Genomic DNA, 72,089 nt, shown 5'->3' with positions numbered 1-72,089 from the left:
TACATTGCAAGTTTGCTATGCCAATTAAATAAATTAATGTAAGCAGAATGCCTGGTACCCAATAGACTCAGTGGCAAGAGATATTATTAGTGGAATAGTGGACATGTAGCTGTTAGCCATTGTTCTATATCTTAGCTAGTTGCATGACCTCACATATGTCACTGAATCTCCTTGGACTTCAGTTTCATTTGTAAAATGAATGGCTGGGATAAAAACCTAAAGATATTTCCATTCTATGTTTTTAAAGCAACCTAGCTTTTTGGGAGGTTGCGTAGAGAAGGTTAGATTTTCTATTTTTACTAATGTCTTACGAAAGCACCTCCGGGACTCAACAAGAGAATCAAACCCAAGACCAGGGCTATTAGTATACTTCTCAGTTTACCTTAGTTTGTTGTTCCTATTGGAATTTTGACTTATCAGTTAATGGCTAAGGGCATCCTACATATTATATTTATTACTGGCATCTCCATCATGTCCTAGAGAAGAGAACAAACCTCTACATTGACTAAAAATATTCCATCTTCATTTTGTGTCTTCTTTTTTTTGTGGTGAGGAAGATTCTCCCTGAGCTAACACCTGTTGCAAATCTTCCTCCTTTTTTTTTTTTTTTGCTTGAGGAAGATTAGCCCTGAGCTAACATTTGTGCCAATCTTCCTCTATTTTATATGTAGGTCACCACCTCAGCACAGCTGATGAATGGTGTAGGTCCACGCCCAGGATCAGAACCCGCGAACCTGGACTGCCAGAGAGGAGCGCACCGAAATTAACCACTAAGCCACGGGGCTGGCCCCTCATTTTGTGTCTTCTTTACAGTCGTGACACTAACATTTTTTTTTTGTAGTCAAGCAGATTTTTTTTAGACAAGCTAATTCTATCCTAAATTTTTTTTTATTTTCAATTCAGCAATGGAGTGGACCAATGGAAAAGAAAATACTTCCCTATGTGTATGTTTTGTTTCAAATAAAGCTCTTTAATCTATTCCATTTGTTTTAATAATTATTAAAAACCAAATAGAATTATAGCTGATCTAAAAACAAATCAAACACAATCTCAATAGAATAAGAAACTTGTCTATGCAATTTTCTCATATTTGGACTAATTATGTATAATATGTAGGAAAATGCAACAAAATGATGAAAAATAAACTCTGGGATTAAAATTAAGCCTGGTTTGTTATTAAATATTCATTGACTTTTATGCTCTAGAGCTTAAGAAAATTCCTTTTCTTGTCATATTATTTTGCTGTTTAATTTTCACAGAATTGATTACCTCCTCTTGAGTCTCTCAGGTTTTCTTTGTATGACATTGCAAAAATCAAAAGGAGGGAGGGAGAAAGAGATACTCAAATGGACACAGGTGGAAATTCTAAGTCACATTAACATTCTATTGCCATCAAGTAGAATCTCCCAAGGAGAGTAAACTAATCCAAAGTCTAAGCATACCTGAATTAAAACATAATACAGGGATGTGTGTGCATGCACACACACACACCTCACAAACACAGAGCTCCCATTCTAAGGAGCTTAACAAATGAGAGCATATGTTAAGACATGTCAGGTGAGCTCCCTCCAACACTTTTGGTGCTTGACTTTCTCTTAGGACAAGAGTTTTGGGTCTAATCTCTCTAAATCTAAATATATGGCTGCTACAGAACAGAACCTTGACACACAGTGTCCAGCTGTGACTTTTGCCTTGTGATAATTTGAATTTTAATTCATATCAGAATAATCATAGTTAACATTTCATCAGTTCAAGGTTCCAGAGACTCTTCTAAATGCTTCAAATATATTGTTTCATTTAATCCATTCAGCAACTTCATGGTTAGGAATCTCAATCTTACAGTTTTAGAAAGTATCTAATCATGGGCAATTTCTGATGGCTTACCTAAACAATAAGTAAAACACACACACACACACGCAAACTAAAAAGTAGAAAAACTCACCTCAACCTCTAACCCAAATCTCCAAGAACAAAGATAGTATAATATTGACAGATCTCATAAACTCTGATTCAAGGACAGCCAAGGTAAATTGGAAAGCATTTATGGAACAGCTCTTTTATGGAAGCCTAGCATTCTTCGAAGGGAACAAAAGAATTAAAGGGGGTGGTGAAATGGTGTGTAACCCTAAAACAACAAGGAAATAGTATAAGAAAGTACTTTAAAATGGCGTATTAAAATTATAATCCACAGTCCAATAGTCCCTGATGATTTCGTATTTGATATTCCACTAACCCAACATATCAAAGAACTTGGTTCCCCTTATAATTAAAATAGAAGACTGAATATTTGTGGGGGAGAAATGTCGTGTCCATCTTTATTCCATTATTAGAATTCTAGTTCATACAAAGTTAAGCTGTAAACAACCTCAGTAGTATTTGGGGAAGTACATTTTATTCCTATGGATTTAAAACAAACTAAGATAATTCTATGAGTAGTTCAAAACTGTAACAACACTTTTGGTACAATAGATGTACTATAACACTATAAAACACAAAGACTTGAGTTACTAATTTTAGGAATATTATGGGCAAGCAGGTTTTGCAAAAGCTTGCAGATTTCGTCTTTCAAATAAACAAAATAGTTTCTGGAAACCCTGTTTTTTCTTAGACTTCTTTTTTATTTATTGCCGCGGCACTTCTCCCCCACTATTCAAGAGCAAACTGATCTTTCTCCAGGGTATCGCAGAAGAGAGAGAGAGAAGAGACTAAAATCTGAATTCAATCTGATCTCCAATTGAAAGTGACCTTGCTGTAATCGGACATCACGTTTTTGGTGTTTACAAAGCTTTCTCTTCTCCTCAGATATTTACCACCAGCACTCTCCACCTCCACAACACAGACACTGGAAGACCTTCCCCAGGGAATCTGCAATGTTTATGAGTGTATGTAGGAGAAATAATCATAAATTGTGCTTTGTGGATATTTTCAAACATCTCTAATGGGAGTCAAGCTTTCTGAAAGTAATTTTCAGATTGCTTTAAAATTTTACATAACCTTTGATTCAGCAATTTCACTACTAGGAATTTATTCTAAGGAATTAATCATGAATGTCCATAAAAATTTATCTTTGCAGCGTTATTTAAAGGCAAATTATTGATGACAACTTAAATGTCCAGCATTAGTGGTTTGGTCAATAAAAGCCACATGGTATATATCAATACGACAGAATTTCTATTCACCCTCAAATTGATACTATATGAAAATATTTAATGAATTAGAAAGCTGTTCATTATAAACTGTTAGGAGAAAAAAATTAGGTCCCAAAACACCACATTCAAACAATTTTATTTAGGCCGAGGAAAAGGTTGATTACTTTGGATAATGGAATCATGCATGACCTTTATATTAGTTTTATTTATTTTCTAGAATATACATTTTTAATATTTATTATAAAAGGAAATATGTTATAAAGACATCGCTGCTCTTTCATAGCACAAAAAATATTTTGACTCCCATAGACAAAAGATTGCTAATAATATTTTCAACAGTTGGTTATCAGATAACCAACAAAGAAATTTAATAATGTACATAATTATATTATTTAAATTATATGATGTATAGTCATAATTATATTATTTGTATATTTATATTGCTGCCTAGATAGAGAAGATTGGGCACTCCGAATATTAATCATAATTCCCATGATATTCAGAGAAGATAGAATGAAATATGAATTGGAATGCTGATCCTGGGGATCACGAAGATAGAAAAATAAAATAGCAAACATCTGTGCTTACTATGTGCCAGACATGTTTTTCTACCAATAGAGTACTCGGAACCATGCTTGGGAGCACACAGTTAATGCTATATAAACATCTGATATTGCTGTTATTACCTTTGCTATTGTCATTGTTGAATTTTCACAAGAAAGAACAGTGAAGTACGATGCTATTATCGTCATCTGAGTTCTACGGTTTAAAAAAAGCAGAGGATTAGAGTGCTTAATCAAGGATACATGTTAGGCTGTATTAGACACCTCAAATACCTTAGCTTCAACAAGATAGATTTTTTTCTCCTCTATCCTAAAAAATATTCAGGTGGCCCATAGTTGGTAGGGCAACTCCACATTATCTGGGATCCAGAATCCTTCTATCTTTTTGCTTTTTCATTCTTAATATGAGGTTTCCATTTTGTAGTTCACAATGACTGCTCCAGCTCCCCACTTTGTGTCACATTCCAGAGGGGAAAGGGAGAATACATTCTTTTCTTCCAAGGACAAAACTCAGAAGTTGCATACATAATTTCTGTTGATTTCATATTGGTCAAATTTTTAATCACATGGCCATACCCACCTGCAAAAGAGGCTGGGAAACATAGTATTTATCTGAGTATCCAAATGCCCAGCTAAAAATTATATTCTCATGTAAAAAGGAGAGAAAGTTATTAGGTGGTGTCTTAGTCCATTTGGGCTGCTGTAACAAAAATGCTATAAGCTGGTGGCTTATAAATAACAAACATCTATTTCTCACACTTCTGGAGGTTGGGAAGTCCAAGATCATGGTACTGTCAGATTTGACGTCTGGTGAGAGCCCATTTCTTCATTGATGGCTATCTTCTCACTGTAACCTCACATTGCAGAAGGGGCAAGGGAGTTCTCTCTGGCCTCTAACATAAGGGCACTAATCCCATTCAGAGAACTAATAACTTCCCAAAGGCCTCACCTCCTAATACCATCACCCTGGAGCTTAGGATTTCAACATATGAATTTTGGAGGGACACAAACATTAAGACCATAGCAGGTGGCAACCAGCAGTCACTGACACAGAGATGTTAAGTAGATTGCTCAATGACACATAAATATTAAGTAATAAAGCTGGAATTTGAATGTAGGCAGTGTCATTTCAGAACCAAAACTCCATGCTCTCAAGCGTATCAGTTAAGTCAAATGGGCGCGATGATACAGGCAGGCACACACCTCAGGTACCTACCTAATAACCATTTGCAGCAATATTCCTCAACCTTCCTTAACCCATGCGCCTTTTAATAAATATTAAATTATCACTCTCTTCTTTTTCCATCCCTCCTTTACTCTCACAAACACACACCAGATTCTGATATGTCATTCCACCTGGCACCCTTTCTACCTTCTACGTATGACTCCCATCTGCCATGCCCTTCCCACTGCAAATCCATTCTGTGAATTTAACTTCGAAATATCTCATCCACAGAGGAGCTTTAAATCTTCTGAGATTACTATTACAAAAATATTAGATATTTTAGTTTTCTAAACATTACACTATAAGATTGAATATTTTCCCTATTATCATCACCTCTTTGAGATTTGAATACACATCCCATTTTCTCTTCTACCCTTAATAATTACTCACTTAGAGAATCTAATATTTACTGAATGTCTAAGTATGTATTGATCCTGTTGTTTAGTGCTTTATATTTCTTTAAATCCCATAGCATTATTTTGAGGTAAATATCATTATTTTTATGTTATAGATGAGTTAATTAAGACTCTGAGAGGTACAACTTGCTTAAACTTACCATTAATAACAGACAGAGCAAGCGTTTGAAATCTAGTGTGGCAGAGACAAGGCCACACATTTACTGTCTGTTTGATTTTCCCAGCCTCTCCTACAACTAGATGGAGTGTTCTAAGTTCTGATCAGTCCTCTGTGGGCCAATGTTATGTACCCCGTGTACAGGACTGGTTTTAAAGTATGCCCTCAATCTTTTATGTTCTCTTGCTGCCATTCACACATCCAGAAGCAAAGGACTCCAAAGTAGCGGAGCCACACAGGGAAGAAGTCAAAAATAGTTGAATTTCTGCTTGTAGAAGGGTAGCTTTGTAGAGTCACCTGATTAGCACCAGATCATGATTTAAATGAGAAGCTAACCTTTATTATGTTGTCATTGGCACTTTGTAGTTCCTTGTTTCCACAGTTATCACCACATCCTAATTAATACACTGTGCCAGTTATCAGTTTATTGCCTCTGTGCTCCAAATCTACCCTCTTTTCCTTGCTTTTTGATTCTAGAGCTGGACGCTGTAAACATTTCTTCTTTGTCAGCCGGCACAATGTAAGGCTGTGTCAGTGAAGGGTGCTAGAGAAATACTGTAGGAGGAAGGGGATTCTCTTCCTGGAATCAGTGCTGCCAGAGGTCACCTTCCTTACTAGCAGACAAGTTTCTTGCCAGAGGCGTGGGCAGTGATGGAGACCTAGTGGCGCACATCCTCCAGTGAGTTTCATGGCACTCCAGTGAGCAACTTCCCAGCGAGTGGGTTCCTGTCCATCAGCAGAGGCCTGAGGCACTTAAGTGAACTTCTCCACCTTCCAATGGGCCTCAGTAATGCCTTCTTTGACAAGGTCTGAATTTCAGCCTCAGGCAAGAGGTGGGAAGTGGTGAGGCTCTGCCAAGTGCTTCACTTCTCTGGATGATCTCCCTCAGCCACAGACATGGTGGCTTTTCCCTACACCTGCTCTTCCTGTAGTCTTTAGAGTTCTTTTTAACTCTCTTTGTAATTAATCTCTAATTTTTACTAGTTAAGAATTCCTTCTACTAAGCGTTCCCTGTTCAGTTTACTGTATAATCTCTGTCTCTTTACTGAATCTTAACTGATACATACACAAAATAAATATATCATCTTAAAAATTGGTGCCATCTAAACTTATGGTCATATGAAAATAGGGTCATATGGAGGCATATTGAAAACAAGGTCTTTTGAGTCAGCCAGTCTTGAGTTGAGTACTGGCTCTGTCACTTGCTAGCTGTGTGACCTGGGAGAGTCTCTAAATATATCTGATCTCTAAAACTGGGTTAATTCCTCATCTATAAAGTTGGGTTAACAATGATTATCTTGGGCGTTGCCATGCATTAAGTTGCCTATTTACATAGTTGGCACAAAGTAGATACTAAATAAATAGCATTTTACATAATAGTTCAGTGTGACAATTTTTCAGTACCTGTGATTGAGCACTATTCCATTTACTTGTCATATTCAAGTGATTGTGTTCCCCTCATACACTCACTGTAGTTCTTTGTGTACTTACATCTAAATAGAGTATTTCTGAATGTATCTTAACCTTCGCCCTCTCAGTTTGTTTCCTTTTGTCAGCAAGAATAGTTGAATATCGCATTCCTTAAAATTAACCATTCTTTAAGACATTTATCAAATTCCTTCTTGTGCTTCTTTTGGGAGACGCTATAACATCACATAATTTTGCACTTTCACAAAATTTTTATTTTCCATCCTTCTCTGATCCCTCTCAATATTCTCTCTCTCTCTCTCTCAAGTAGAGATTCCCAGACTTCACTTTATGGACTTTTAAGAATAACTACCTCCTGATTCTTGTATGCAAACACCATCTGGTTAAAGCATTCTTTATATTTAATTATTAAATATTGATTTAAATACAACATGTGGGGGCCCGGCCCGGTGGCGCAAGCGGTTAAGTGCGCGCGCTCCACTGCGGCGGCCCCGGGTTTGCCAGTTCGGATCCTGGGCGCACACCAACGCACTGCTTGTCAAGCCATGCTGTGGTGGCGTCCCATATAAAGTGGGGGAAGACGGGCATGGATGTTAGCCCAGGGCTGGTCTTCCTCAGCAAAAAGAGGAGGATTGGCAGATGTTAGCTCAGGGCTGATCTTCCTCACACACGCACACAAAAAATACAACATGTGTATAATCTGTCTATTAGAATTTCCTCAATAGTAATTTCACAATGTCATCTATTCCCCAAAAGCATTTGTGTGCTTTGTTTTTATTCTATAGGCCACTTGTCACTGTTTATTTTTGGGATACTGACTGTTTAGTTATAATTTTGCACAAAGCACCCATTCTTCCATCAACCATGTCTTTACATATTTCCCTACTAGAAGAATATTTGAAGTAAAGCCTCTAATGTCTATAAAAATCTTCCATTCAAGTGGGAGCTGTTATTGTAAATACATATTATGGTCGATGGACCTTGAGGACCATGTACACAGATACACCAGGTACAAGTTTAACTCTACTTTTAGTGGCTGTGTGGCCATATTAGTCAGAAGTGTTTGAATTACAAGTGGCAGAAAATCAACTCAATCTGCACTGAACAGATGAACGAAGAAACCAAGAGGAATTTATTGTCTCATATAAGAAGTTAAAGGTTAAATCAAAATTCATACACTGCTGGACCAGGGGACTCAGATGGGGTTTTCATTACTCCCTGCCCTCCTTTCTGGCACTGCTTGACTCTTCTTTCTTTCTATGTATTGGTATTTGCTCACCTAACTGGCACATATCACATGGGGTGAGAAAATGCTGGCCATTTCCCATGGCCCCCTTTCTGAAAGCTTTGGCAGGGCATTGGGGGAAGGCAGAGGAGAGGACTCTGAATGGTTCAGCCGGATCACAAACACACCCCTACATCTGTCAGTTTAGCCAGGAAGAATGAGGTACTCTGATTAGTCAACTGTGGCCAAAAGGGCAGATACACTGATTGTAAATCCTGCCAGAATCACATGATACTGTGGGCATTGTTTTCTATCATCCTGTTTTCTTATCCATAAAATGTGAAATCACCCCTCCAATAGGGTGGTTGTGATAATGAAATGACATTATGTCTGGAAAAGATATGACATAGGACCTGAGCAATAAATGATAACTACTAAAATTTATTATAATAATAAAATAAAAATGAAGAATGTGATATAGTAGAAACAGAAACAACCTTCTTTTCTTGATCCGTAACTGTATCTTTTGCCTGTCTTGTTAACACACCCCCTCTCCCCAAGGACGTACCAAACTTAAAGAGCAGGGACCCATGACTTTTATTTCTTGTGTTTCCATGACAACAACAATCACAGAGAAAGGAAAGAAACTAAAATATATTAAGCAGTATGCATGTTAGTAGAGACCTTGACATGTGATCTACTTAAAAGCACCAAACACAGCAACTTGCTCAGGCCAGCCACTTGATAGCTGTTCAGTTAAGGCGTTCAATGAATACAAATTGATATTACACATCTGGAATAAGGTAACTTCTTAAAAGTTCAGTTCAAGACAAAACATAAAACATTGTATTGTTTTACAAGTAATAGCAGCTCTGATATTTCACATTTTAAAAAAAGCAGTTTAATAAGTTTTCTTTAAGCTCTTTTGAAACAAAATTTTGTTCTAATGAAAGCATAATCTGAGCCAGCTGGAATTTTGAATTCCAGAGTCTTATGTTTCCCATTACCGTTTCAGTGAGTACACTGCACTTAGGAATATACTAAGGCCTGTGCCTGGGGATTAGTATTCTGAAAATCAATCCAACTGAACAAAATAAGTTGGTTTGTTGAAATGGAAAATTTCAGACTCGTCAATGCAATGAGATAACGTCCACACTTTCAAAGGCATTTTGCCCTCATCTTTGAGAGTTTCTTTCGCTTAGTCCATCAGTACTTCTGATCTTTTTATTGGGATTTCTCACACTCTTTCCCAATATTGGGGAGTTTTCTGGTGCTTGGGGAGTCCAGAAAGCCAAGGATATTTTCAGACTGAAACAGCTCAGATGCAGTTGAATTTAAGCCCATGTATAATGCTAGTTCCAACATCTGAGAGCAAGTCATGAATTCAGAAGTGATAATGAACTAAGGACATGACAGTAGAAGTAAAAAGGCACCTCCTAAGATTCGTTCCTGTGGAATAACAGTAGGATAGTACTCTACAGTGGGGCTAAATAATGCACTGAGGGAAACAATAACCTCATACTGCTTTCTCCTATGGCCTCACTTTTTTCTTGTCACAGCTTTATTATTATTTATTTGCATACTGTATGTTTCATCCATTTAAAGTATACCACTCAATTGATTTTTGTATATTCACAGTGCTGTGCAAGCATCACCACAATCAATTTTAGAACATTTCCATCATCCCCAAAAGAAAGCCCATACACTTTAGCAGTCACTCCCAATCCCGCAAGCCTAGGCCACCACTAATCTACTTTCTGTCTCCGTAGATTTGCTGCAGTCACATTTTTGACACCTCCAAACATATTTGCCATTTTTATTGGATAGCTTTGTTTGCACTACTGTAATTTAACAAACAACTAAGCAGACAGAATAGTATCATAATAAGCACATTTATCAATTATTTGCTATGTTTTAGGCAGTATGCTGAGTGTTTTACATGTATTATCTCATGACAACACCACCTCTTACAGTAGTTAAGAGAAGTGCTTAGCTGTGTATGGCACATGGTAAACGCTATTATCATCTCCTGAGCTAAGTATTGTGTTCTGCATTCAGAATATTGTCCCCTCCAGAAATCTAAGAAGAGATCGTTTAGCACAAGAACGTGGACATTATAATTAGACTGCCTGGGTTGGAATCCTTGCTTTGTCAGCTGGTGGCTGTGCGATCTTGGACAAGTTGCTCAATATCTCTATACTTCAATTTCTTCACATATAAAATGAGGAGATGAGTACTTTCATGTAGGGTTGTTGTGGGGATTAAATGACGTAATAAAGGTAAAGTTACATATCAGTGACTGTCCCACAGTATGTGTTCTATAAATAACAGTTGAAATATCGCTATAATGCAGCATGTGAGTGTTTGATGATAGAGTCAATCAAGAGCTGTGCAAGTGTACAAAGAGATTTGAATGACCTATATGCATCCACAAGGCTACACGGCTGTGCCATTGTGCTGATCCTTGAGGAATGAGTAGAATTTCTAGACAAAAAAAGGAAAATAGTATTGCAAACAGCAAGAAGAGCTAGTTGAACAAAATAGTCTAGTGTGGCTAGATCCTAGTGTTCTAGGAAGAGAATGGTAGGAATGTATATTCTTTTCCCTTAAAAGCAATTGGAGCTGAAGTCCCTGCATTTAGAAACAAATTCTGTTTTCAGAAGAGCTATCTTGGTTCGGACATTTGAATTCTCTCTTGATACCTGGTGATTTGTTTACATTTGACCATAAGATCTTAAGGTCTGAGACCATGACTTAGCCATTTGTGTCTCCACAACAGCACCCAGTCAAGTGCTGGGAATATAGTCATTGTTCAATAGACATTTGTTGAGGTAGTGAAGGGATCAATGAATGAAGGAATATTCATTTTGAAGACTGCAAAATAAGAATTTTCTGTGGTGGATGAGAATTAGAAGACACTTCTGATCTTACCATACATATCTTAGACACACGTTTCAGTTGATGTTTAGAAAGAAAAAGTGAATTAGAGATTCCACGGTGATGAAAGTTATTGTCTGGATGTTCTGATGTTTTAAGAGCTACTAGCAGTTGAAGCTCAATCAAAAATGAAAGTCTCTTGATTGGGAGGTGATCCTCAGAAGCACTGGTGGAGGAGTAGAGAAGTGAGACTGAGAAGGCAAGGAGACCAAAAGGGTTCTGATAATGAGCAGGTTACCACTGCGTGAAACTTTTGCCTCAGTCCCACTGGGAATCTCTGAGAGAGTACATAGAGGAAGCCTCAGATTTATCCCACCTGAGGGGTGAGGAAGCAACCAATTTATGTCAGTCTCAGATGAGGCTACTCCAGGAGGTGTTAACTCTGTGGCACTCTGGCCTGTTCTGCATGCAAGGCAAATATGCTCCATGCATCCAGAGAACACTTTTAGGCAGAGTTGCAGGGGATTGCAATCGGAGGCCATATGTTGATGAGATATGGACATTTCCTCTGCTATTGTCTACTATGGTCCACACCTCGCACTGCGCAAATTCATTCATGGCACATGTAAAGATCATTCTGTCCTTTCACTGATTTTTTTAAAGGAAGTCATTGGTCATAACTCCAAAAGTGAGAGAGAGAGAGAATTTACAGCAGGAGAGTTGGTGGGACCAGCTACAGTCTCTACTATTGTAGTTAGTCTTGAGACCATAATTGATATTCATCATTTCCCTCCTTTACCACTTCCATTCCCTTGACCAAGCTGCTTCTAGTCTAGGTTCATTGTGTGGTGCAATAACTCAGACTTTTTTCCCTGAGAGTATGTGTCCCTGGTTACTTGTCCTCATCAAGATGTTGTTGCTGCAATTGCTTGTTCGGTTCTCACCAGACATGGAAGCATCAAGAGGCACCCCAGTGAGTCTCACGATTTCCAGACGTACTCCTCCCTGCTCCATTATTTAGCAGCAATGCTATGTTCTCTTGATAATCAGGATGAATTTCTCCTGCCTGTATAGTAACTACCTTCTCTAACTGCTGGCCTGTGGGCATGAGGAACCAAAAATAATCAGGCAGCAGCTGAAGCTGTATATTTAGTGCAACCCTTACTGTGTCTCCTGGTAGAAGTATCAAGACCTTTCACTCTGCAGAACCTGAAGTTGTAAAAAGGGGAAGCTCGCTTTCTTAAGTGGATTACTTAAAGTGATAGTGGGGAGATTCACTCCCACTTCCACCTTTTGATGCTAACTCTTCAGGACACAGCACCAATATAGCAACATCATTTAACAGTAGTACCTAATCTTGAACTGTAACCACGTAGAGTGTCATTCCCAGGAAAACACAGCAACATGTTTACAATCTCAAACCTGGTTTACAGAGAACAGTCACCACTGAGCTTCTCATTGATGTTGGCATCCCTCTTTTTGGAACATTCCTTATTGCTTTAGTGAAAGGAATGTCTTCTGGGCTCTCTTAGGGAACATAATCAGCTGGTAGTTTCTCTGACATTACACAATAAATACATTATAACATGCCCGCCTCTCTGAGACCTTGGAGCTCTTTTCCAATACTTTGCCAAGGTAGTTCTGGCATCTTCACATCATTTATTTTAAGCCAACATTGTTTCCAAGCTTCAAAGAGCTATTCCAGTAGCACATTGGGATCGGCTCCAGGTGTACTTGCCAGAATGTTAAATAATTAACTCATAAAAGAGCCTTTGCATAGAAATAGATTATCTATTACCTGGTCTTACATTCTGTCCTCCCTGATCTAGCATCTCAAGACCAATTCCTCAAAATGTTCTTCAGATTCCTACTAGTACATATTAGCCTGGTTCTGTTCATTTCATTAATAATCCATTTCATCCTGCAATATAGATCATATTTTTCCACTCAGTTCTTACCGAGACTTGATTCTAGAGCATCTACCCAAATATCTCCCCTATATTTCAGTGTCTGACCCCTTCCCTATAAGGATCCTATTAGTAGAGGAGACTTGCTAGCTCTGTGAATTCAGCCTCCTTTAAAACTCTGCTTCTTCTAAAATCAAATCTTAGCCTGATTTTCAGCATGATCTATCCTGTAGCTGAAGGAAATGAAGGTCATTTTGGTTGTTGCTTGGAGGTCTGTAAGCTTTTACACCAAATCCTGAGTTGAGTGTTGGCTGACCCAAGTCTGTAATTTTTTTCCTACAGAGTTTCTATGGAAGTTAACCAACTCCATAATCTCATGTCTTGCAAACACAGGATCAATAGAATTTCCTTCCATCTAGATTCTATCCCAATCCACCTGATGAGAGTCTTAGTAATTAGGGTGCTACAGCTCACAAGGGATTAGCTCCACCACATTATTCACCAGCAAGGGGGGGGGGCTCCTTGTTACCACCTGGGTGGTGAATAATTCCATTCAAGAAGCTGGTATTGAGGACCTGCTTCCTATGCCTTCTCCACCACAACTAACTTAGGCTGGGTTTGGGTTCACCCATAAGACACTGAAACAAGGATTTGAGTGAAAGTAGTTTATTTGGGAAGTGAGCCCAGGAAGCACCAGTAAAGGAGTGGCAAGTGAGGAAAGAAGGAAAGGAAGCCAATAAAGAATGAGTCAGATGGGAAGGTTTTCCCTGTGGAATCCAGGGCTTAACCCCCCTGGGGACTTCTGAGAGATTGCATAGAGCATGCCTCAGAATTGTCTTTCCTGAGGGACGAAGAACCTAGGGAATTCTCCCCCAATTCCTCTACCCTTGGTTGAGGGCTGCTCCTGGAGATATTAACTCCCTGACACTTCTGGCCTGCCTGCCTCCTGAGTCAAGTACTCCAGAGGCCAGGGAACACTCTCAAGGAAAGGATTGCAAACACTTATAATAGGAAGCTGTGTGTTTGGTGCTTATGGAAACAGCAAATGCCAAGATAATATGGGTAGGACACCCAAAAACATAATCTGTTATAAAAGATAAAGCTCTTATGAGTGTATTATGAATATCAATGGAAAATAATGCCATTAAAAAGTAGTAGCTACCTGCAGCATATCAGCACCACAGCCGTTGTGTCAAGCAAGGTACCACCATGCATATTTTAGTTCTTTTTTTTTTTGTATGTTGATTGGTCTGGCACATATATTGATCAGAATATATGAGAATATATTCCTCTGCTTACCCCAGAAAATGTATATATACTGCTTACTTTCTTGGCTTAAATGCCAGTATGAACAGTAGATATAGATGGAATAGACTCATCTCAGTTTTAATAGCGCCCAGCAATTCTTTTAGGTGCACATTTCCCATCTCCTTTTTGAAATCAAATTTTAGAAATGAGTCTTGAGAACCATGGATACACAGTCAAGAAAAGAGTTCACAATGCTAAGAAATTTAAAGCACATTCAGAAATAGGGAAACAGCATCTTTTAATGTTTTATTTTTCACTCGTGAAAATATATATAACATATATTACATGTACAGAAGAGTCCACAGCTTGAGTCAGAGAAAGTGAACAGGCCACATACAGGGGGCGGGGCTTTTCATACAGTTTTCAGTTAAACCAACATTCAGGGCATGGCAAGTGACAATAAAAGTTACAAAAGCACAGGAAGCCTGTGTTCTTGACTCTGCAGAGCTAAATCAGCGACAACACTTTTAGGTCTGTTCAGAATGGAGGTCATCTCAGGAGACAACACTGTTTCTGCTTAATAGGTCTGTCAGACCGGCCGAGAATGTGTTGAAATCTGGAGAAAGACACCAGGGGCAGAGGGAAAGCCAATGCTTAACTTGACAGCTAGTCTGCTCTGTCTCCTTTCTCTTTAAGACTCGAGGCCTTGGCTGATTCAAAGAAGCAAATAACAGGGCCAACTCTGGCCCTGCAGAATTATGGTCAGCTACAATACAGAATTTTGTAACAGACTAAATATTAAAAAAGCTTGTAAACACCGTGCTGATTTTTGGGAAAACATAAAAAGAATATTTGCTATTTCTCTCTCTTATGGGAAAGACACAGGCATACATCTTTGGCTTGCCACAGGTGTATCCCTAACCTGACATTTACCCAAAATGCTAGGAATTGAGACACAATTCATGAGATGATGCAATTATTTCCATCATATGCTAGCAGAGGCACCTGCTAGGCTTTGGCACAACTGGAGCAGCTGACAACCTTGGGTGGTGGGAGATGGGGCTTCACGATGTCCGGCTCAATGGACTCCATTAGGTCACACTCATTTGCAAGTATGTGTTTTACCAGGCATCTGGAGGCTTCCTCAATGTTTATATTTTCCTAGGGGGAAAAAAAGAAAACAGCTTTTCTTATTCAATATTCTAAAATAATGCTGGAGCAGAGTCCTATGTGTGACAAAAGGGCAGTATTTTTGGCCATTCATTTACATAGCTCTTCCCATACCCTATCCGTGCATCCTCTTTCTATTCTCCTCACTCTCATTTATTTCTTCAAAGAACTTTACTTTTTAGCCCTTCACAAAAGTGAAAATATTTATTTGCTTTCGTCATTTAGGAGAAATAATGTTTGGTGTGCCTAGTAAGCAGGTTGACTTGAAGTTGGAGGACAATTATCTCCACATAGTCTTATAGCATAATATTGCAGAAGATACATAAGTCTTCACTCTAAGTTAGGTTCATAATTGTCCTCTGCCACATACTATTTTTGTGACCTTGATATAAAATAGGAATAATGACACCTTTTATAGTGGTCGTTAGTGGTTTCACAAGTGTTTCTGGCTCGGCCTTCCGGCCAAATGGTAGAAGAGCACTGCTCTGACCTCTTTGAAATCAGGCATAGACATCTGACTTTCACAGGACAATGAAATGTGAGGAGAAATGGTGTGTCTCACACTTTCATATAGAAGCAACAAGAGCCAGTGCTCAATTCACCATGCTCTTTTCTCCCTGCTTCTGCAATCATGGGAGCACAGAGATGGAAATTCTCTTGGCCTATGTCTATGAATGAGGATCAAGAGGCACCAAGTACCCCATGATGATGCATGTAGCAAGAGTGAGAATTATACCTCATTTTTTTAAGCCACTGAGATTGGGGTTGTTTATTACTGTGACATTACCTGGACGATCCAGATGGATATAACTCTTCAAAGGAAAATATGAAATCAGAAATATGAATCTAGTTTCAAGAAGGAAATAAGCTTCAATTTGGGAAAAATACAGAGCAAACATCTGAATCTAAAATATATTGTTTACTCGGTTACTATAGATTAAATTGCCTTCTCTCCGCTAGTCAGAAAACTAAGAAATACAGAATATTTGCTACCAGTGTACTAAACAAAAACCTTGATCTCCAGGAAAGTCAATTTTGACTGTTTTTATCGCAATTTGTAGAATTCTCTGACGTGTTTCCTCAAATTCAATATAAAGAGATAAGGACTTTTCTTGTCAAATTGTTTTACTATAAGACCTTGTTGTCCAATCTGAAGTGTAACTACTTAACCCTAATTTTTGTATGTATGTCAAAGTTGTTGATACATTTTGAGATCATTGCATGAAGTAATATTACATGGAAAATGTAAGAGGTAGTAATGGTTTCCAAATGGTATCTATAGCTAACGACATTAGATGTAGATATTCATTAGCATGGTCCCCATTCTTCAAGCCCAACCCTGAATCACCTGCTACAAAAGCTTACGATAACTTTTTGAGTTCCAGACAACAGCCTGATTATTTTCTGCCATTTATAGAGTCTTAATAGAAATGCTTCTGAGAGCTTCTAAATTTAAAACAAGGTGAAGTTCTGGTTGCTTTCGTGCTTGTTTGTGATGTTGTTGTTGTTATCGGTTTTTATCCCAGACCAGAATCATGTCTCTGAGCCTCCCTTTCCTCATCTATGCAATGGCTTGATGGTAATACTTATCCAATAAAAAATTGCTTCTCTTTACAGGTGTAGAGGTCACTGGTGCTTTCACAATGTGTACGTGCTGGGCACTTTATGTACACAATCTTATTTAATCTCATTTAAAGCCCTATAGGTAAGGATTAGTTTTTTGTTCTTAGTGATTTTGTTGTTATTCTTGGAGTGGGGGTGGGAGTGGCCTTTCCACCTTCAGCTCAAATACCTGCCTCATTCCATGGAATGCAGCCCATAGAGAACAGCTTACTTCCGCCCTCTTCCTTGCTGGGCCAGTTACTGTGCCTTCAAGTCATTGCCCGAGCTTTGTATGCCTTCTGCCACTCTTCCTCTTCCTTGTGTCATGCCAGGGGTCACACTTGAGCTACCTGCTCTCACACAGTAATCTGACCTAGGCAAGGTTTAGCTCTTTGGGACAGACCCAGCTTAACGTTCTGCTCGTGAGTCCTGCCACTTGTTTACGTGACTGATTAGAAGACTGGTCCAGGTCCTCTACTGCCTCCAATTCAAGGAAAATGGGGATGTGTAGCCTCACTTGCTCCTCCAGACCTTGGTTCCTCCAGCACATCTCATTAAAGAAGCCCTACATTTGGGTGATGTTAAGGTGCTTGCCCAGCCGTCAAGAAACCAATACTTTGGTTCCCGTTTGGCTATTGCTTATGTGTTAGGGAAGGAGGCAACAAAATCCCATCCCAAATACCAAACATGGGATATCATCACACCTGTTTACAGATAAGAAAACCTAAGTTTAGAGAAATTAAGAGACTTCCTCAAGATCACACAGTGGTAGGTAGGAGGGCCAGAACTCACACACAGCCAGGTCTTTCTGATATCAAAGCCTGGCTCTTACAGAGCCATATTCTTTTTTGAGATCAAGTAGATGCTAAATAAATCTCAGTTCTTTTCTCTTTCATACATTAGAAGAAAAACATATTTATATGACAGGAAAAATAAGTTTTAAGCATTAAAAAGGACCGTCCTTCACAAACAGTGTTAAGTGAGATTTGCCAGCAGTATTTTTCAAACCTCCACTCATATATTAACATGCCAATTAAATAAAGTTTTATTCCATTAATATGCAAATTGGGAAAATCTACTAATGAGGAGAGCAAAATGCTAGTATAGACAAATCAATGAAAATCCATCATCATTATGAGAAAAACAACTAAAACCTAAGCCCAATTAGTGACAGCCTTGCAGGATCATTTTAATGAAAGATCAGATGATGCTGGTGAAATCGTTTGTGAAGTTTAACACACTGAGTAAAGGCTAGTTGGTGTCGGGACTGGGATGTAAGACCATGGAGGATGGGGCTCTAGACAAAGGAGACCGTCAGGCCCAAGTGGCAGTGCCTGCTTTTAGATTACACATAGGAACAAACTAGCAGTTATGGGTGTCTGAGCCACATTCATTCATTCAATTAATACTATTTAGATTCCCACTAAGTACTAGGCATGCAATGATAAAGATGCTAAAATAAGTTCTGTCCTTGATTGAGTTTACATACTAGCAAGGTAAACAGCAAAGGCATAATAAGGTTGGAAAAGGTATCTGGGGCCAGATCACTGTAGACCCTTGAGTTGGCCAGGTAGGTCATTGAAGTTTTTTTGCAGATGAAGTGTCAATAAACACGATACAATACAAATCAATTACGAGGCATAACTATTCAGACACTTAGCACTCTGCTTTATCAATTAATCAATCAGTAAGTATTTAGCAAATACCTATCATGTGTACCACGGTGCTGGTTGCTGCAGTATACCCATTTCAAATTAGAAATTTTAAGAGGAACCCATAAAGAAGAGCAAATTATTATTTACCAGTATGTTTACCACATGCATGCTACAAAAAGGGAAAGTGTCTAGTAGTATTTAGAGCACAGGCTTGAAGCCAAACTCTTATCTCAGTTCCCCTACTTTCTGGCTTGTGACCTTGGAAAAATTACTTTAACCACTCTGTGCCTCAGTTTCTTCATCTGTAAAAAGAGAATTAAGAGATCTACTTTATGGGTGATTATAAGTTAATACATGTTAATACTTAGAACATCTGAAATACTTTGAACAGTGAAGGGCATAGAGCATGCATTCAATAAATGTTATCTATACCTGCTCTTCATTTAATCATCAGAAGAACATGATAATGTGTATATTCTATTCCTTTATTTTGTAGCTGAGGAAACTGAGATTGAGAAGGAGTAAGTGACTGGTCCCAAAACACACACTAGTGAGTGGTAGGGCTGGGTGTGAGTCCAGGGAGAGGAGTAAAAGTGAATATTTGCCACGATATTTACCATATGCTTACTACAAAAAGCTGAGTGTACAGGGTTTAGAGCACAGGCTTGGAGCTAGACCCTTATCTCAGCCCCCTCAAAATATTTCCCCAAATAAATAAAGGAATAGCATGAGCAGAGCACATGTTTTCAGCAGAGAAAAGGTAGGAGCATGCAGTCAGGGCCTCAGGCAAGGCTGGTTTGTATTGTTGGTCCTTCTGTCATTCTACACAACACTGAAGTCACAGCCAAGGGCCTGGACTAGGAGAAGGAATAGCAAGACAGAGCACACTTCCCTCTCCCCTTCTGTCCCAGGCCGGCATGGATAATCAAACCCTGCCTGACAGAACTACAAGTCAGACCCTTTGAGTAATTATATTGCAATATAATTAATTGAGCTTCTTGGCATCCAAGTAGACATAACCAAGCTCACATTTTCTAGATGATTGTGAAGAAACAGAGTTGCTGGCTTAAGTGCAAAATACTACCTGGGAATTTTTATTTGCATTTATTTTAGAGAGTTGTTACAACATCTCTAGAAGCATCTTTTGCCATAAGGGAAGTTTATATATTCTATGACTTCCAAGACATGTACACTCAGACTGAATCTGATTTGGTTAATTTACATATTTGCAATATGGGAAGATGGTCTATTGTGCTGACTGCTTTAGGTTGATGTGTGCTCATCTTTCTGCCTCTGCTCTCTCAGAATCTTTTCATTTATATCAATAAGCATGCCTGAGAAACAGGCTTCAAATTCCTAACAAAGCATTTTAGTAAAAACAAATGGTAGTAACTACCAGTTATTATTGAGTGTTTATTCCATGCTGGCCATATAGCAGGTGCTTTACTTATGAAATAATGTTCACATCCAGTCTTCACAAAAATCTATTATAGAGTTAATAGCCATCTGCGAAGGTACAGAAGCTGAGAGACAACAACGTTAGGTAACTAACCCAGAGCAGAATGAGATCTTGGTCAATCTCTCATTCCATCCAAGACTGGCCTAACTCCTGCTCCTATCCTGCTCCCATACACACATTACAGTGTCCCCTAGAATTAAAATAGATATTAAAATAGTTTTATTTCTAAATCAGTAATTTTCAATCCTGGCTGTCTGTTCAAATCACTTGGAGATTTAAAAAAAAAAAATTTGTTACCAGGGCCTTCCTCCCTGACATTGATATAATTGGTCTGGGGTGGGTACCATTCAAAATACCAGCATGGGTATTTTTTTAAAGATTCTCCACTTTAAAATTCATATCCACATTTGAGACACACTCGTATAATTAAGAATGTCTTTAAAGGCACTCCTTTTTACTTCAATAGTGAACTTTCTGGAACTATCATGTAATATAGTGATTTTAAGCTATAGTGATTCTGATCTTCCTGTAGAGGAAGTCATATAAATCTAACTATCTGAAGTCTTGGGTACTTGTCAGTTTTTTAATTAGCTCTTCAGAACATCTGTCTCGTGGCAAATTATTTAATCTCTGACCTCCAGTGCCAAAGAGCAAAAATATTCTAGCAGAAAACCTTCACACCTGCCTAGTTAGAAGCTGGCAAAGAATTCATCCTCCCTTAATCTTTCCAAATACATCAACCTCAAACAAAACACCCAGTGTACCAGAGGCTCTGAAGCTAGGGCACTAAATTCCTCAGCCCAGTGAAATTTTAATTAGAGCAGATGGCCCGCTGGAGAGTAACACCACTCTAAGAAGTCTTACATAGAGCAGGGGCTTTAAAATTCTTTCTCTAAGTTCAGCACTTGTTTATTGAACACATAAGTGCCAAACGTTGCTAGCTTTCACTTGCTGTAGTTCACATCTAATATGGGGCAAGCACAATGGACACCTGTAGTTTTGACTGCTTAGCACTTCTTTCGTCCTTCATCCCTAATGACACTCCCCCTGTCCTTTGGGTAACTGCTTCCTCCCACTGCAATCATGAGCTTCTATTGGGGCTCCTCCAAACTGAGCCCCACATCTCAGACCTTGTTCTCAGAAGTTGGCATTTCATTTAATCTTCACAATAAAGCTGAGATGGGAGGTATTACCCTTATGTTACAGATGAAGAGAGTGAGGTTCAGAGAGGCTAAATGACATACTCAAGTTCTCAGCAATAGCAAGGGGCAGATTCTGGCTTCCAACTCCAATCCTCAAAGCTTCTATATTTTCTCTTTTTCTTCTCCTTGTTGACTTCTTAGAGTCTGTGCTAACAGTTTGTTAGTGCCCAAGCGACGGTCTGCCTGAACCCAAAGCCCATGGTTTTGCACTTTGCCACACTTTCTCCATGAAAGGAAGGTGTAAATGGAGAGTGTGATTCAGACAAACCAGGTCCTAAGGATGCCCTATGGTCTGAAAGTCACCAGACTTTATCTAACAAGCACTGGGAAGGAAAGATAGAGCCATATTGTCACTGATTTCAACATAGGACAGAGTCACATTGTTAGCATGGAGATATGGGGTATAGGGAAGAAGAGGAAAGTTCACAAATAAAATCACCTCCAAAGATTGTGTCCCTCTGACAATATCTCCCCATCCCCACCATAGCCCCACCTCAGCCCCTGTCCTTTATGCACCAGATGTCAAAGTCCATTTCAAACCCCCTTTCTCCCCTTTTCTACAGCCACAGGGCCTCATACATTACAGGTCTCTTCCCTTATCTCCCTCCCATCACTCTAGCAGCCTCTGGAATCCCACTTCAGCCATGAAACGTCCCCAAGCTTACAGAGAACCACCCAACATTAAAGAGGGAGGGAAATTAGATATCACTAATTCAACCTGCTCTCTTTGACACAACAGAAAATTAAGACAAAGAGAAGGAAAGTGACTTGCCTGGCATCACACGGGCTACCTCTTAGCTCTTGTTGCTTGCAAACCTCTTTGCTTCTCGAAATATTATCTCTTCTGAGTAGGCTTCTCTCAGCACTACGAAATGTATCTTCAGTGCCCCCTGGCACTGTCTACCCACCTGGTACTTACCGCTGACTCATAACTGCCTCTTGTCTGTGTCCTTAAAGACAGGGATTCTATCTTCCTATATTTTTATTCCTGGCTCCCAGCACAGTGTCCAGTGCCTAAGAAATCTCTAAACAATATTACCAAAATTAGCTGATACCTGCTGATAACTTACTCTATGCCAGATACCATGTAACTACTTTACCTGTATTAACTAAATTAATCTTTATGAAAACCCAGGTGAGGAAACTGAGGTATAGATAGGTTAAAAAATTTTCCCAGGGTCACACAGCTAGCAAGTCAAACTTCTGGCACTCGGCTCTGCAGCCCACGCTCAGCCACAACCCCTACAACCCCTGAAAGTTCCAGTGTTGTTAAACGGCAAAGCCAGACACAAACCCAAGGTCCCTGCTCTTAACCTACTGTGCCATACTCCTCTCTATAAATGTTTGCTGAAGAAACAAAGAGTCAAGTCTCCCAACTTGATGGCCAGTGCTTTCTTTCTAAATCTCAAAAATCATGAACAAGTAGTCTATAATGTGTCATGTTTGACCAACAGTTATTTATTTTTAATGTTAAATGTCTTTAAATGACACATATGCACTCTCTATTTGCCACCTACCTTACTCAATTCTGTCAAATTCCTGGCCCCTGGAGGAATTTGAGTTCAGCATCTTTGCCTCTTTTGCTACACCATGCCTGACAGCACTAATACTAGGATGACACAGTTCCCAAGAACTTGTTTAGAGTTTACCATTCCTGCTATACATTTGCCAAATCCAATATGTAATGTATGACTTACCACTAATGACTATTAAGAATAGAACATTCATAGATTTTGCCTCTGTTAACATTTGCTTTTCAAGGTAGTGTCTTTTAATTTCCCTCACTGTGAATCTTGTACTGAAACAGTGCTGAAGCACCCAAAAGTCAGTCTTGAAAAGAGAAGAAAGAATAAACATAAGCATGAAAACTATCATTTAGCCAGGCTTAATAAACCCCATTAACAAAGGCATAGCAGCCTTCAGTTAAAATACATTCTCAGTCATCAGCTTGAGAAGATAAATGGCCCACCAGACACAAAATATTAACAATAATAATTGCTAACATTTATTGAACACTTACACAGGTACTATGCCAGGTACACTTCATATGTAATCTCATTTAACCCTCAGGACACTCTAGGAGGTAGATATACTATTAACCTATTATACAGATGAGGAGACTGAGACATATATAAGGTAAGCTATTAGCCACAGTATTTGCTTAACTTATTCAACTCAATTTAAAGTCATATTTATTGAGCGCTAACTATGAGAAGAAATTATCTGTTTTACAATTCATTGCTATCATGATTAAGTGTTTTCATTCTGACACCTCTATGTGCCAAGTCTGAGGACTGAGACTGGAACACTGTTGTCCCAGGAAGCAACAGGGTAAAATAGAAAACAATGAGCTTTGGAGGCAAGCTTTAAAACTTGGTTTCGCCACTTGCTGTGGGACCAAGGGCAAGTCCCAAGCCTGAGCCTTTGCTTAACCTGTAAAAAGAGACCAGTGATAATTACACTGCATAGTGTTCTTGTTGGAATTAAATGATGTAACAGATGAAGCACCTAGACATTACATATAGATGTATACGTCATCATACGTATTCAAACGTCAGATGAATACAAGCTCCCTTCCAGTGTCTCCTTCTCTTCACTTTCTCCCTTCAAGTGATTCTTCAGTGATCGCCTCTCAGAAGAAGTCACCTCTGACTCCCCAAGGCTGGGACAAGCATCCCTCTCTTCTGGCAACTATCACTAGTCACTATGTAATAGCTTGCTTGCCTGTATCCTCCACTGGACTGGGGAATCCTGGGGGCTCCATTGCTATATCCTAGTGCCTAGCACAGTGCCTGCTGACAGTAGGCACTTGGAAGATATTGAGTAAATGAATGAACAAACGAATGAATGAACAAATGAATGAATGAACGAATAAATGAATGAACGAATAAATGAATGAACAGCATCCTCAGAAAAATAACAAGTTCAAGTTTCAACCTGAAAATAATTTTAGCTATGGGTGATTTCTGCAGGGAGTGAAAAGCAAAGTATATTCACCACAGAATATACTTCACAAGTCAAACTGCCTGTTCTTGTTTTCCAGTTACAATTTGACATCATTGTTTTTAGGTGAAATGGAAGGAAGACTGACTGAACCAATTTATAAAAACCGAGCCAATCTACTAAAGGCTTTGCAGTCAGACACACCTATGTTAAAGTACTGATTTTGCTCTTTTAAAAATAATTCTCTATATCCTGTTGTCCCAAAAGCTATTTGAGGTGACTTTTGCTATTTAATAACTATATGAACTTAGGCAAAATTTTATTTTCCTGGGCCTCACCTATAATTTAGAGATAATAGCACCCACCTGACAGAATTATCAGACTTAGACATATCATAGTTGGGACAAAAGTAGAGGTTGGGCAATATTATATAATTTTTATGACTATATATATGTATGATTATTTTAATATTATCTTCTCTTAAGAGTTCTTATGAAACTAAATTAAAAGTCCATTCTATCTTAATAATTTCTTTTCAGGCCTCTAGTTTATCTTTACTTTATATATAACCCTTTTGTCCAGCCCTCAACTAATTCTTTAGTAGATAGTTTGAAACCATTGCTTTTCCAGATAGTGTAAGTGAAACTCTTTCTGTCACCATTGTTAGCATAATGTTAGCTTAAGTGAAAACTTATAGGAACAAGTACTATGTGTAAAAGTGGATATGTTGATAAAACTAAACAAATCCATCTTTTAATCACCTTTTTGTATTTGGAATGTCATGATACTAGCTATCAGAATTCTGACCTCAACCCTAGAACCAGGTTTGCTCCTCCCTAACAAATCCCTGATGTGTAACTCCTAAATTCCATAGTCAGATAACAAGCCAATCTTAGCCTGCGCAACCTCCCTGAAGCAGCACTTAGCACGTGCTATCTAATTTTCTTCTTTCTGATGTGGAATAACACTGTCTTTTTCTTCATTCTATAAACTTGTAATAGCAAAGAAAGAGGAGATACATGAATTTGAAGTTCCTATCATGTAATATTGAAATAACATGTAACTAAATGAAACAATTTGTTACTCAGCAAATAATCGTTGAGCACTTTCCATGGACCAGGCACTATTCATCAAAGTCTTTACACTCTGTGCAATATGCTATGCAGTGATTATCTACTAGTCTAGGACTCTTCCACCCCTGCTTAGAGATGATGATGGCGGTATGTTCCTTTCACACAATCACTGTGATGTTGCACCCTAGGTCAGGCCCTGTGCCGTTTCTTCTCTGGTCACATGCCTCCATTTTCTTCCCATGACAATCGTCCTCCATATTCCTTCTAGACTGTCTACTGACTACTGTAAAGTGTAGTGACAGTCATACCTCACCCCCAATTCCTAGCTCAAAAAAACTTTGTTGGCTCACATTGCCAACTCAGAATCCCTCCAGATCACTAAACTGAGGGCCAACCAATATGGCTACAACTTGACTCTCTTGTCTCATCTCCATTGGCTCTCCCTACTTAGCTAGGTTCCAACTGAACTAAGCCACAGGCCATTCCCTCAATATGCTCTGCTTGGGTGACTCTTACTCCATCTGTATCTGGAGATCCCCTGCCCATTCCATCTCATTTGGAAGTATTGAGCTGCTGACATCTAACTGATTCACTAGGATTTCATTTTATTCTGCTTTGAACTTTTGGATGAAATTTAGGTGCGTCCCCCAGTTTCAGAATCTTCTAGTCATTTTGAATTTTTAGTATTTGTGTGTTTGTTTATTTAAAGGAAAGATGCAGTAGAAGGACTCAGAACCATCCTTGCTCTGTCAATTCTAGCTGTGTAACCTCAGGGAAGTCAGCATAACCTCTCTCCGAGCCTCGGTTTCTTGACCTATAATCTGTGATAAAAATAACGCCAACTTCACAAGGTTGTGGAGGATGTGTATAAAGCAAAACGAGATATGTGAAAGAACTCAGCAATAGTGTTGGCGTACAATAGGTCCCGAAAAGAAAATAAAACACTTGGGAAACAATACAACATTGCATAAATATTATTATTATTAAGTTGTATATGAGAATGTTTGGAGGGACAAACATCCTTCTTATTTAGAGTAAGATATCTCAAATGGGATTCTGAAGTTTCATAAGATGGTGTGGGCAAAAAAGGCATCTTATGGTTAAATAATTTTAGGAAATTTAAGTTAAACATAATTCAAAAATATTTATCACAGGATTCCTCAGAGTGCTAGAAGCTCACAGAATGTTGCATGTGATTGAACTTCTTGCATTAAATGGAAAAGAGATTTGGCATCCTGGGTGAGGGGAACCAAAGCAACATGGCAGAACTGGGAGCAGTGGTAGAGATCCAGAATAGTAATGTGAATCGAGAAAAGGCAGATTTAGGTTGGGACAGGAGGGTTAAAGAGAAGCAGGCAGTTCCCTTTTCCCCCTTCCATCTCAAAGCAGAGAATGAGTTTTCAGTATTTCATCAACTTCTCTGATCACAGAAGTCTTATCTCATGCTCTATCTCACAAGGCTAATGTCGTCTTTGCACAATTTGGCAACCACTGAGCAGGAGTAGTGGTGGTGTATATGGGAGTGGTTGTGGATGGCAGGGGATGGAGGGGAATAGCGACATTTATTAACTGATTTTGTATTATTCTTGTGGTTTTTTATCCTTACCTAAGTAATGCTAGCCCCATTTTTACCTTTCTGCATTTTTCTGAGCCTAGCCCAAAATGAAGTACCTGTGTTTTTTCAATATGACTTTAACAGAGTAGAGTGAGATAAAGCTAATTACAAAGTTGGGAACAATGGACCTAATCAGTTATGACAAGGTCCTGACGTTATCCACTCCTGTGATAGGTTGTGTTGGGTGACTCTTAGGTGCCTCCATAGCAGTCCTCTATAATAGCCTTAATCATGCATGATTGCAATGACGTTTAGAAATATACCTTCTCACTAGATAGCAAACTTCTTGAGAGCAGAAGTGGCATTTTTTTTGCACTTGGAGTGTTACCAACAGTTCACCCAGGGCCTGTTGGCACGTTCGTGCTCAACAAGTAATTTATGAACGAACCGGCCTGTGAAAGGGAAAGAAAAATGGACTGATACCAAATAAAAATCACAAAAAAATAGGGTGAGCTGGTCTATGTTGCAATCTATTATACTGAATTTCTTTTCAACTCAGGACAGCTTTAGACAGAGAATTAAGAGACCCGAGTCCTAGCCCTGATGTTGCTACAAGCGAGCTTAGTCACTATGAACAGATCAAGTCTTCTTTCTGGCATCAGTTTCATCAACTGTGAAAGAAGAGAACTTATACTCTGCTTTTTTCCAAACAGGATTGAAGGTGACTCTTGAGACCATCTCCAGGCCTTGACTAATGTAGTTAAACTTGTGGGAGTCCTAAGAATAATGTTCCCTTAATGGGAGAGATTTCTCAAATTGAGAGTTTAAGAATGAGACACTTATTTAAACAATCATTTACTAGAGCAAGTGCACTCTATCAATCTATTAACCATCAGTTTTTGGTTGCAAAAGTCAGAAACCCATTGAAGTGCCTAGGTCATCTGGAGGGTGGCTCCCAGGAATGACAGAATGGCTGAAAGATTCAGGCCACTCAAAGAACCTTAGGCAATAAAATTAGGCTCTCAAATACCGTCAGGTCAGCTTCATTGTCTCTCTCTGTCTGGCAGCTTTTTGCATTTAATGAGGGAGGTAGCTGCCAGCAGCCTCTGGGCTTACATTCTCATAGCTTTGACACCAGGGAGAAAAGGCTTCCTACCCCCACACTCAGTTGGAGAAATCATGGGGAAGGACTCTGATGAGTTTGGCTTCAGTCACATCTTCACACTCAAGATTAAAGCAACTCTGAGTCCAGGAGAGAATGGTACCAAGAGGGACCTCACTTAGGTCATGGGGACACTACTGGCCAATTACTATGACTTGAGAGACAGAGTATATAGGAAATGGTAACTTCTATTTGGACAGCCTGTGGGGTGAGCTGAACGGGAATGGCTGGGAATAGAAGCACAAAACTGGCCATGGAGGAATCATTGCAAAATCAGGAAACCCTCGTTGTATTTACTATATCCCTTTATGGACATTTGCAATCACCCACACCAATAGGCGTGGTATTGTATAGATGTGGTAGATGTATGTATTTACATTTTGAATAGGCATAAGCAATGTATGATTTTAAAAAGAAATAGAAAATTATTTTTCCGTCAAGTTGCACATTGTCACACAGATACATATCTAGTGGTATCTGATAACTTTGACTTATGCAGAATAAGTGGACAATTGAGGCTCTTATATTGGACATGCAAAAAGAGGAAAGTAGAGTTGAAATGATCTGAAAAGAAGTACCTCTTCAGAAGGCACAAAGAAGTTGCTTGAAAATTTTTTTCTGGGGAAAAAAAAGGAATAAAAGAGGCTTCTTGGAACTTAAGACTTAACCTCAGTTCTGATTTGCTAGTTGCCTTTACAGAATTCCACCAAATTAAATAGATTCAAAAGGACAATGATTTCGCCAGATAAAGGATATTTCTGCTTCAAATGTAAACTTAAAAATGTTAACTTTGTTCCTGAGAACCACTTAACATGCGTTACATGCTGTCTTGCATTATAAAATATTATTCAGAAGACAATTTCTCTCTTCTTGCTGACCCTGGGTATCTTTTACTTTTTCTCTCTTCCTCCTTCTGCTGATATTGTGTATGTACCTATATGTCTATAGCTAATAAGCCAATTCTATGGGTTGATACCTAAGAATAAATATGACTTAAATGGGATAGGATGGAGTTCTTTTTAATAAACACATATTCCTGATTAGAAGGAAACAGACTAAATTGTTAACAGTGAAATCAATTGGTGGTTTGATTACAGGTAGTTTTAATCTTTTATTTTATAATTCTGTTTATTTTCTAAGTTATTCATGAGGCATATATACTGTTAATATTTACATTCAAAGGTGTGGAACAAAGAAAATAAGAGTGATTAATTTTGAACCATGAGTGGTATAGGTCCTAATATCTTTATTTTGCCCGTGAAGCCCAGACAACAGGAAGGAAACAGCACATCTATAAATATTTCTGGAACTGGAAAATAGAAATATACAAGAATGAATGAAAACCTATGTAGGTTTTTCTTACAGATGGAAAACAATCCATAAGATTGAGTCTGGAGAAAAATAAGCACAGTAAGCTCAGAAACAGAAATTCTAACTATTCAATCATGAGTAACCCAATGAAGAAAAAAGAGGAAAGAGATCTAAAAGAAACCGGTTTGACTACAGGAACGTCTCAGGTAAGGTCAGGCTTAAAAATAACATGTACAAAAGACAGAAGGAGAAGGGAAGTGAACTCAGAAAAGATTCAAGTGTGGTCTGACCTCATCCAAATAGGATCAGGAAGCTCAAACCAAGTCTGAGGACATGCCTGGGGAAAATGCTACAGAAGGAAAAAGACAGTGTTCGGGTTTATTCAGAGAAAAAGTATTACCAGGAAGGGACAGACTAATGCTTGAAGAATATGGTGCAAGGTCAACAGATGACACAGAGATGGCAGACCCAACACAACAACCTAACTTCATCTTCTTCTGTAGTAAAGAGTCAGACTGAGCAATCGGGAGACTGCCTTTCACACCTTATCTTCAGTATAATGCCCCTCATAACGTCCTGTGGACAAGGAGGCTGTGAGTTGGCTCCAAAATAAAGTGGGTAAATTTAATTGGCTCAAACGGTGACTGAGGACTACTAATTATTTAATTACATTAAATAAGAAGAGTAATTTCTAAGGCAGTGGCGCAGAGCTCACATCTCTGTTGGGAACTAACCTCATTTCTATTAGAAGTTGGATGAAATCATAAAAAGCATAATTAGTAAATTTTTGGTAGATACAAAGGTAAGAAGCAGAATTGACATGATGAAATTTGGAATTTAGAGTGTTCTCATAGATATATGGAGACTTCCGTTCATTGCTGGCAAGTATAAATTAGTTCATCATTTTTGAAAATTTATACAAAAATATATAATAAGAACAATAAAAATGTCTATTCCTTTTGATCCAGTAATTCTACTAAGAATAAAGCCTAATAAAATAATCTTAAATATATAAAATAATTTATGTTTAAAGGTACTCATGAGGACATTATTTATAATAGTGAAAACTGAAAACTAACTAAATGTACAATAAGAAAAGAAGGGTTAATTATAGGGGATATTATGGTGCATCCTCATGATGGCATATTATCCAGTTATTAAAAACTATATTTACAAAATAGTTCTTTATGGAAAATGCTCATGATAAATTTAAAAGTTGCATATAATATGATGAAACTAAGAAATATGAAATGTTAACAGTAATTAATCCTGGATGGGAGCTTAGGTGTGATTATTTTCATTATTAAATTCCATTTTTCCTGAACTAGACAAGATTTATTTTCTCTACTTTGGCATTTCCGTTCATGCCTTGGCTGTCTATGCAAGGTGCAATATCTCTTCCTCCTTTCTAATAGAATCCTGATTACGTATAGGTAGCAAAAACTTGATTTCCCTGGCTTCCTTGTGCTAAGCGTAGTTATAACTAATGAAACACAAGCAGAGGTCTACTGGGTGGGGCTTTCAGTAAAACTATTGTTTCCTGAAATTTAAAAGGGGGGCCAGACTCAGTTGTTACACGCCTTTTACCATTCACCTTTCCAGAATACTTGTTTCTGCCTAGAAACCAGCATGGTAGGCAGAAGTCTAAAATGTCCCCAAGATACCAACCTCCTGAGGTACGTGACCCATTGAATGTAGATGAGACCTGTGAATATGATAGGATAGTCACTCCCTTGATTAAATTACCTTACATAAGACTCCATTGTAGCAGACTGGAGAGAGATTCTCCTGACCTTGAAGAGGTAAACCACCATGTTGTGAAAAGGCCACGTGGCCAGGAACCGAGGTCAACCTCTAGGACCTGAGAGCAACCCCCACCCAACAGCCAGTTGTCACTGTTTTTCGGGTCTCTTTCAAATGTATATGAACATAACCCTAACTGAAATTGACATTTTACTTTTATAAGCAAAAATAATAGATAAAAAGTGAAACTAGAATCATAGATTGAAGGCTCAGAATAAAATTTAATAGACATTAATATAAAATCCTACACTCGGGTTCAATTATCAATAGTTTAAGTTCCTAAGACCTTATTTGACAGTGTATCATTTGCAAAAACAAGGAGGCTTTTCAATGGCCATCACTGCAGCATGTGTCAACAATTTGATCCAGCTGTTAAAAAAAAATTAACACAGTATAATGCTATATAAAATGGAAATGTGACCTAGGCAAGGTAAGTTAAAGCCTCATTACACCATGTTCTGTTCAGTCTATGTCTGGTATATTGTCAACAGATCTGGTCACTACACTAAAAAAATGGCATATGGATCTGGCCCCCTGGCTTAGCAGTTAAGTGTGCGTGCTCTGCTACTGGCGGCCCGGGTTCGGATCCCGGGCGCGTACTGACGCACCGCTTCTCTGGCCATGCTGAGGCCGTGTCCCACATACAGCAACTAGAAGGATGTGCAACAATGACATATAACTATTTACTGGGGCTTTGGGGAAAAAAAAGGGAGGAGAATTGGCAATAGATATTAGCTCAGAGCCGGTCTTCCTCAGCAAAAAGAGGAGGATTAGCATGGATGTTAGCTCAGGGCTGATCCTCCTCACACACACACAAAAAAAGGCATATGGACAGGTCACAGAGTATCCAGGTAGGCGAACCAGATGGTAAGGGTTCTTAAAGCCATTTCACATGAACAACAGGCCAGAGTTCTTAACAAAGAGAAGTCTTACAAAAGAGTGAAAAATCATTCTGTGCTGGGGATTTGTGATAGCCAAATAAGAAAGAAGATCATGGAAACTTTCTAAATTTGAAAGTAGTATACAAAAGTTAAATATTATCATTTTGAACATTCTTGGCAAATAACCAAAGCTAACTTTCAATCTACATGATGAATTTAATTTACAAAGTTTCTACGTATTTTGGCCCTTTCATAGACCTGAAACTTAGGTTTGCATAATTGCTCTCAGAGTTAGATTTAAATATCTCCAACCACTCTAAAACCTAGTGAGGGCCATGCTCCAATCATATCCTAAACACCTCTGACCTATGTTGAACTCCCAGTGACTTAAAAGAAATTGCACAGTTGATAGCATAGAGGGAGATAATCATTTCAACATCTTACCTGCCTACTTTGATTTTTAGACCCACTAACTGGCAGAAACGCAGTGAACAAATTCCAGTTCTGATGATCTAGAGAAAGAGAGCCAATGTTGTGTAATCTGGCTTCTTTCTTGTTCAACATCTTCCCACTTTACTACTGAAAAGAAGATGAAAACTCAGGCTAATTAAATGTAATTTTATTAAGGTAGTACACTGAGAAGAGTCCACTAAATTCCAGTTTTCACCATTTTGCAAAAAACCTATGCCCTGCACTACTTCTCCTCTCTGTGACCGCATTTTCTCATCTAAATATGGGACTGCCCAGGGATCACTCCTTGGCCCTCCTACCTGGAGCTTAGACTTTTCTCCTGAACTCCAGAATCACACACAACTCAACTACCTACTTGACATCTGCTCTTAGATGTCTTCTAGATTTTAACATGTACAAAACTGAGGCTTGATATGTCTCCCCACTGACCCCTCCACATCTCAGGACTCCTATCTCAGAAAATGACAACTCTAGTCTTCCAGTTGCTCAGGCTAAAAACTGTGGAGCCATCCTCAAATCTTCTCTTTCTCTCATTATCTTCACCCACATTGTCAGGAAATCCTATCTGCTGTATGTTCAAAAATACAATCGAGTTTGATTACTTCTCACAATTTCTCTTTCTTAGCTACTGCAATACAGTCCTAGCTGATCTCCTGCTTCTGATCTTTCCCACTACAATCCAGGCTCAACATAATCACCAGAATGATGGTTTAAATCAAACCATATCACATCTCTGATCAAACCCAAGGCCTCCCATCTAACTTAGAGCAAAACTCAAAGTTGTTGCAATGCAACGTGACCTCATCACCTCCCTTACCTCATCTCTATTGTTCCATTGAAGCACAGCTGTCAGCTCCTGCCACAGTGCCTCTGCACCTGCTATACCCTCTTCCTGGACCATTCCCCTTCCAGGAAACTATCATGGCTCAATATTATCCCTCTTTCAAATCGTTAATTTAAAAAACATCTTCTCAGTGAAACCTTTTCTGGTCACCTGTTTAAAACTGCTGTCCTTTCTTTAAACTCCTCCCTATATCTCATGCACAAACGCCACACAAGCTCTAGACTCCTTCTCTGCTTTAATTTTCTCTTTAGCACTTAGGTCCACAGACAAACTATATATTGAACTTATTTATCTTTTTATTACCTATCTCCACCTCTACAAGGCAAGCACCAAGAAGGCAGGGATTTTATCTGTCTTGTCCACCGATAAAGCCCTGGTACCTAAAACAGTGCTTGTCACCTGGAGGAGAGGCGCTCAATGATTATTTGAAGACTGAATAAATGAAACCATAAAATAAGTAGTTAGACCACAAGACGATTTTGAAGTATTCTTCAGATCTAATTTTCCTGTGTTTCCATGCAGTGGTAGAAGAAGACATAATGACATGATAATTTGGGGGAAGTATGGATTTCTATTACTATGGTGATACTAGACCTCTTTAGACTTTGATAATTTGACTTTTCTGCTCATGTCTGTCCTTCTTTACAAAAATCTGAAACACAAAAACTAAACTTATAACCAAATAAACCAGAAAGGTGATAATTACCTTTCCAAAAGAACTCTTCCTTTACAAAGGGACTCACCCAGGGAGAGCTGCCATAATGAGCCCCTTGAGGTAGCATTAAAAAATGAGATTTACATACAATCTTTCAGAAACATATTGTATGGGTAATGCCAGCTACCTCATTGCTGACACCCTCTCTTTCATTTTGGGAACCCTGGGGAACATGAAAACTAAATGACTTGCCTTATGGTTCACAAAGATTGTGCCTACACTCGAAAATTCAAAGTGACCAAGAATTATAAAAGTTCTCAACAGAGAACTTCCTTCCCCTGGAGCAAACTTTGACAGGCAAAACTATTCTCAAAAGACGACTCTTGATTTTTCTGTCATCGGCTTTTCTACATTATTGCTAGGACAACGTAATCACTTCAGAATATCCCTGGACACGTCAGGCTACTCTAGTCTTTGAACAGTGCCCCAGCATGTTAGGTCAGTGACCACGCTGCTGACGAGCTCCTGCTGCTGCTTCTATATGTCTAATGGGATATTGATTTTCCCCCCAATCCCAGCAGGCTCTCCCAAGAAGTCAATACCTCACTAGTCAGTGAAGCAGGCAGAGATGAAACAGAAGCCTTGGGAAAGCAGGGCTGTCGCCCACAAATCTAAGGGTGCTTCAAAGATGGCAAACAAGACACATCAAAGAAGGTAAAGAACCACAAAACAGGGGACAAACAAAATCAATACTGAAAAAAACGAAGTAACACAGAGAGGGAGAAGGCAAACAAGTCTTAGTAACGAAAACCCTCCTGAAACAAGGAGGCAACCCTTCCCAGAAGGTTCTGCCAACGATTCTGACAGGGGAGACAGAGCCTTTGCCTATTGTTTTTCTTTTAAAAGTAGAAAGCTGGGATAGCAAGCACCAGGCAGATCCAGAATCAATCAGACCCGAGTTTAAATCCTAGGTCTGATACTTACTAGTTGTGTGACTTTGGGTAAGTTAATTAAATCTTTAGTTTTTGTACTTTAGTTTCCACATTATAAAATGAGGATAAAATCACCCTAATTTTAAAAGAAACTGTAATGAGTTAAATTGTATAATGACTAAGATTGACCTAGAAATGAAGTAGACAAGCAACAAAAGGTCAAAGAGCATGGGGTCCATCCAGTTAAACATGGCAGACTGAAGGAATATGTTTATTTCCCTTCCTTACCGAAACTCTGAAAAAATGATTTCAAAGAAACAAAATATTTTAATAGAATCTCAAGAGTTAAACAAGTGAGAAAATGTGCATCAGCATTCAAGAGGTTTCAATATATTTTTAGAAATCTGAAAGTAATGGAAAGTAGTAGTGGATTCACTAGGGTGTACACAGCATGGTCTAAAGGGTGTGTAGAGGGAGATTATGGACAATAGAGAGCTCCATAATTCCCACAGAATCCAAAAGAGTCCCAAGACTCATATACTGAGAGTGGCTGAAATCAGGGGGACTGGATGAAGGTCAGAATGGGGCATGTCAACTGCAATCCTTCCCCATTCTTCCACACAGGATACCAGCATCTAGGCATCTATACCCCAAGTCAAATACTGATTTATCCTCTGAATAAACCAAAAAAAGGAGACTTAAAACTCAAAATATATCAATTGATTTTCCTGTGCAGGTGATGTGGGACTGAAGAAAGAGTCAACTAAATGTCTGCCAATATGGTAGGTGGACTATTCCTTCTCCCCTCACAGAACTGTGGCATCTTACACCTAGCAGGAGAGAAGAGTTCCGTAGAGAAAAGACCTCCAACAGCGACATTTGGGAGTTCTCAGTGACTACCAATCTAAAGTGAAACCCACTAACCAACAATCAACACAGCCACTAATCAACAAGCCTACTAAAACACACAGAGCCTAGTATCTGCTTTTGATGGTCTTGTTCCTAAATATGAATGTCCTGCCAAGGACATCAGATGTTTAAGGAGAATAACCAACATAAAAAAGAAGAACAAGATGGACTGAAAAGGAAATCTAATGAAATAAATAATGCAAGAAACAGAAAAAAAAACTTTAGAAAACTAATTACTATCTTCACAAATATAAGAAGCTATTATATTCTTAATTAAGAACAGGATGCTATGAAAAAGAACAATCAGAGAATAGGAAAGCTCTTCAAACTTAAAGCTATAATTGCTGAAATTAAAAATTATAATAAAAGAGTGGAAAATTAAGTCAAAGAAATATAGAGAATAAATAAAAAATTACAAAGTGCTGAAAATATGAGGGGAAAAAAAGCATAGTAGGTTCACAGACTTAATTCAGGAGGTTACACCAGGAGCTCCATAAAGAAAGAACAAAGAAAACAAAAGGGAGAAAACTAGCAAAGAAATATTTCTCAGAATATAAATTTCTAAGTTGAAAGAGCTCACAGAGGGCCCAGCATAATAAATGAACAGAGGTACACATGCAGCCTAGCACTGTGGAATTTCAGATTACCAGGAGTAAAGAGATGACAATAACTGCTGGAAAAAATAAAACAGATTATGTACAAAACTTTAGGAACCAGATGGTATGACTTCTAAAGAATGGTATGACTTCTAAAGGCTGTATTACAACGGAGCAATGCCTTCCAGTTACAAGGGGAAATCATCTCAACCTAGAATTCTATGCTCAGGTAGACAATTAATGCTGAAGATATCAAGGACTCAGAAATGCCCATGAAGCTTTTCCTAAGCAGTTGCAGGAGGCTATCTTCCACCAAAACAAGGACATAAAACTGGGATCCAGGCAGCAAGTGATCCCATCCAGGAAAAAGACAAAGAAAAGTCCCAGGATTAGGGCTGTGTTTTGGGTCTACAGGGCAGTCAAATTAAACGAAGAAAACAGAGCTCCAGGATGGAGGCCATCAGGACAGAAGTAGTATCAACAGAATAAATAATATGATAGAGATTTTTTCAAAACATTAAGAAATAAACATGGCAAATTATGTGAGTAAATAATGTTTTCATATCTAATGATATACACTAAGACTTTTGTTATGATTCAACTAAAAGCAGTGATAGAAATCTAGTGGTAGAATGGGGGGTTGGTAGTAGGCAGGTAAGAAAGTTAAATTGTCACCTACTATAGCAGGTTATCAGTGGGAATGTCTAAATGTAGTAAATTAAGGAATAGCAATATAAGACTATTATTTAGACATATGGAGGTAAAAAAAAAAATAAAGAACAAGGGCTTTGGATAGAGGTACCTGGATTCTACATCTGACTCTGCCACTTGCTAACCATATGATCTTGAGTAAATCATTTGACTTCTTTAAGCCTCAGATCCTTAATATTTAACATAATAAAAGCATCTAGTTTATAAGGGCATAATAATAGCACCTAGTTCACAAGGGTTTATGAAAAGCAAACGAAATAATTAAATCAAACACTTAGGACAAGTCCTGGTAGAGATTAAGAATGTGTTTTATAAATACAAGTTTTTACTACTATACTTAATATTAGGATTCTTTGTGGTCTTGTATTGACAATTTTCTGATGACTGATAAAGCGAGGTAACTCTGCAGTAGCGACATGTTCTTACTTAGATATCTTAGAATAAAGATGCAAAGCTTGTCTTTGCTTTTTAAAACACTCAAGGATTCCTAAAAGGATTCCTAATGCCCCTCTGCAGGACATCTCTTAAAAAGGAGTTCTGCTCAGTGGTCCCCTTGGGTCTTCCTTTGGGTACTCTCTTATCCTTGATGACACAGATCAAATGTCAAGGAAGCTGCCTCACTCTCAGATAGAGGTAAAAACTTTTCCTTCAAGGGCTCTCACAGATCTTGTAGAAACTAACAGTTTTTATGGCACTTGGTACTGTATTATAATTATTCATTTACATGGGTTTTCTTCCAGGAGACTGGGAACTTCTTAATGGCAAGAAACTGTGCCCTTTAGCATTAGTGCCCCAGTACTTAGCAGAGTGCCTACGTGAATACATGGTAGCTATTCAAGGAATACTTCAGGAATGACTGAATAACTGACTGAATGAGTAAGTGAATAAATGAACAAAGTCTAACAGTATGCCTCTTAACCAGAGTGCGTATTAACCAGAGTGCATATCAAAATCACCAAAGGACAGCTATCCAAAAACATTCCATGCCCCTCTAGACATCTCTGAGAGTAGGGCTGAGGCATCTGCAATTTTAACAAAAAAACCCAAGTATGATAGCCATTGTGTGTGGCTTAAATGACAGTAGCCAAAACAAATGACAGATACATGTAAAACAAGATTATGAGAATTTCCATGAGGAGAAAATTGCTGAATTCTGGTTCCAGGGTGTGAAGCAAAAATAAGTTGGACAATAAGATTCAGATTCCTGCGGGATGCTATGTGGCATCACCAGCAAAGAAGTCCGCAGATCCCAGTCTGGGGCCCAAGGCATTAAGGCAAGCTCTTTCCTTTATTTTCATTTTTCTTCTCTACTTCCCCCTCCACTCTGCAGGATGCTACAATCTCCCTGTTGTGCAAAGTGTCCAGAGAGCTCTCTGGATGAAAGGAGTTACATAGTGTGAAGTCCTCCTGGGAAATACAGCAGTAAATTAATTTTTCTGCTTCTGCATAGTTCTCTAAGGACAGAAATACCCCACAAAGGGCAGGAAAAAGAATAATACAATAAAGAATCTTCTGAAAGAGTTGTTGAAAAGTACTGTAACAAACAGTTCTGTTCCATCCAATAAACATTGACCAAGCGCTCACCCTCTGTGTGCAAGCCCCTGAGCTAGTAGATGACCAGGAGGGTTTCACAGTGCTGTGCAGGGGCCACACTCAGTAAGATAGAATCTTCACATAATGTGGTAAGAGGAGAGACCACCTGAGAGTCAGTAACAGATGATGCTTGAGCCAAGTCCTGAAGGAATAGGGAGAGACAGGTGAATAACTGTAGGAAGCATGTTCTATATGGGAGGACTACCAAGATGTGAATAGGGGGCTGAATGCAGTTTAGTATCACTAGGGGATAAATGGAGGGATGAAGTAGCTGGAGACAGACCAGGAGAGGCAGAGAAGAGTCTCACTATGGGGTTTCGTATATTCAGGAACAAGGAGTTTCTGAAGAATGAGTAACCTGGCTATATGAGTGTATGGCTTGGATGTCTGGGTAGACGTGAGGTCTCCAAATCAGACAACGTGATTTGCAGAAAAGTTGATGAATTCAGTGTCAGATGTGTTGGGTTTCAAGAATTGTCTGGGTGATATCCAAGTAGAGATCCAGAGGGATATGGATGTCTGAAGTTGGAGAAAGAAGTCATGGCCAAAAATAGAGATTCAGGAGGAAAGCTGACCCCCAGAAGCAGAGTCTGGCTGTATTTAATCATTCCCCGGATCTGGAACAGGAGACATGGTCTACTAGTGAAGACCAGAGACCATATCCAGTCATGGTCTCCACCCAGCTGCACCCAGGCAATGTTTTCACTTCCAAAGGCACCAGGACTCTACCTGCTCTTTCCATCTTCCATCACCTACACTTTTCCACACAGCTCATCTCTGCTGCAGATTAAGCTCAAGATCTGATAGAGCCTCAGGGGCATCCTCCCTCCTTGAAACTCTAAAAAACAGGCACATAGGTCTTTTTCCTTAAAAGGTTTTTACAAAAATAATAATGATGAGGAGCTAGGATAGAATTTTTTTAAGTGCAAACATGGGAAATTTTACAAAGATCTCAGACTCTCCCTGCCTATAATTCCTGGCTCCTTTTCTGAGCTAGCACCAGGAAGCTCATTAAGTCCTTCCGAACTCTTCTATCCTCTAGCGAGGAGCTTATACCTCCCTCCCCTCAGTCTCCAATCCACCTTTAAATAAGCTTATCATTTTCCCTCTTTTAGTTCCTGTTTCCACACTAAGCAGATGTTGCAGCACACTCCCATGGGCACCATCTCTCACTACACAAAATGATTCGCAAAGGGGAAGGGTGGAGAGCAGTGCACCCTCGACCAAGTCATTTTGCACAATCTGAGAGAGTTTCATTTTCAAAAGCTCCCCACTCCCTCCTCCCTGATTCTGATAATCTATCCCAACAAAGAATTCCTGCTCTAGCTAAATAGAACTTTTTCTTCAGGAATCTCCTAATTCAAATACATTTTGCTAAAGATACCTTTGGAAAGGAATTAAGCAATTGAAGGGTCCATGCTTCAGTGGGCAGGACTGCCTGGGAGGCCTCTGAAATTGTGTACAATTCTTGCATGCATGTGTATTTTTTAGAGAGACCAATCATTTATTGCATACTAACAATCTTCCAGGCATTTCACACTTCTTAATACTGATTCTTATAACAACTCTATAAAGTGTGGTCCTCATTTTTGATATGAGAAATGGAGGCTCAGCATGATTAAGGGCTTTGACTAAAGCCACACAGCTTTGTGTCAGAGGCAAGATTCCGACCCATATCTGCCCGGCATCAAAGCCCATACTTGCCATACTCTGCCAAGTTTCCGTCCATGCTTTTCAGTGCTTTTTTTTCAGGTTCAGAAATCCATGGTGATCCTAGAGCCTGGATCCAGGAAAAGGCTATTTTTCTGATGGCGTAAAGACGCAGTCACTCAGAGCGGTACTCACATCCTGTCTCACCTCTCTAGACAATGACCATCCATCAGAAGACAGGGCTGAGCCATGCCATATAGGCTGGCCCAACATATATACATGGCCTAGTTGGTGCCAGGCACGTATGTGGGAGAGATGAAGTCCCTTAAGGAAATCTTTAGAGGTGATATGTTGTAGGTAGGAAGAGAATAAGGCTTGGAAAATCTGTAGAATTTCCTAAGGTAAAGAGGGGAGAAGGATATTCTAGGCAGAAGGAACTGCAAGTGAAAAGGCATGGAGGTGAGTGCTGAAAGTGCTAACATTCAAACAGATTAAAGTATAAGGTGGGTGGGGAACAGAGAAGGCAAAGCTCTGCAATGTGTCAAAACCATATCCTTTAGCATAAATTCTTCAGGCAGAGAATGCTTAATAGGCTATAGGAGGCTGAACCCAAAGACTCAACAGCTTCTTGGCGATCATATAAAACTCAAAAGACACCCATACTTGATTTTTATTAAAAGAAAAATGCCAACTAAGTAACAGGAACTTTTATTCAATTAGTGCCTTAGAGAATTTAGAAAATTCTAGTACAAAGCATGGCATCTGGGGTTTCTGAACCTCTGCACTACTGACATTTGTGGCCAAATAATTCTCTGTTGGGAGAGGGAACGGGGAGGGTATGTGCTGTGCACTGTAGGATGTTTAGCAGCATCCCTGGCCTCTACCCACTTGATGACTTGATGTCAGTAGCACCCCTCCAATCAGTTATGACAACCAAACATCTCTAGACATTGCCAAATGTCCCCTCGTGGGAAGGGCAAACTCACCCCCCATGAAGAACTACAACTAAATAATATTGAAAACAATCATTAAAAAAATATGCCTTGTGCCTTGTTGGGCCTGGTCCTTTCTGGTGGATGGGCAAGGTCTCTCTTGATCCTCTCTGAGAACAAAGAATCCTTGTAGGCCTGTTCTCATGAGTCTGTGGGAGGGAGGAGATATCTGGAAGGTAAGGTGGCTTATCTTTGAGCCCAGTGACATTTGATTACTGAAGACTCCTTACTGCTAAACCCAGGGGGTTTCCTCTCCTTCCTCTTTCACACTCTGGACTCCTTTGGGCAAAATGGAATATAGACAAAGAACATCAACTGCTTCATACACTCCATACAAAGGGAATATCCTGGACAAAAGCACAGAGATGAGGAGAAGGCAGGTGGCTGGCAATGCTTGAGAAAAAGTACATATGATAAAAGGCTCCTCCCTGTTCAGCCCCCTCAACAATTCCAGGTGAATTGTTCTACTTTGTCACATTTCCTGGAAGACCCATTTACACGTGCGTGTATCTCTCATTAGACTTTGAACTTCTAGAGACAGGGCCACATTTTACCTATCTATCTATCTATCCCAGCCCCTGGTCTACCAAATATCGGTTGCTCAGGACATAATTATTATCTAATAAGGCCAAATTGGAAAAGGCTATAAGTGAGTGCAGTGTGGTAGATGAGTGTCCTATTAGGACATCTGGCTTGAAATCCCAAATCTACTACATACCAACTATGAGATCTTTGGCTAAGTCATTTATGCCCTTCAATTTAAATTTTAATCCCCTCACCTGTAAAACAAGAATAGTAACAGTACCCACCATACAAGATTGTTTGAACGATAAGCTAATGCGTGTAAAGCCAATAGCACAGCCTGGCTAAAGAGAAGCTATTGTTATTCTAAGACATCAGTGGCAAACTTTAAAGAGTAAAGGATCAGATGGTAAATAGTTCAGACTTTGTGAGCCATAAGGCCTCTGCCACAACTACTCGACTCTACATTGTAGAGGAAGAGCAGCCATTGATCACATGTAAACCATATTGGCTGTGTTCCAATAAAACTTTATTTACAACACAGGAGGCAGGTCATATTTAGTCCACAGGCCATAGTTTGCTGACCCCAGTTTTAAGGTGTCTAAATTTGAATCAAGACGTAGAGCCTACAGAAGATTCTTGAAGTAGGCGATGACAAAATCAAAGTGATCCCTTGGGAAGGTTGAATTTTTAGCACCATGTAGTACAGACTACTGTAAGCAAAATCTGGAAATATGTTATTACAGTTGTCCAAGCATGATTCAGAAGGACCTGAGCTCTAAGTAATGAAAATGTGAACCATGCAAGAGAGAATGACATATGCAACCCATGACTCCTGTACCCCAAGCCACGTTATACCATCTGAGAGTCCCCTTCTATTTTCCTGCAATATCTTAGTTACAGTTGGATCTCAGATTATCTGGTAAATTATAAGCATAGACGTAGAAAACCTGTGGAGAACTAATTAGCTAAAAATTAAAATGTTATTCTTAATTTATACTGATTCTTAAGCAGATGAGTAGCTTGAGTGTGAGACTCCTGTACTTAAGCTACTCTCAACTTCAAGAAATAATTCCATTTTTCATGTAGGGCATTAAGAATCTGTCAGAAGCAATGATTCAAATAGTTATACTGCAGACTAAGTGGTGTTTATATGAAATGATCATGACTATTAAACATTGTCATCATTTCCTTTAAATGATGCTTCTAATTGCTCTGATTTTAGATTTTTGATTGGGCCCTTCCTTTTGTGTCCCTAAATACAGCCAGCTTTAATCAGATCAGCTAAAAATACAGAGTTAAATGCACTGTAGCCAATTAAGTCAGTGGAAGCACATCCTACAACTCCATCTAAATTCTTTTGGACATCGGTGCCTAAAATCTAAATATCCATAGGGAATTCTGACATTTTAAGAATAAGAACAGGCACCTAATAGCATGCTCTGAAATCAGAAAGTGCTTAATACACATCGTTTACAGCACAGACCTGGACAGTTATTCAATACAAATTGTGTTGAATCAATGAATGCACCAGTGACCGTCAAGAATTTTTTCATGGTTTGACAGTTGAAAAATGGGAATAATCAGTGATGGCCCACTATCCAATTTAAAAATAAAAGGATTTTTAAAAAATGATGTTCTATACTCAATCCACTAAAAAATGAATTAGAATAACTATCTCCCCATACCCAAGTGCAATTATCTATGCATTTCCAGTTTGCATAAATGCATTATGTTTCTAAGTGCATATTTTCTAGAAGCCTATAAAAAGAAATGTTGTGTGATACTACCCTTCAAGCAGCTTCCAGGAAACTAGCCACTTTTTAACTGCTGCATAATTCAGCTTGCAGAGCAATTAAAAAATAATAATAATAAAAAGAGCTCACTAAATTCAATAAAACACAGAAAACTTGCTCTCTACACCAGAATTCTAGGTCAGCATTTCCCAAACGTGTTCCACTCTTTTGTTAAGTGTTGTATGTGGCCAAAAACATTTAGGAACTGCTGCATAGTGTAGTCCCCTTTTGGAGGAGATAGTAAAAAAGTCATTATTTGTATGACATGCCATCATTTTAGAAATCCACAGTGACTAGAGGGCATATCTTGATTTTGAAATGTTAACATAAGAAGGAACAAAAAAGGGGCCGGCCCAGTGGCATAGCAGTTAAATGCACTCATTCTGCTTTGGCGGCCCAGGGTTCGCAGGTTCGGATCCCAGGCAGGCACTGACGCACTGCTTGTCAAGCCATGCTGTGGTGGCGTCCCACATAAAATAGAGGAACGTGGGCACGGATGTTAGCCTAGGGCCAGGGCCAGTCTTCCTGAGCAAAAAGAGGAGGATTGGTGACAGATGTTAGCTCAGGGCTAATCTTCCTCACACACACAAAAAAGAAGGAACAAAAAATGTATGTTGAATCAAAGAAATAAGATAGTAACTAGTTGGCTTTATGGAAGTCACCTAAGTCTCCACTTTTCTTTTCATTAAAATAGTAATAATAACAATGCCTATTCTATAGGATCATGCCAAGGGTTGAATGAGTTAATACACATAAAGATCTTCACATGAAGCTAACATAGAGCAAACACGAGAAACGCAGCTGTTGTTATTACTAGAGATTGAGAATGTACAGTAGAATATCAAAGTCCTGAGAAGTCCAGCAGCAAGACACGCAGTAGTTTAAGTTGGCTTTCTCAAGTGTACTTAACCGTGTATACTAATCTAAGTTCTCAGTTGCAAGATACAGAAGCTGATACTGGCTAAATATGAAATAGTTCATTCAAGGGATGTTGGGTAGCTTGTAGAATTACAGCTAGCTTGTAGGACTGGGTAGCTTGAACCTGCCTCTAGAGAAACAGGCTAGAGCCTAAGCTTTCAGAAACTCAAATCCCACAGAAAACAGGCCTGATGAGGACACTGCTGCCAGCCACCACTGAGCACTATGTCCTGTAATCTGCGAAGCTCCGAGGAATTCAAATTGGATGCAACTGTTCCTGGGGCTAGCAATGAGTCTGTTTCTGTATCAAGCACAGGACCTTGCAAACTCTGCTGTCTCCCAAGGACAGAAGCCTGTTCTGCCACCACTGTCCCCAGAAAAAGTGGATTCTGCATTGCACCTTCGTTCCATAGCTGCTCACTTCTGAATCAATACGATTGGTGGAATCTAGGTCATGTGCCTGTGTTCTACCTGCAAAGAAAGCAAAAGAAGAAAGTTTTATGGGTCCTTCCTGGGGAGGTGAGCCTCCCATGGCTAGAAGTTCCCAAAGATAGCAAATGGGTTTAATAGTTGCTGGAAAGCCAAAACACACGAAAGATATCCACTACACTGTGAAACACCTACTCCTCCCCCTAGAAAACTAATAACTCTAATAACTTCTTATAGAGAACACTATCAGGTATATTCCTTCTCTCAGCAGGACATGAATCAACATTTTTCTTTTTAGCTTCAGGGAAGAGACTAAAATTGAGTAGAGTTTAATGTAAGAAAGCTTCTTCCTATGGCACCCATTGATCCTGGAACATTCTGAGAGAGAGGGTGGGCCTAAAAAGTCACTATAAATAGAATAGAAACAGCCAGGGAAATCTACCAGGAGTAGGGCATGAGGTGGAGGGAGGAGGAGCAAGGGGCACTGGAGTTCTTTCTGTGGCTTTGGTTCCCGTCACCACCGTTGGACAGATACTACTTGCTCCGTTATTTCCCGTCTACGTGGGCGTTTTTCTGTTTCTGAACACAGCCACACATGAACCTTGGCACTATAAGAGCAGGATGGAGCAGCTTGGAAAGCGCTGAGACATAGAAACAGACACTTCCACCAAGTGCAGGTGCTGTGTGCATCAGAGCCAGGTACACATGGTGAAACCCACATCAGTGGACGGTCTGTGAGAACAGATAATAGGGATGGTGTGGGGGGTGTCTGTGTGTGTGTGATCAGACATAGCAGATCCTGGGACTTCACAGACATTATGTCACTTCTTGCTCACAAGAAACCCAGAAGGTGGGTAGATGTGGTCAGAGAGTGAATCCCAAAGAAGCAAGTGGTGGAGATTCAAGAAATGGGCGCCAAGAATGCACCAGGTAAAAGGGTCAGCAGGTAACAGGGCCCTTTCAGCCAATGAGATGGGCCCAGAAGACAGGATGCACTAACAAGAGCAGGCCAGGGCCCTCATTCCAAAGAGACAAATCCACCAAAGCTTATTATAAAGACTGGGTTTGGGCACAAGAATGCATAAAAAAGACATTATTAGAGCTAAAGTATGATGTGGACAGTGAGATGTATTGGAGCTCCTTCCTGATCAATAGGGTGACCACATAAATTTAAATTACAAACCAGGAATGGGGGTGTTGTTAATAATTATGCTAGGACAGTAGGCATAAACCAGTAATGTTCCTGGAAATGGAACATATGATCACCCCAATTATACATTGCCTGGCTCTTTCACAAGTAGAATCCAAGTAAATACAGCTAAAAAAGGAAAAGAATGCAGAGATTAAAAACCAAAGAAAACTTGACTTCGGAGAGACTGTTTTTCTTTTCTTTCCTTTGGTTTTAATATTTGAAGAGATGATGTGACAAATCAGAGATACTAACATATATTTAATTTTTATCTTTTCTCTTCATTCACTGCCAGAGGCTACCATGACTGTTCCAGCAACAGCAGAGTGCATGAAAACTCTCATGGAAAGTTACTCCTGAAGATTGAAGAACAAGAGGATAAATTTCCCTCAGCCTTGGGGTCAGCAGCAAGATGGAGGCTGGTCTCAATGACAAACTCCTCTAACACCCTGCTAGTTTGCGCTTCAGAGATGGCCAAGCTGATGATAATACCCACAGGATTTCTGTAGGATGTGGCCATGAGAACAAAGACAGAGGTTGCAGCCTTTTGCTCATTAGGAGTTTCCAGGTGTAAAAAATGGAAATCAGATGTTTATCACCAGACTGGTGATGACGTCGCTCAAGAGGACTCTAGCTGGTAGTAGATTCACTTTCTAAGAGGAAGGTCTCTATGGGAAATGTTCCCTGATCCCACATGTGATCAACGAATGAATCAGTAGCTGTCTCCAAATGCCACCATCTTAGCTTCAGGCAGACAGTTTGATGTGGGCCTCGGTTTTGCTATGATACTGTAATATTATCCTCAGAAAGTAAGCAGAGCTTTATCAGAGATCTTTAAAAAAGACTTTTTGAACCGTTTGACACTCTGGCTTGTCAATGCTGCAGTATTGTTCCTGAGCTTCCAGGCGTTGGCGTTGAATACCAACCTGGCACCAGGAAGCCATTTTCATTATTCAGACATTCAAAAGGACTATTTCAATAGCAGTATGTTTGGAGGGGAGAGAGATGTTCAACGTGGGTTCTGCCTTTCACAATGAGGCCTTGTACCCTCTTGGTTATATTAGCAGTTCGGTGCCCTTTAGGCTTGTGTAATTCCCTTCACTCTCTCTCTGTACAAAGCTTCTCTTCAAAGTTTACACTTGCAGAGATTTAGAGGATTAGAAATCCAGTATCTAAGTCTGGTGGGTCAGCCAGGCCTTAAGTTAATGAACATCATGCCCTTAAGCAGAGTTTGACACTGTAGTGGTTGAGCAAGGAATGCCAGAGTGGGATGAAAGAAAATGTCCAGAAGGTCCTTTGTCCCACAAGCAATTTCAACCCCCATCCCCCCCAACACACACACACAAATTCATAGGCCTCTTCCTTTCTTTTCTTTTTTTTCTGCTAGCACTTTTTCAATATCCAACACCCTATAGATTTTACTTATGTTTTGTTGTTATTATTATCCATGAGATCAGGATTCTGTCTGTTTTGTAAGTGTCTGTATTCCCAGTGCCTGGTACATAACAGGTGTTCAATAATATTTGTTGAATGAATGAATAAATGATGGAAGACTCCTCCCTCTATAAATATGAGTCATTCAATCTAGTTTGCCCTTCAGAGGTAAAGTGGCAATTGAGAAGAGGAGTTCTCCAAAATCCTACTCTTCTACCCCTGTGCCTGGAGGCTTCTGGGCTGGAGAGGGACTCTTTTGAAAGAAAGGAATTTGAAGGAATATGCATGCAGAAGCTGTGGAGTAAAATTGAGTGTGAGGCTAAGGAATAGAAGAATAGGTGAATTCACCCACATTTCAAAATTTTTTAAAAAGCCAGAATAATATCCAAGAATCAGACTATAAAAAATATAATATTTCTTAAATCTCTATAACTTAATCATACCTGTGAGTTTTGCTCTATCTTTCTCTCTTTACAATAATAAATTCTTCAAACAAACAAACCAAAAAGGTTCATTGACAGCCTGGAAGTAGAAAATGATGGATACTGTGTCCTGAATCAAAGGAAGAATCCTAAGAAATAGCAGAAACAAAGGATTTTAAAAGGAAAGAAGGGGAAAAGCATAGTAGTACACTGGGGCCCCAAGAAGGAAAACAAGGAACTGAGAAGTAACAACTTCTAAACATAAGGCCAATTTACAGACAGCGCAGAGAGAAAGTAGGCGTTGAGACTCTCCATGAAATGGCTGAAACAGTAGGACATTCCAACTATGACAGAAAAACTGACATCACCACCCTCTTCTCTCTCTCCGTCAACTCCCAGTCCAAGCAGTTACTTAATCCTGCTGGTGTTTACACTTTAGTGATATTCTCAAATCAGGTTTTTCTTACCAATCCCTAAAGCCATAACCTTAGTTCAAGGCCTTGTCATTTTCCCACAGGAATGTGATAACTACCATGTCACTCTGTCTTCAGGTTTACCTGCCTCCAGTCTGTCTTTCCCTAGTGCCCAGGGCAAATCTGACCCTTCTACTCTCCAGCATAAAAGTGGTCAGAGGCTCCTCCCCAGTCTATTTAAATGATGTCCATCCAAGTTATATTTCCAAACCATTCTCTAACGATGTGCACAAATGTTCACAGTAAGGCCTAAGTGGGAGTTCCGTACGTACAGAGACAATGCCTATCTTATTCACAGCTGAATCTCAAGCAACTAGCACAGTGCCTGTGCTCCACAAGTATTTCATATGAGTGCTCCACAGATAAATAAAATTAAAAAATTGCGATATCAAACTATATAGAATGCAATACTAATGATGTAAAACATATATATGTATGTATATACATAGAAAATATCAGAAAAATACAGCAAAACATTTATTTTTATTTATACTTTTTTTTAATTTTCAAAATTTAGTATGAAAGTTTTTTTTCTCTCTGATACTGAGATACAAAAATGTAAACAAAAACAAAAGGGAGTAGAGCAAAAACTGTGCACCTGACAAATCAGATAGCAGTGTGGGGCATAATGGGAAGTGTAATACCTTTGTCATGTCACATCAGATTCTCCATCTTCCAGCCCTGACTACCCCCACTTCCTGCTACTCCTCTGCCACCCAGGAGAGTGAGCCACACTATGTTCTTCACATTCATACTTGCCACCTACTCTCTCACCCCACTATTCCAGTATTTCCAACGTGGTAGTTCTGTGTTCTTGCCATCTTTTCATTCCTAGGGCAAAGCACAATTCCTGGTATACAGAAGAACATATTAAATGTTGATAGAATAAATTAATTAACACATGAATAAGGCATAATACTGAATGTTAGGCTCATTTCTTTCATTTACTCTAAAATCATACTTACCTAATAGGGTTGTCACGAGGACTAAAGGAGAAAATGCATATAAAACACGCCTGACACATAATAAACACTCAATAAACGAACACAGTTATTAACTATATCAACATGACCATGTATAAGTTGCTTTGCTCCCTTAGCCACAATCATTTTAAATTGTTGATAATTATTCCTGCCCTGCCCACTCATCCCCTTGAGATGAGAAAGAGCTTAAAGCAGTTTGGGAACTATAAATCACTAGACAAACATATTATTATCACTATGACGATGATGATTATAGGCCATTTTCTTTGTGAATCTTGCCTACAATAGGTTTGTCCATTAAGGTCACATTACCTTTGCTGATGTTTCAAACCATCCTACGAAACCGTGATCCTTGCAGAACTGGTCCATCTTGAGGCCATTGTTCATGAGCACATCCTTCCCCTGGTCGCATTTGTTGGCTAACAAAACCACTGAAATTGGCTTGCCATTAGGGAGACTTAACTTAGAGTCCAAATCATTTTTCCACTTTGTCACTGCTTCAAATGTAGCTGGCCTGGTGACATCGAAGACAATAAATGCACCCATGGCTTCTCGGTAATAAACCCTTGTCATGTTTCCAAATCTTTCTTGACCTATCACCAAAAAGAAATAGAAATCAAAAACTTATTACAATTATAAACTGAATCATATATTGGAACCTCACAAGGCCTCCAGGATGAGCAGATCACTCAGTAAAATGTTTCACTGTTTATCTTTACAGAATGAGCTAAATATACAATCACGCAGCTTTGGTCTCAATATTGGAGTCCAAAGAAGATTCATTCATTTAACAGGTACTTATCGAAACTTCTGTGTACCATGTAATGTTCTTGAACTGTGTTAATACAGTATCCCACCACCTGCATATGGCTACTTAAGTTTGAATTAATTAAAACTAAATAAAATTTAAAAGTCTGTTCCTTTGTCATACCATTCGAGTGTTCAATAACCACATGTAGCTAGTGGCTACAGTATTAGACAACTCCAATATAGACCATTTTCATTAACACAGAATGTTCTATTAGACAACACTGTTCTAAATACTTGAGATACAATGATTAAAACATGAAAATCCCTGCCATCACAGAGCTTACATTTTAGCGAGATGATAGATTCTAAAAATAAAGATAATAAATAACTAAATTATGTAGTATGCTAAAAAGACATCCACAGTCAATTCCACTTAAGGGTAATAGTAATAGCTAGCATTTATTGTATGTTTACTAACCATCAGAAATGCGATTTACGTAAGTGATCATGAAAATGCAATTATCATCTTCATTTTAAAGTGAGACAACTGAGGCTTAGAAAGGCTAAGTAACTTGTTCAAATTATACAGATGGTAAGCTTTGAAAGCTGGAACTCAAATCTGAGCTTTTTGAATCCAGAGACCGTAGTCATTTATCAGCATTGAATACTCTCAACCACTAAACCATAGTCTTGTGTGATCTCTCCTCCAGGTTTACATACCAGGGGTGTCCTTTCAACTCAGTTGAAGAGCTAACAGATATTTATGTGTCGAAGCCAGTCTCTGGGCTACACGCTAGGAACACAACAGTGAACTAGATGGCCTCTACCCTTAAGTAGTCTACAATCTAGTGGATAAGGAAAGTCCTCTCACGTGAAATCAATTAATCAATCAACAAAAGGATTGGTCTTATTTAGACCAATCAGCTAGAATAAGTTTTGCTCTGATTCTTAATTTTCTAAATGAATATTGGCAAGAGTCTTAAACAGGCTAGGTTTAGCCTTTCAGATCTGCAAAATGGCAGTAATAATATGTACCTCACAGGGTTGTCATGTGGACGGAACGAATTCACATATATAAAGCACCCAGCATAGTACCTTAGAACTAGCTAGTACGTGAGTTTTCTCTCCCTTTTTCCAGCATGTTAAAAATTATGAAAGACAATATGATGTAAGTAGTGAAATCAAAGTTCCAGACCAGAGTTTATGACCAAAAATTACAGTTATTTCAGCTGATTAACAAAAATGAACAAAATCTATTGCTTGTAACTCTGTCCACTAGTAGTCACTGAAGACAGAAGCTCATGAAGACTGAGTTTATATTTTCTGAACCAAAAACTCCAGAAGTGTGTGACCAGACAAAGGCTTTTATTCTGACTTGGGAATTTATTTATGTTCAGAGTCTGATTAAGTTATATAAATTAAAACAAGTATGTATTTAATAAGCCAACTTATCTGGAAAAGAAGAAAATGCTGAAACTAGCATGTATCTAAGAATATATAAGTCAACATACCTCTAAGAACACTTTACACTTAACTTTGAGCTCAAGGTTTTGTGATGGTGGATTTTAATTCAAGTTACCAAACTCTTTTGCAGGTTATGATCACATTGGCATTAGCATTGTGGATTGTAAGAGGAAACGATCCATAAGCACTTAATGGAAATGGATGAAGGACAAGGGTTCCTGTCCTGTGTGTGAGCCCGTGTGCTCAAGCACGTACCACTGGAAAGAGCATTTTGTCAGGGCCAGCGCACAATGATCCTCAAACATTTGTTACATGGATTATACCATAGAAATATATACATTTTTTAATTTCCCACAGTCATCCAGTCAATGAAAGAAAGGGATGTAATACTCTTCATGTGACATACAACCCACAGATAAACTTTCAATTTTCCCAAATGAATTTTAAATTTTTTTTTTTTTTAATTTCCTGATACAAACAGTGATCTCCTTTGATACTGCTCAGGGTGGCCATGACATTTCACGAAGATGGAGGAAAAAAGCCCTCTGTGATCATTCAGGACTCTGAAGGCCTCCAGGCTTTGTAAGGATGTCTTATGATCCCTTTCAGGGAAATAATCAGATGAAGGGCAAAGTCATGAGTTCTTCAATAATCTGCTTGTCCAGAGGTTTCATAGTAGAGGAAGGCAGCCCTCAAGAAGAAGATTTTACATTTCAAATATACGGCAAGGGGTCATTTTTAAGACTATGCAAAAAAGCAATATATAGACTTAACACCTTCATAGGAATTTAAAAAGGAAAATGTGTGTGTGTGCGTGTTTGAGTTTGTGAGGGTATGTGTCTCAGATCAGAAATAAGGAGAAAAAAGTGTGTTTCTAGAAAGAAAAGATCTTTGTATATTGAGGTCACTGGGCCAGCAGACTTGGAAAGTTTGTATTTTTGGCGTTCCACAGAGAGGTCACATTCAGACCAAGGCATTTCTAACACTCACATTTTATCCTTCCTTTGTCAGCTGACAGCCTTCTCTGCTGTTTCTTATCAAGAGAATGAGAATCATGTGATTTTAGTGAGTGCCTACATATGGACAAAGTAGAGACTGATGGATTTCTCATAGGTAATTTACTTTAAAAAAAAAAAAAAGACCATAGTTCAAAAATTACCCTTGAAGTTAGATCACTCTTTCAACACACATTTATTGAATAGCTACTATGGTCCAGGCTCTGTGCTTTATGCTGCAAATACGTAGCTTTTTTGCCCTTGAGGAACTTCCAAACTAAGAAGTGTCATACTGGACATATGCACTGATAATGATCCGATTCACCATGTGGGTCCCTGCTTCCCTTTTTCTCTAAACACACACTCCGTAACCGTGTAGATGTGGCTCATGCTTCAGCTCCCAACTTGGAGGGACATTAAATGACAAAGCAATCAACTCAATCACAAAAGTTAATACAATGGGGAACAATTTGGATAACCTCACTGCAGAAGGCACTAAATTGAAGGGTCAGAGATATTGGTCTTAATTTTAATCACTGGTTACCAGTGCAGCCTTAGACAAATGCATTTCTCTCTCTGAGACTCAGTTTTCTCATCTGTAAAATGAAGTTTTTCTGACTGATCTCTAAGATCTCTTCCCGCTTTCACGCCTTCTCGCTCTACGATATCACTGTTAAATCAACACCTGGCCCTCTGTCCCAACGCCTAGAAATGGTCCATTGAGTGTCACTGACTTAGCTAAAAATATACGCAAGCAGCACAGCCATAATGTGAATTTAATGATATTTTCACTTGGTAATTAGTACTATAGAAATGCTCTCAGTGGGCATAACCAAACAGTGAATCTTCTAGACAGGCATAAAAACAACAAGAGGCAACATGTCAGGTTTTCCATTAACCAACCAGCTCTGTGACCTCAGATTAGTCACTATACCATTCTAAGCTTCAGTTTCCTCATTGATAAAATAAGGAAACTGGATTGTATACCCTAAACTAAATTCATTATTGCTTCTGGCAACCCCCTCTAATTAACCTCCCCCATATGCAGGAACCCAGTTCTCCACCTCCTACTCCTGCGTTCCCCTCTCTGGTTTACAGCATCATCATCAACACTGCCACCCAGGGTGGTATTCTCAAGTTACCTTCCAATCTTTCCTCACCACTATATCCAAAGGGTCTCCAACATCCTACCAACACTTGTATTTCAGAAGTGGCTTTTGACTCTGTCCCCTCCTCCCCACCAACATTGCCATTGTTCCAATTCAGGCCCTCATAGCTCCTCACCTGGGCCTCTGACAGCTCCCTAACAGGGGCTTTCAGCTTCTCAGATCTCATCAATCTCACTCTCCCTTAAAATAAATATAAATATAAACACAAGTCTTAGACAGCTGTCATTCTGGCAGCATAAGAGATCACTTAATGGGTATATATCCAAAGGAAACAAAATCACTACTATGAAAAGATATGTGTACACCTATGTTCATTGTAGCATTATTCATAATAACCAAGACATAGAATCATTCTAAGTGTCCATTGGTGGATGAATGGACAAAGAAAACGTGGTGTGTATACATATATATACAATGAATATTATTCAGCCATTAAAAAAAAGAAGGAAATCCTGCTGTTTACAAGAACATGGACAAATGCTATGAGAGCACTATGTTAAGTGAACAAAGTCAGACAGAGAAAGAAAAATACTGTATGATCTCACTTATATGTGGAATCTAAAAAAAGCCAAACTCAGAAACAGAGAGAAGAATAGTGGTTGCCAGGGGCTGGGAGTGGGGGAAATAGATGTTGGTCAAAGGGTACAAAATTTCAGTTATAAGATGAAAAAGTTTTGGGATCTAATGTGGAGCATGGGGACTATACTTGAAAGTTGCTGAGAGAGTAGATCTTAAATGGTCTCACCACACACAAAAAAATGGTGATGGAGGTGTTAATCCTATTATGGTAATCATTTCACAATATGTAAGTATATCAAACCATCACATTGCACAACTTAAATTTACACAATGCTATATGTCAGTTATATCTCAATAAAGCTGGGGGAAAAAAAAAAGAAATCATCTGAAGTATTTACAGAATACCCCTTCCTGGGCCACATTCCTCAGAGATTCTTATTGTGTTGGTTTTGCGTGGGGTCCAGGTATCCGTTTTTTTAAGCACTCCCTAGGTGAAGTCTTAAAACTCTATTTCTATCAGAATTCACTTTCAAAATGTAAGTCTTACCATTATGCACTGCTGTTCTAGCCCTTCAATGACTCTTAGATACTTAAAAAGCAGATACCTTTATTAACACGACCCATGAGGAGTCTTTGGCTCCAACCACCTTTCCAAACTCTCCTTCTACCACTTCCTTCAAAGTGCTCCACGGCCAAGCCACACTGGACTACTTGTTCTTCCTAAAACACACCCGGCATTACTCCCTGGATGTTCTTGCCTTTTTACATCTCTTTTACATCCCAAAGCCTAAATTCCCTCCCCATCTCTCCTCCCACTCTGTTCAGTGAAATCCTATGCATCCTATAATTGTGCCCTGAAATGTCATTACATTTGTTTACACTTGGTTTGTCCTGCCAGCTGGAACCATGACTCCCTTTTTCACAACACCACAGCATTTTCTTTTTCCTACACCTCTCACACTTATCATACTATGTATTCATGCTTCAGTCTCCACCATGGCATTGTAAAAACTGAGACAGCAAGTTGATCATGTTTTCTTGTTGTAAGTCCAAGGTCTATTTCTCCACTTTTTGGATGTAGTAAGAGCTCAAGACATTGTGGTAGAAATAAACTGAAATTAAGCTTCTTTCTTCCTCTAAAACACAACATCATCAGTATTCATGAACCAGTGCTGCATAAAAATGCACTTACTCTATATTTTACTCTCATTTCCAGTAGATAATCAATAGATGTTCATTGATGGAGAAAATTAACAGGGTTATGTGTGTATCTGTTGCAACAAGTTTCAGATTGGAATGTTATGTTTTCGTAATCATTCTCATGTTCTTAAGAAATAATCCCTTGGAATCAATTTACTCTATTCCAAATAACATAACTTTTTGAGGTCATGGAACAATCAGTAGAGCTAAAAGTACCACCAAGATATGCTCTTTATTTCTAGAGAGTAATAGTATGAAAAGCAGGAAGATAAAACCAAAAGTATATATGGACCTTGCACAAGAATCTAGAGAAAAAAACCTATCCAATTACTGTGGTGGTCAAATGGACACTGAATTTATTAACGGCTTAAGCTGGTTTTGAAGGCTCAGGGAAACCCACAGACTGGGATCAGAGTGCAGCTGACATCCTGGTAAGCAAGGTTTTCTCCAATTTTTAAGAACCCATCTGACCCTCTGGCAATGGTTCTAAAACTCTTTCATCTTCTCTCTTCCCTACTTTACCCCACCAAGCCAGTGACAGAAATGTGTCCATCAATCACCCTTTGTCCAAGTCATCAAAGTTTATATCCTGGAATTAACTTTGTGTAATCTTCCCCTACAAAATTACAAATTGCCTCTAGCCAGAACCAAGTTTCTGCAGCCCCCATGACCAGCATGGCAGTCTGTATACAGTGAGTGTTCCATAAGGTCTCCTTGCTGAGTGAAAGAATAACCCCTAATTCTTTACCTCCTCCCTGTGGATACTGTCAGGCTTAAGAAATCTTTAAGAGTCATCCTTTGTCATATCCCTTGCACTCATCACTTTCTCTCCACTCCCACTGAAATCACTCTAGTTAGGATTGTCTCATCTCATCTCGACTCATTTATTCATTTAACACAAAATGTTGGATACCTATTATTTTCCAGGCCCTGTTCTGGCAACTAGAAAAAAACAATTAAAAATCCTTGTCCTCATGAATCTTACATTCTAGTGGAAAGAGTTAAAAGTTGGTAAGATGGGACCAGCCTGGTGGCAAAGTGGTTAAGTTCTCGTGCTCTGCTTTGGAGGCCCAAGGTTCACGGGTTCAGATCCCAGGGGCAGACCTACGCACTGCTCATCAAGCCATGCTGTGGTGGCATCCCACATACAAAACAGAGGAACATGGGCACAGTTCTTAGCTCAGGGCTAATCTTCCTCAGCAAAAAGAGGAAGATTGGTAATGGATGTTAGCTCAGGGGCCAATCTTCCTCACCAAAAAAAAACACAAAGTTGGTAAGATACACATAATATTACACTAGCTGGTGAAATGTTAGGGGGAAAAATAAAGTAGGGAAGGAGAAAAGGGTATGCAGGGGATGAGGCAAAGTTAAGCAGGATGGATAGTGAAAGCCCACTGAGAAGGTATCATTTGAGCAAAGACCAAAGAGAGGTAAAAGAGCAAGCCATATGGAGATTTAGGAGAAGAGAGTTTTTGACAGAGGGAATGACAAGTACAAAGATTCCGAGGCACAAATGTGTCCGGGAAGTGTTTAGAGAACAGCAAGGAGACCGTGTTGCCTGGAGAGGATTGTGCAAGAGGAAAAGTAGTAGTGTCCAGACTGCAGACAGTTTCAGGCCATTGTACCGATGTTACCTTTTATTCTGGATGAGAGAGAAAAGCACTGAAGGATTGTGAGCAAATGAGAAACATGAACTAATAGGAGTAACTGGATAACTATGGCTGCTGCATTGAGGAATGACTTATAAGGGTCAAGGTTGAAAGTGGGGAGATAACAATCCAGGCAAGAGATCATGATTTGGACCAAAGTGGTAGTGGTGAAGATGGTAAAGGTTCGTTGTTTTCTGGATATATTTGGAGATAGAGACGATAGATGAGATGTAGAGTATGAGATGATGCAAGCATGACTCCCAATCTTTTGGCATAAAAAATTGAAAGTACAGAGTTGCCATTAGCTGAGATGGAGAAGAATTTGAAGGTGCAAGTTTCATGAAAGTAGATTGGGATTCTGATGTGTTAAGTTTGACATGTCTGTTAGGTGGTTATATTGAGCAGGCAGTTGTATAAATGAGGCTGAAGTTCCAGGGGGAGGTCGGGGCTGAAGATTTACCTTGTAGCTTAATTTCTGTACACCTCTGCCAGGTTCATCTTCCAACGTTCTGTTTTGACCCTATCATTTCCCTAATGAAACACTTTGAAGGATCCACTACTGCCTACAGAAGATGCCCAAAAAGGGAGGTTGGGTGTCTGACATGTTATGTGACCCACACAAGATTTAAAGCAATTTGAACCATTTCCCAACAGTTATAAATTAGAAGATCTCTAACAAGACAGATATCAGAATGTCTCGAAAACTCGGACCATTGAGAAATACAGGATCCCCATCAAATGAATAATGTTTAGCAGTTACTTCATTTGAGCTGACTAGGGCCAAACATCCAATTTCAAAGAAAAAAAAAATTTGCTGAGATGCTATTCCTTTCACATTGTTATATACCCCAAAGATACTGCCTTACATTCAAATTTGTGTATTTATATCAATTTTATAAAATAACTCTAATAAAATATTTAGAATTCAATGAAATTTATATAATTTTATTTTAAAAGATATTATTGTTATTGATCCATTTTTCTTGTTGTAAGGCTCTTAGAAATGGTTACTTAGGATCCCATGTTTGTTTCTTTGCTTCAAAAGAAAACACACTTTAGTTTAACACACTTGAGTTTGTTCCAGTACATCCATCCAGCTGTACACGGAGTTTTGTGGAGAAACAAAATGGGAACCAGGATTACGGAGAAGTTTTGTTCCCATTTCCTAGGGAAACAGGGAGCAGTTGCTTGGGTGGTCCAGAATTGGGACAGATTTTTCATAGAGGCCCTTGAAAGATGAACAAGTGCCAGGTAGAGAAAAAAGATAATTTATTTTACCCTCTGGGCTCCTATGGGATTTTCAAGGTTGAATACCTTGATCTATAAGTTAAAGGCTCATCCTCAGACTGAGGTCAAGGTCCTGCCCAAAACTATGCCTTGCCAGGCTGTAAGTTCTGCTTCTTGCTTTCATTTATACTCACTCCACGGCACCCCTACTCCCACTAGAACATAGCCTCTCACTTATTCTCCACCTAACTAAATCCTACCTATGCTTCAAGATTGCACCAAACTCTACCTTCTTGGAGCTTCTTCTGACTACTTGGCCCCACACCCCCTTTCTCTTCCTCTATACTCACACAGCACTGCCTGTATCACTTGCTTGTCTATTTAATCAGGCTCTGCCTTGTACTGTTTTTTATGTGCTGCAAACCTCTGCAGCCTATGTCCCCAATTACACTGTAGACTCCTTGATCCCACTGTTGAATATTACTCAATTACAGTCCCTTTATATCTCCACAGCGCACACACTCTCAGAGGCTCTTAGTCTATGCTCACAATGGACTAGCAAAATAGAATGGAACTGGTAATACAAGTACTCCTTACACCATGAAATGACAATTAATATTGATTTCTTACTTGTGAGAGGGAACCCCAGCAGAGAGAGGAGTGGACTGAAAAAAGCAAGATCTCTGATCCAACTCATTTACTTTCTATGCCTGTTAAACTCCTGTTCATTCTTAAGATCCACTCTGAAAAAAATCTATCCCCAATTCAGAACCACCCAAGCTCTTTCTGTAATTTCTTTAGTTTCCCCATAAACCATGGCTCTCATTTCATCTTACTGCTGGGTGTCATCTCTTGTAGGTAAATCTTACCTCTATTCAACAAGAAGGTAAAGCTAGATTCAGGGCATTGAATTAAGCTAAAGTATGCAAGAGAATAAGATGAAATAAAAAGTAACAGTTGATTTCTTCAGTGTCCATAAACAATAGCATTATAGAAAGGAAGGGTGGATGGATTATAGTGATCTATTTTTTAAATTAAATTTCAAAATATTCTCATTAAATTTTGAATTTATATTTATATTTAAGGCTGTGGGAGGGAGTGAAAATGAGTATCCCACTATCCCAGAAGATTTTTTTGTCAGAATTCATTTTGACTGGGGTCTGATGCTACTCAGTTTAAATGAAATAACTCACTTGGATAGAGAAATAACATGATATAGTAATGTCCCATAATGGTTGGAAGGAAGGAATCAAACCAAGTCACAAAAGAGAGGTTGGCATGAATCAAGAAAGAAGGATTAGCATCTCATGCTTTTAATTAAACTAATTACAACCTAAACAAAAACCTAACAAACAATGTAAAAATACCTCCTCTGAATTGTAAGCTCAAATGTATTCAATGAAAAGGTATCTTTGAATTAACATTTGAGACATCACCTCTAAGTAACCTTTAAAGATACTCTCATAAATAACTCACAAGAGACCCTGGACTCTAAAGGTTTCACTCTTAAAGAATTTCCAGATTCCTCTAGAGCTAAAATTCCCAGAATGGGTGCCAAGGTGTTCTAGGGTCCTTCAGCGAGCTCACAGGAATGCAACAGGATATTTAAAAATTTTAAGGCAAACACAGTTGTACTCAAGTTCCGTCAGACACCTCAGGAACTACTAGCTTGAGGTAGTTCACAATTTTAACATTAGATAGTGCTACATTCCTTTTGATGGGATCATATCTTTTTTGAAACTGGGGTTTTCACAGTTTTTGTGGTAAAAAGCAAGAGTCACGTGAAAATCAATGTGAAACAGGAAATGAGGTTGGTGATGTCCACTCTGACTCAAAGTTTTGAGATGTTGTTCCACGGCCCAAAGGCACACATACGCCGATAGTAAATAACTGTAACTGTTAAAAATGAAATAAAAATGTTTTTTTAATTTGTGTTCCATTTTTTTTCTCAAATGGCTATTAAATTGTTAGAACATAATACTTATTAAGTTGTCTGGTGCTAACTGTTTAATAAACAGAACTTGTAGGTATTTCTCTTGGCCTAGAGGCACCATGAAAAAATTACTTTGACACTTAAGGATGCTGTGAAGTGAGGAAGTTAGAGAACCTCTGCTGTAGCCTCTAGAGACTAGTTTAGAGTACAGTTTTCTTTAAATGTAAAACACACATATACGCACACCTCTACCCATATAAGACTTAATTTTTATTCCAATATCATTAAGCATCATAGCTACTCTTATCTTAATTCTCAAACTGGAGACTTATGTCCCTCAGTCACTGCATAAAAGTAGTATATTCAGATGGTTGTTATTAAACCAAACCAACCACATGGTCTCAGCAATGATGTGTGTAAAGAATTCAGCTCACTCAATTCTCAGCTCTATCCAAAAGTGCAAAGGTTGAAAAAAATAATAAATTATTCCTTTAAAATAAATAATATGTCTCCTCTAAATGCAATTTAAACAATCTATGACATGAAAACCATTGCATTGTTATATCACACATTAGGCAATAGTAGAATAGAATGGTTAGAAAATAGAATTTGTAACTAGACAAATCTCAGTTCACATCCCAGCACCACTCCTTACTATTTGTGTGACTTTTGAAAAACTGTATGTGTTTTTTGCCTTGTTTATTTGTTTTTTAGCCTGTCTGAGCATAGTTCTCTCATCTCTGTGATGAGGTTAGTAACAGTGCCTAGCAGATAAGCTCATTGTGGGCAATAAATGAAAGGATACATACAAAAGCATAGCACCATGCCTGACACTCGATAAATGGTGGCTATTAATAACACATTATACTGCAGGGGAAAATAGTTCTACCAGGAGTAATTTAAATCAATTTATTTTAAACTTCACCCTATAAATTAGATTGAAATTTGTTTGAATCCCTCACATTATAGATATTTTCTTTGTCCACATTAGGCTGAGGAGGTACACAAGAAGCTAAGTTTATCATCACTTTTCTTGAGAAAGCAGGTTTATGCAAGGCTGATGAGGAAGAAAGGTTAGTGTATCAGGATAGAGACTACAAAAAGTAGAGACTCAGAGCAAAAAGAAATAATTCTGAGTTCTCTCAGACATTTGAAACTATTGATTATCCTCTTCTTAAATTCTCTCCTCTTTGCTTCCAAAAACCTGCCTTTGCTTGGTTCTCCTCCTACCTGGTGCTTTCCCCTCTACCTCTTTGCTGACTCCACAGTCATTTCATTCAGTTACACAACAAATAACTTGTGGCAAGGTCTGCTAAAAATCCTGAAGGATATCTGGAGAGGTATTAAATAACTCTAATACAAGGCTAAAGGAAGAAGTGCTACAAGGGAGTAAAGAAACATTGCATTGGGTTAAAGGGAGGAAGAAGTTACCAGTGGAGTGAGAGAATTGGGGAAGTCTTTGTAGAGGAGTTGCCCTTTCAGATGGGTCTTAAACCATTTATTTCTCTGTGGAACTAAAGGGAAGGGCATGTGAACCAGCAAGAGGGGCAGGAGCAAAGGCACAGGGGCAGTAAGCATCGGTGTAAAAAAAGGAATAGCAAGGAGTTCGAATGGCCAAATTTTAAGCCTCATATTGGAGGATGGGAGGAAATAATATTAGGAATGTTATTTGAAGCCAGGCTATGGATGAATCTGGGTGTCCCCAATGCCATGCCATCATTCTCTCTTCTTCATTTCATGAACTCCCATAGGGCTGGGTGCCCTATTCAATTATTTTTGTGCCTCTGTGCTTAAGACAACACCACAATATCTCGTGTTAAAAAATAAGTTTTTATTTCTTCAAATATCATCATTAACAAACCAGAGAAATCTGCATTCTGTTCCAGTTCTATCATTAACTAGCTCTACGGGCCTGAGAAATAATGCAACTCTCCTTTCAGAGCATAGTTTCATCATCTATAAAATGAAGGATTTGGTATGATGAGCCCTCAAGGTTTTAACTCTGTGAAAATTACCTTTCAAGAAGTTATTACTTCATCTAATGTATCCAAAAATCATAAAGAAGATAGTTTTGCCATTTGACCTCCAAATGAATGACAGTTCACTCCAAATTATGAAGACTGTGTTAAATGAAGAAGCATGGCTTTTAAGAATGGTCTTTAAAGTCACTCCCCAGTTTTTATGGTGAAAAAATAAAATAGAATGCCACCTTAAGAACAGTGATTACCATATTTATTGATTCTAAAATACATGCATTTTTTATATTTAATGTTCATAAAATTATCGTCTTTCAAGCATGAACAAAATTAAGTTTATTTTTTGTTTCATTGAGGAAATTTTTAGATTAATGATATGATTTAGAATTAAAGCCATGATGAAATAGCTGAGTGAAAACTTTTTATTGAACACCATACTCATTGAGCACTATTAAGTACCAAGTACTATGCTAGGACCTAGTGTTACAGTTTGGAGGTAAAAGGCATTCCAATGCAGGAGTAAAGGACTTCTAATCTGGGGTAGCATGGGATGCAATGGGAGTAGAGAAAGAGTGTCTTCCCCTAGTCACATGGGCTCAATAGAGACTTTTTGAAGGAGATAGGATGATATGAGTGAGGAAGGACCCATAGGAATTATCTAAGTAAAGAAGAAGAAAATGTATTTAGCCAGAGGCACCTGTATGAGCCACAGCACAGAGGAGAATGTACGTGAATTGAAACCACTGTAAGATATCTCGAATGGTCAAGAATCATAGGTAGGAGAGATGAGACTGGAATGGATGAGTCTGATCATTAAAAACCTTGAATTTCATGCTAAAAAGTTTAGCCTTTAGTTCTGAAAGTGATGGGGATTCACTGAAGGATGCCAAACTGGAGAATATCTAACCAGAGAATGGACACCATGGTGAGAAGTCTCACCTCTGGATTACAAACTGATGGGTAGGAAAGGTTGAGGAAGAGACGGGTATTAGGAAGCTGCTCCAGTAGTTCAGATGAGTTGGAAAGAAGACATGTCTACTGAAAAGAAGGATAAGATACAGCCATTTTTCAAGGTAGAAAAGATAGAATTCGATTAATACCTGAGAGTGGGAAACTAAAGGGAGTGTGGAATAGTGGAAGTTAATTTCTGAGTTATTTTGAAAGAGTAATTTAAGATCTTATAACTTCTTAACCAAATTCCCAAATAGCTGAAAAAGTGATTGGAACTCAGTAATTTGGAACCCGAGGCTAGAGTCACATTCTTGACCTTGCCAAGTTGATGCAGACTACTCTAGTACACCAATCTAGAAGATGAGGATCTTCCCTTGATGAAATAAAGCTGATTTCCACCCCAGGAGCAGTAGGGCCACGGTATCCCTCTGAGAATGTCCATCTCAGAATCAAAGAGGGTGAAAGAAATAAAAAGGTTCTCAATGGTTTGAAAGCTTTATAGGATTTCTCAAAGTTAATCATCAGAAGAGAGAGAGAAAGGGCTCTAAGCCTACCATGAGACAACTATTCTCAAAAATTTTTCAGGTGAGTGATGACTCTAGTATCAACCCCAGTGAATGCCTAACACCAAATCACTTTTATTGAGCAATGATTATGTACCAGGCACCATGTTCTACTTACGCTTGGCCCAGTATCCCAACCTATAAAACTGGAAATAATAAGACTTATTTGCCAGAATCATAGTGGTGTTTAAATTGCTTTGACAAATTGATAACTGTAAGGAATTATCACTGTTAACCTTTGGTTTAGCATATCCATCCTTTCCTAATTTGTCCGCTGCTCCTTCTCACCAGCTCCCTCCTCACACGTAATCTCTAGCTATGCCAGATTACCCGCGGTCCTCACCGAGTCTGCTCACCTCCACGCCATGGCTGGGGTAGGTACCCCAGTAATTCTGACTTTCTTTTAGCACTTGACATGTCCTCTTCAGAGCACTTATCAAAACAGTGATTAAATAATTATCTCCACGATTATCTTTAAATATCTTCATGCCCCACCAGACTATCGGATTCCATAAGAGCAAAGATTGATACATTTTGTTCACTCCTAAATTCCCCAGCCTATCAAGTGAATGAATAAATATTCCCAGGCAAGATTTTATATCACTCAAATCCTCAAGTTTTAAAATGACTTTTTAAATAAGATGCAATAAAATAAAACAAAAAAATTATTTAAGTACCACTTCGACCCTCAATGAGAGTAACTGTGTTCCTGACAACAAAGTCACAATGAGACGGATCTTGGGTTTCCTTTTGACCTGGTCAGGCCTCAAGGACTCCAGTCACTTCCTACTTGCTAGGACCCCACAAACTCCTCCCTCAATAGCTCTACGACTTGGAATCACCACCACTTTAATTCTTCTCATAATCACATATATAATCTATAGGCAATGGGGAGCCACCAAAGTGATGTTCTGGGAAGATAAACTTGGTACACATTAGAACTAGAGGAGGAAGAGACTAGAACTAGCCAGGTGGCTATGACAGCAGAACAGGTAAATAATAACAGTGCCATCCCTGGTCTAGGGCAGTGGCGGGAGAAGCAAAATCACTCTCTGACTTGGAGATTGATGGCATGTGAAGGTCAAAGAAGAAGAAGAAATGAAGGAGAGTGACTGAGTGAAAGGCAGTACAGTTAACACAAACTAGAAAGTTCAGTGTGTGGGAGAAAAAATCTACTTTAAACTTACCAATAGTATCCTTTACTACTTATCATTAAGAAGGGTGATAATGGATATTCTGCATATTCCTTTGCTGTTGTTATTGTTTTCTTTTGTATTTTCCAATTTTTCTCATTGAACATATATTACTTTATTAATAGAAAAAGACAATGCTTGTTTTTATGCAACTTTGCTATGATATATTCATCTTGCAATATATGTGAGACATCATAAAGAAGACGCCCAGCCAGGAGATGGAATTGTAGGTCTGAAGTTATGAGAAGTCAAGGTTATATGAACATTTTGGAGCTGTCTGCATAGAATTTAAAGCCATGAGAATGCATGAGATCCTTCAGAGAAGAAGACAGAAATATAGAGGGCCAGAGGATGAACTTCTGTCTCAAGCTGTGCAGCCCTGAACTCACTCACAGAACTAACTGGTGCTAGGGAAGAGCACAGGAGCTAACACACTACCTAGAGGCTTTGTCCTGCCTGATAGGTTTAATCTCAGGGAGGGGACGGATGTGGTGTGGATAGCACCTGCTCTGTACCACCAGAGTATTTTGCAGTTACCTATATCGGTACACTTAACTCACTGTTACAGTGATTTGCTTTCGTGCCATCATGCTCACTAAACTGTGAACTTCTTGAGGTCAGGAATCAAGTCTTGTTCAATTATTTATCCTTCTTTGTTTTCCCCTCACCTAGTACAGTGCCTGACACAGACCAGGCTTTTAATATACATATTTGCTGGAGATACCCACCACACACAGAAGAGCTGCTCCTCCCTGTCCCTTCTTCTCGACTGACTTAGCTTCCCTTGGTTAGGCTGCTATGTGCTCTCCTATCAGACCTACTCCTCTAAAATCTAGATGAGGGGACATGTCCCACATGCCTAATGCCCATGTGTCTGTGACAGATGGAGATTCTAATAACCGCCCTGCAAGAAGCCCTGAGGTGCTTTCCACACACATCCCTGACCCTACTTTGAAATTACACCATTTTGCTCAGTGTACATATCATTTGCTTATAAGCACATAGAATGTTAGTCCACATGGTTTAGAAAACCTGTAATTAGCCAGGCTAGAAACAAGGCAATAAACTGCCCAGCAGAAAGTGGCCAAGACTGGACATGCATTTTTATTTCTTTTGCCTGACATAGTGGTTGCCAAATTTAGCTCTTTCTACATTTCTGGATCTATTACATTGGTATTTAAGACCTTTCTTACAAAACTCTGTGGAGAATTATAGTGTTTTAAAAATAGATATTGAATAATTTTCCTCAAGCAAAAAAATAAAAAGAGGAGGACTGGCAACGGATGTTAGCTCAGGGCCAATCTTCCTCACAAAAAAAAGAAAAATAGATATTGAAGAGATGGTCAAGTCCAAACCCTCCCCTCCATTGAACTTCACAATGTGGAAGTCTTTAAAACTCTACAACAAGCCACCACTGTGACCCAGATGAATCTTACGGCCACTGATGTGGGGAGTCATTGTCCCGGGGCTCCTGACTCTAGGCCCAGGCTGCCTCTCCCTGTTGCTCTGCCTACTGGATAGTTAATGTCATCCAATGCTTCTTTGTCACATGGCTTAGGTGGGGAAAGTTACTATAGATGTGCCCTGCAGGGAAATATTTTTCTTATAAATTGGATCTTGTTTTAACTACTTAGAGGCATTTATTATTTAGCATAGCCTTGCAGTGAAACTTTTACATGGTGAAGAGGTACTCTCTAAATTATCTGCCAACTTAATTTCTTTTCTACTATATTTGTTAAATCTAGAATTGGGTTTTCTGATGACCAATAGACTTGGTCTTCTCTCTCATACATATATAAAAGCTGGAGTTACACACACCTGCTGTTTCTGTCCTGCTCTGCCACTCGCTAGCTCTTGTGACCTTGGGCAAGTCCCTACCTCTCTGATTCTTGATTTTGTCTAATATAAAACAAGTTTAACACCACCTACTTTGTCTATACCTTCAGTGATGCTGGGAAGATCCAGCAGGAAAATGTATGTGACAGTAGCTTGTAATAACAATTAAAACAACAAGAGTAGTAGCTAACATTTATTCAGCATTTATTATGTGTCAGGCACAGATTTATATATATATAATTATAATTATATGAATTAATTCATGTAAAGCTGACACATAATAAAATTAATAATATAATAAATAAATAAATAAATAAATTCTTTAACACATAAAAAAATTCTTTAACAACTCTAACACTGCAGGCTCTGCTATCGTCTCCAGTCTACAGAGAGGAAACCAAGGCATAGAAGTTAACGCACACAAGTCACAAAGCTAGTAAGTAAAGAAGTTGGAATAAGCTGTCATGTACTATCTGGACACAGTGAGAATGTATTAGAGCTGATAGAGACTGCAAGAGACAACATAATACAAACATGTGATACAACAGGAAAATGAGACAATCACCATTTTATAAATGGGGCAACAGAGGTCCAGCAAGGTTTCATGGCTTGCCTAATGTCAAATATTACATTTTTAGAATATCTATTATTTAGAATATATTTAGAATATACGTCTAAAGTATTCTATTTTTAAATGGTGGGAAGTACAGCAAAAGTGTTAGGAACCTGGGTGCTAGATTCAATGGCCAAGTTTTAAATTCCAGCTACCACTTGACCAGCTATTTTAATGGGAAATTAAAAATTAAATATGCATAGACAATTGTAAGAATAAATGCTTAAAAACAGTTGGCTATTATTACTATGACTGTCCCAATTCCTGCAGCTCAGTCCCAAAGCACGTCAAGAGTTCTAGGCAAAATCGTAGAGTTCTCTTTGAAAGTGCTACTGGAATAATTATAGTGTCGGGATTTGGAGGGAAGTAGGAGAGGCGAGTCTCAAGTGTGAACTTTTTGTTTACTTTTTTCCTGATAAATCTATAAAAAGAAAAAAATGTATAACCAAGAGTCAAATTTTCAGAAAAAGATTTTCGTTCCATTTCCTTCCAGTCTCTGCACAGTGGTACTGATTAATATACAAAAACACATTAGAAATAAGAAGGAGAAGGCAAGGATAACCTAAAAAACAGCTACTAAAGGAGCAACGCCTTTAAAGGGGAAGAGGGCATGACCCCAGCGGGCCAACTGTGCACTGGGCAGTCACAGGCCTGTGGTCATGAAGAGCATGGCTGGATGCCAAGTCAGACAGAACTGGGTTAAATCTAGCCCTTCCACTTATTAGGTGGGTGGCCTTGGGCAAAGTGACTTAATTTCTCTGACTCTATCAACAGCTGCTGAACCCGGAGCTGACCCAGCTGCTCGTCTACGGTGGAATCACTGGGGTTCAGGACAATTGCTGTCACCTATAGGGTCTGTGGGATTCATCAAGTTGGTTTCAAGGCCTATTTCACAAGCCCTGAAAGGTACTTTTTGGAGTCTTTGGGGAGCAGGCTGGCCAGTCTAAGTGGCTACAAGAGAAAGATCACAGGAATTAGTTGGACAAATAGAACCCTACTTGGTGTTGAACCAAATGAATATCAAAAGTCTACCTGAGCAAAGATTCTCTCTATAGCAGATGAATCTGATATCCCATCAGGACAGGGAAGGTCCCCTGTATCTCATCCACACCCCCATCCCTCACAAAGTGAGGCTCACTAGCCTTCACTATCGGTTCTTTCCAGATGCACAGCAGAGTTGAGCACAAAGGAGAGAGAGAAGCATTCCTGTGTGTAGACAGACTGGCTGATTTGAAAGTACTATAAGATTGGCTTGGCTGACTGGAGTCTGGGTGAGCAGTTGAGGCTGGATTTCGTATGAACTCACTCCTTATAGGGCTACCCGTGCAGCTTGAAACATGTCGGTACTATTTCCAAACATCCTTTCCTACAACAGCCCAGCTTCCCTCCAACCAGCTTTGCCTGCAGCCCAACTTCTAACTCAGCCCACAGGGCCTTTGGGCTGGAGGCTGCCAAAGACAGCTTACCATTCAACATCAGAGCTCTGGGAAAAAGAAGCTCCCCTATTGAGATGCTGCATACTGCTGTATCCATAGGACTGAATTTTCAAGGATCCTAAGGTTTCTTATTTACACAGACTTCTGTGATCATAGCCTCCACAGCAACAGCAGTCCAGGACCATTGCTCAGGAGGCGTTCTAAGCTTGGGAGTTAAATTGGTCATGACAGCATGCTGTAATATGAATAAAGCCGAAAGACCATGCTGGGTGTCTTGGAACAGATTATATGTGTAATAGAGAAATCATCATTTATTAGGATTTAATCAGCACATTTGTATCATGTCCTTCTTGCCTAGCATTTATACATGCTCAAAAAAAAAAAAAATAGTAGCTAGTGTAACAATAATCCTTGCCGCTCTCCTAGATAGCAGGTACTACGGCCTTCAGCCAGCATTTGTTGGTTGCTCATCTCTCATTTGTTGGGAGAAGGCACTCTGCCACTTACAGATAAGGAAATTGAGACCAGGAGGTTAGGGAACCTGTCTAAAATCGCCCAGGAAATATGGGGTAAAACAGGGATTCAGACAGAGGCAGTTGACTGCGGAATTTAGGCTCTCAATCATTATACCCTTCTACCTTCCCTGTTAGGTGAAGACGCTGAGACCCACGGACATTATATAACATGCCTGAGGTCTCATCCTTACTTGCACTTGACGCAACAGTCTAAATTATAGCTACATCCCCCTTCAAACAGTAAGCGAATTCTAAACCTGAGTCCTGGAGACTTCGATGCAGCCAGAAGAGTTTTCAGACACTAAAACACAGTAACAAAGTGCACAGATTCAGAGTGGATTCTCTAGATGAAAAGCCCAATTGGATAGGGCTGATGACATCTTCAGTCTCTGGTAATGCCTGTGTCATGACAGCTGCTGAAGATGACTCCAAATGCAGAAATCTATCCACAGGCCAAGAGTTTTATCATAAGACCTGGCAGCTCATGATTAAAGAGGCACTGGAGTCCCCAGAACCAGAAATGCCCTTTCAAAAATTGTCCCCATTTCTTCTCACTTCAAGCAGTGATAAAGTGTTTCCAGTCAAATGCACCAGCTAAAACGAACCTATTTTCTGAAAGAGAAGTGGCTAGTTTGGGTCCAGTACTTACAAAGTTTCCTGGTGCCACAGAGCATGAAATAGTCAGAGCTAGAGTGGGACTGTCTGAAGGAGTTCATGGAGAATCCCAGAGGACCTTAACACTTCCGAGCAGGAAGGTTCCTGAGCTAGCATTGTCCAACCCCTTTCTACTTAACAGGGATGCAACTGAGCTGAAGGGACCCGTCTGAAGCCGCTGAGCAGGTTAGTGAGTGGCAGAGCCAGGATCTATAATGAGGGGTTGGACATGCCCAGGTTGCAAACAGCCTCAGTCCAGAGACTCCCTCTTGGAGTACACTTTGCACCCTCACATTTGATTGGGCCTAATTCCTGGTACAAACTCGCTGAATCAAATTCTGATTTCAAACATTGTAAAGAAGGTTTCATTTTCTAGGTTTCTCAATGAAAACTTCAGGGCCAAATCAAAAAATCGTTATGGCTAATATCATAGACCCTTAGTCACAAGTGGCCCCAAGCTCCTTTTGATAGACAACAGAAAGCCAGTGCCCCCCCTCCTACATACACAGAAAAAAGGCCTTTGGCTTCTTTAAAACAAAGACCCTGAAACTCGCTTGACTGAAGGGTAGTAAAGGAGGCGGCGAGAGTTGGGATAAGTGAGCGGTTGAAAACAGGAATTGGTCAACCTCTCTAGCCCGGACGTCTCCCGGTTCCCGCCGCTCACTGGTCTAGGGGCTTCCCCTCGGTCGCCCGGGCACGGAAGGGCGGGCGTGACACTCAGGGCCGCGTCACCGGCAGAATAGCCGGCGCCCGGAAAACGAGCTGGAGGCGAAGGACTGAGTGCGACTCCAGTTAAGTCTCCGTCTGCATCCCTGGGGAGGCCCGCGCTGGGCAGAGATCCCAGGGAAGGGTGCGGGAGGGAGTTAAAGCAACAGCGCCTACGCGCCAGGGAATGCACTTGAAGTTTCAGCGAGGGCGAGAAACTTAGTTACCTTTGAAATCAAGTTTCCAACCCACCAGGAAAAGTATCAGCGCCCCAGAGATCTGGGTTTCCCACTTGGCCGCAAACCGCTGACCGGGGACGGGAGACCGACTGCAGATCGCTCCCGGCCCCAGACTCCTCCTCGGGTGCTCACCTGCGATGTCCCAGAGCTGCAGGCGCACCACTGTCTCCGGGTCCCATTGCAGCACCTTGAGCGCGAAGTCCACGCCGATGGTGGCCCGGTAATGCGAGGAGAAGTTCTGGTGCACGTAGCGCTTGATGATGCTGGTCTTGCCCACGCCCAGGTCGCCGATCACGAGCAGCTTGTATAGGTGCTCCTTGTGCGGGGCCTGCATCCTGCCGCCCGCCCGCCGCGCTGTGCCGGCCAGGGAAGCGCAGCCGGGGCCTGGGCGGGAGAGAGACTCCGGGAGCGCGAGTGCGGGCGCGAGGGAGAGGAGGCGGCGGGGCGGGGGAGAGGGCGGAACTCCTCCCGGGCCGCCTGGAGAAACGCCCAGACCGGCGCCCAGGGGTTAATCCTGCTTCCCACCCCCCTGCCGCGCGGCCTTGGAGAGGAGTGGAGACAGGAGCGACTCCCGGGCTGCAAAGCAGGGGCCTCGCGTGTTAATGCCTGTTGCAGAGGTTATTCCTTCCGCGCTTTACAGTTTAGAGCATTTCTCACCCGGGATCCTGGCCACAAAGCTGTGAGGTGTGAGTTTTAATTACCATGTTTTGCATGCGAGACAGCTGAGTCTCAAAAAAGTTAAGTGAATTGCGGGAGATGATAGTCAGTGACAAGCCACGCTGAACACAGGGCTCCTGAAGCCACAGACCCCGTCACCATCCCACACTGTAGAGAGAGCTTGGAAGAGAGGCAACGGATAACACAATTTCAGGAGGTTCAACATCAGGGTTTGGGCGCTGTATGCCCTGGTTTTTGAGGTGAGTGACCTCGGGCAAGTGATTTGAGCTGCCCCAGCCTCCTTTCCTCCTCACT

At 39.5% G+C, this 72,089-nt stretch overlaps 1 protein-coding gene across 2 annotated transcripts; it reads right to left on the bottom strand.

The window, feature by feature from the left end:
* Positions 1 to 14,476: 14,476 nt before the first annotated feature.
* RAB38 (RAB38, member RAS oncogene family) lies at positions 14,477 to 71,528 on the bottom strand. Of its 2 annotated transcripts, none has more exons than XM_058545443.1 (3): positions 71,250 to 71,522; positions 49,843 to 50,123; positions 14,477 to 15,356 (listed from the first exon to the last, which is right to left on the bottom strand). In XM_058545443.1, the coding sequence occupies exons 1-3, from the start codon at positions 71,449 to 71,451 to the stop codon at positions 15,204 to 15,206; spliced, it is 636 nt and encodes a 211-aa protein (XP_058401426.1). In that variant the 5' UTR covers positions 71,452 to 71,522; the 3' UTR covers positions 14,477 to 15,203. The 2 variants fall into 2 exon arrangements, with proteins under 2 accessions (XP_058401426.1, XP_058401427.1); XM_058545444.1 differs by lacking the exon at positions 14,477 to 15,356 and adding an exon at positions 48,125 to 48,223 and having other exon boundaries at positions 71,250 to 71,528.
* Between the last annotated feature and the right edge of the window lie 561 nt (positions 71,529 to 72,089).

The sequence above is a fragment of the Diceros bicornis genome, chromosome 7 (genome assembly GCF_020826845.1).
Source record: "Diceros bicornis minor isolate mBicDic1 chromosome 7, mDicBic1.mat.cur, whole genome shotgun sequence".
NCBI classification, from domain to species: Eukaryota; Metazoa; Chordata; class Mammalia; order Perissodactyla; family Rhinocerotidae; genus Diceros; species Diceros bicornis.
The sequence above is the reverse complement of the archived record's forward strand: the minus strand, read 5'-3'. Positions and strand labels throughout refer to the sequence as shown.

Bases quoted from the DNA above. Each gene is read 5' to 3' on its own strand.
- RAB38 (XM_058545443.1), bottom strand. From the start codon at position 71,451: ATGCAGGCCCCGCACAAGGAGCACCTATACAAGCTGCTCGTGATCGGC. The intron at 50,124-71,249 runs GTGAGCACCCGA...TTTTGGTGATAG, and splicing joins GCAGCTCTGGGACATCGCAG to GTCAAGAAAGATTTGGAAAC. The intron at 15,357-49,842 runs GTAATGTGACCT...TTTTCCCCCTAG, and splicing joins GGTTTGAAACATCAGCAAAG to GAAAATATAAACATTGAGGA.